Source organism: Papaver somniferum, chromosome 8, assembly GCF_003573695.1.
Source record: "Papaver somniferum cultivar HN1 chromosome 8, ASM357369v1, whole genome shotgun sequence".
Taxonomy (NCBI): Eukaryota; Viridiplantae; Streptophyta; class Magnoliopsida; order Ranunculales; family Papaveraceae; genus Papaver; species Papaver somniferum.
The window spans coordinates 56,812,608-56,884,696 of NC_039365.1; the positions used below are offsets into that span (position 1 = coordinate 56,812,608).

General features: G+C 36.9%; 1 protein-coding gene, 3 long non-coding RNA genes and 1 pseudogene across 12 annotated transcripts; 4 read left to right on the forward strand and 1 right to left on the reverse strand.

The window, feature by feature from the left end:
- The first annotated feature begins 25,214 nt into the window (after positions 1–25,214).
- Positions 25,215–28,473, forward strand: LOC113301227. Of its 5 annotated transcripts, none has more exons than XR_003336107.1 (8): positions 25,215–25,409; positions 25,785–25,825; positions 26,063–26,127; positions 26,238–26,294; positions 26,620–27,352; positions 27,444–27,707; positions 27,805–27,965; positions 28,065–28,473. It is a non-coding gene; the product is annotated as an uncharacterized LOC113301227 (long non-coding RNA). The 5 variants fall into 5 exon arrangements; XR_003336106.1 differs by lacking the exon at positions 25,215–25,409 and having other exon boundaries at positions 25,715–25,825; positions 26,620–26,733; positions 27,211–27,352; XR_003336104.1 differs by lacking the exon at positions 25,215–25,409 and having other exon boundaries at positions 25,715–25,825.
- Positions 28,474–29,685: 1,212 nt separating this feature from the next.
- Positions 29,686–45,017, forward strand: LOC113301229 (mediator of RNA polymerase II transcription subunit 12-like). Of its 3 annotated transcripts, XM_026549989.1 has the most exons (14): positions 29,882–30,042; positions 30,249–30,316; positions 30,431–30,753; positions 32,098–32,157; positions 32,474–32,579; positions 33,310–33,378; positions 33,626–33,679; positions 35,174–35,281; positions 36,015–36,164; positions 36,270–36,626; positions 36,780–39,262; positions 40,382–42,988; positions 43,476–43,824; positions 43,943–45,017. In XM_026549989.1, exons 3-14 carry the CDS (start codon positions 30,629–30,631, stop codon positions 44,522–44,524), a joined length of 7,050 nt encoding a protein of 2,349 aa, XP_026405774.1. In that variant the 5' UTR covers positions 29,882–30,042; positions 30,249–30,316; positions 30,431–30,628; the 3' UTR covers positions 44,525–45,017. The 3 variants fall into 3 exon arrangements, with proteins under 3 accessions (XP_026405773.1, XP_026405775.1, XP_026405774.1); XM_026549988.1 differs by lacking the exons at positions 29,882–30,042; positions 30,249–30,316 and adding an exon at positions 29,686–29,835; XM_026549990.1 differs by lacking the exons at positions 29,882–30,042; positions 30,249–30,316 and adding an exon at positions 29,693–29,835 and having other exon boundaries at positions 30,585–30,753.
- Positions 45,018–48,566: 3,549 nt separating this feature from the next.
- LOC113301230 lies at positions 48,567–51,126 on the forward strand. The gene is made up of 2 exons (XR_003336109.1): positions 48,567–48,674; positions 48,751–51,126. It is a non-coding gene; the product is annotated as an uncharacterized LOC113301230 (long non-coding RNA).
- A 4,239-nt stretch (positions 51,127–55,365) lies between these two features.
- LOC113301231 lies at positions 55,366–58,879 on the forward strand. Of its 3 annotated transcripts, none has more exons than XR_003336112.1 (7): positions 55,369–56,388; positions 56,469–56,533; positions 56,752–56,839; positions 57,061–57,193; positions 57,273–57,408; positions 57,751–57,835; positions 58,501–58,879. It is a non-coding gene; the product is annotated as an uncharacterized LOC113301231 (long non-coding RNA). The 3 variants fall into 3 exon arrangements; XR_003336111.1 differs by having other exon boundaries at positions 55,376–56,388; positions 57,099–57,193; XR_003336110.1 differs by having other exon boundaries at positions 55,366–56,388; positions 56,752–57,193.
- A 2,801-nt stretch (positions 58,880–61,680) lies between these two features.
- Positions 61,681–65,116, reverse strand: LOC113301971 (annotated as a pseudogene).
- Between the last annotated feature and the right edge of the window lie 6,973 nt (positions 65,117–72,089).

A 72,089-nucleotide genomic window follows, 5' to 3' on the forward strand; every position in this document is an offset into this window, starting at 1 on the left:
CAACGAAGTATGTTACTTGATAAAAAGGTTCGGACTTAATGATGAGTGCTAAAAAATGCATATTTCTATATATTTTTCTTGGCATTTAACTCATCTTTTGTGCATTAATTCTCCATTTTATCCCATATTCTGTATTTTCATTGTTTTCAAGAATAAATACTTTTCTTAATTAATTTTGCATTTTTAGGTACTAAATAAAGCCTGGTTAACTCACAAAGTGAAAAGAGCAAAGAAACGGCAAAGACTCCCGCAGAAAGGCAGCGAAGAATGATGTTTGCAAGAGCCGGATCAACTAGAAGTGGGCTTGGAAGGAAGAATTTGTTCTTAAAGAAGAAGTGGGCTCAGAATTGTCTAAGACCAAACTCTAACCTAAGTCCAAGACCAAGCCCAAAGCCTGCCTAAGATCGTAGCTGTCAGATTGGATCCACAGATGCATCCTACGGTCGCTTCATCGTCGTGCATCGAAGTCTGAAGCTCCTGTCAAACACTACAGCACCTAACTCCATCTTGAGCCGTCAGTTTCGTTGTACTTCCGCATCCAACGGTCGCTCCTCGCTTCCTTCTGTCTCGCCGTTAGATCGATCCATCATCTTCGCATCCAACGTCTCATCCTCGCTGTTCATCAACAATTGCTAAACCCGCTCAACACCCAAGTACCAAATACCCTATACCCAAAACAAACGCACCCCAATCCATTTTCCATCGACTTCTTCTCTTTCTCCCTCACCCTCTGCAACACCACCATACCCTGCCGCACCACCATCATCACCACCACCTTCCTCAACTGCCACAACCACCACCAAAAGCCATCATGGCTATTACCTAAGGAAACCCCATCTATTTCCCCTTCTTTCTAGCCAGCTATCATACCAATTTCTCTCCTAGGGTTTCAGAGACAGGAAAGAAGAGAAATTGATAAAATAGCTCGAGCTAGAGGAGCAGTTGGAACAGGAGATGGAGAAGGAAGAGCAGAGGAAGGATGGGTCGAAGACATGGGAACGAATCATCCCATCAAATTAGGTAAATCAGTAACCCTAATTTCTGCTGTTTTTTGGGGATTTGGGGAAAACTTGTGTAGAACCCTAATTGAAGCTTGTAACTATAAATATGATGTGTGGGTGTGTGTTAGAAGACATGCCTGGGCTAGCCAGTGCTTCACCCAAGAGGACTGGAATAGCCAGTGCCTCAAGGGTTAGTTCTTAGTTTAAATTGTTTTGTAAATTTCAGTTCATTTTAGAATTTAATTTCAGTTCAAGTTTAGTTCAATGTTTTAAACAATTTCAATTCCATTGTCATTTAATTTCATTATGTTCTAACTCCATTTGCTAGGGGTTAGATGATACTCTTGAATTGTAAGCTAGGATAGTCCTTGTTCATGTCACTGTTCTTGTAGTGCTGAAACTAAGTAGGATTGATAATTGGCTAGTTGAGTGAATGCACCTGTGATCAGCTGTGCTGTAAGAAGACAGCTGATTCTAGGGGTGTAAGAGTGAGAGTAGCTAAGGATTCAGTCCATTTGAAGGACTGTGCTTAATTGAAGTAGGGAAGTTAGTAAACTTAGTGATCAAATGCACCTGTGATTGAGTGTGCTGTAAGAAGACACTCAATGCTAGGGGTGAACTAGAGAACTTAGGGGATTAACCTTCCACTAATGCGGATTGCTAGATAACTGGTTGAGCAAACAAGCCTGTGATCAGCTGTACTGTGAGAAGACAGTTGATGCTAGGGGTAAGTTAGTAAGATTAGTTAAATCATCCATAATCTTCCCTGAGATGAAACAAGAACATGATTTGATTAGGATCTGCCTTAGTTTAGGATCAAGATGTGGATTCAAAAGCCCTACCATGTTCCTGTTTACTTGTTTTACATGCTACTGTTTTTCAGTTCTGTCACTGCCCTTGGCTAACAGCCTTGGTTTGTTTGTCTTTGTTTCACTGTTTCTTATTCACTGCCACTGAATTTCACTTTCTTTGTTCTCTGTCACTGTTACCTCATTGCTTTAGTTACTTCCTTGTTAATTTAGATAACTAGCTTAAAAACTTCAACTATACACCCTAGTCTCTGTGGTTCGACCCTGCCTTGCACACTCACTACAACAGACCCTGTGCACTTGCAGGTATCATTTCTGTGACTCTTTTAGAGAGCCACCAAGTTTTTGGCGCCGTTGCCGGGGACTGGTGTTGTGTAGTTGAAAGAAAGAAAAAAAAATTGCTCTTGCCTTTCTGTTTTCCACCTGTAGTGTAACTTAGTATAGCTTTAATGTTGCTGTTTTAGTGTAGCTGTAATTTTGTATCTTTAGCTATAACTTAGTCTAACTGTATCTTAGAGCATCTGCATCTGCATATTAGTGTAATCATAAGCATCTTAGTTTAAGCATTTTTTTCATTTCTTGCATCATCCTGCATTCTTTGCTTTCTTCCCTGTTCACTGCCTCTGCTGAGCTGTTGTGCTTGTGCTGCTGTGGTGCTCCTGCTTGTGCCAGGCCAAGACTGCTGCTGAGCTGTTGTGGCTGCTGTTGCAGCCTGTTGCTGCTGAACTACCCCTGTTGCTGCCTGTTGCTGTTGTTGAACTGTACTGCTGCTGCTGCTGAGTCCCTGCTGCTCTGCTGCGCTTGCTGCTGCTGTGCAATTGTTGCTTTGAACCAGGCTCTTGCACTGAATTGTAGTTGCTGGCTAGCCCTTGCTTGCTAGCTAGCTGAATCTGCCCCTGGTGCTGCCTTAAATCCCCTGCTGCTGGTGCAAAGCCCTGAAATGGTGAAGCTGCTGAGCCTTGATTGCTGGTGAAGCTGCTACCTGCTGTTGCAAAGCCCTTGCTTGCTTGCTTTGTCATATTTGGGCTTCACCATTTTGAACCTGAACTGGTGCTCCTGCTGCTACTGAAGCTGCTGCAGCTGGTGTAAGATAAAGCCCAACTGGGCTTGTGAAGTAAACTGATTTGAACCAAGCCCAACTGGGCTGAAGCTGCAGAAGGAGAGGAAATTGAACCAAGCCCAACTGGGCCTTGAGTGTTGAATCCAAAGCTTAGGATGATCCAAAGCCCAACTGGGCTTTTGCAACCAAACTGAACAGCTGGGCTGTGCTTCACAGGTAAGCCTAAACCCATTAAGAGAACCCAAACTGTGGGCTTCCATTTTTCTTGTGGGCTTGTAATATTAAACCCAACATTTGGGCTTATATTTTCTGTTGGGTTTGTAATTAATTTCTTGTGGGCTTGTTTGTTTAATTTCTTGTGGGCTTGTGGTTTTAGATTGATTTGGGCCTGTTGTTTTAATTAAAAAAAAACTGAACTTTTGAAGTTGGGCCTCATATTTTAGTTAGTAGCTAGCCAAAGCCCAACTGAATTTCTGGGACTGTGGGCTTAACATCCATTTGAAAACTAAACATTTGCACTGTGGGCTTGACCCAAAAACAGAAAACGTTTTCAAAGCCCAGTTGGTCCTCGACCTTTGGCTATTTAAGAGCCCAAATTTCAAATTGTTACCTGGGCTTGTCTCTGAACTGTAGGCCTGAACCAAAGTTCGAGTGGGCCAAAATTTCAAAATTCCAAAAACCAACTGTGAGCTTTACTCACCAGCAGTGGGCCTGTTTTTCAAAAACGTAGCTGGGCTTTGCAAAACCCAACAGTGGGCTTGGTCTCCTTATCCCATTAAAAACCAAATGTTTTTCTCCCATAAAAACCAAAGTTTTCCAAATGTTTCCCTAAAAACCAAAATTTTTCTTTTTCCCATCAAAACCAAATGTCTCCCGACAAAACCAAATTTTTCCCAAAAAGTCCAATCCCATTAAAAACCAAATTTTCTTGTATAAAATCTAGTAGATAGTTTCTTAGTTAAATCTTTTGTTTCATTTGTACATATTTTGCTAATCCAATATAATCTCGGCTGACATATGTTGGATTCTTGTCTTGAATAACGGAGTTCTAATATTGCTTTCGCCGAAATCGGGTATTCTCTTTCCTTTTTCTCTACTCAACATGATCCTCTTCACATGTTGTATTATAATTCTTTACATCTTTTGAAACATTGAGGACAATGTTTAGTTTAGGTTTGGGGGTATAGAGTAGATACCACGATAATATGCCATAATTGAAAACAAGAACTCCTTCTTTTTGAATTCTTTTTGAAAAAATTGAAAAATTGAAAGAAAAAAAAAATTAAAAAATTAAAAAATCATAAAAATGGAGCTCATTTACCTTGAAATGTTGACTCTTGTGCATGTATGTAAACATAAGGATTCTTAGTCTAGATATTTAGGCACCCTGATTCTAGCACAATTCACATAGTGATAAGAAACTTGCACGCGCACGATCTACCAATACACGTATAGCCTCGATCTTCAAGGTGTTTGATAGGAAGTTAGATTGCCAATCACTTTAGAATACTGAATGAGACTTGACTAGCTTGTTCTTTGGTTGGTTGGGATAGAAGTTGGAGGATACGTTAAGAAAAGCAACCATAGAATTTGACCGGATGCATTCGATAAGGGCCACCTCTTGCTAAGAGTCATGTAATTATGTTTTTCTTTTTGTTCATGTATCAATAGTGTCACTATGTTGTAAAGATCAAAGTTATTTCTTCAAAAAAAAAAAAACAGAAAAATCAGAAAAATTCAGAAAAATCAAAAAAATATCAGAAAAAAAATAAAAAAAAAATCAAGTATTTATTTATTCCATGTTTTGTCATGTTAAAGACAATAGTTCTCTCTTGTTCCAAAAATAAAAGAGAGTAATCAATGTAAATAAGAGTCATGTAAAGAGTCATCTTTTTGTTGTAAATAGTGTTGTAATAAGCAAGGAGGGTGCAGCCATCGATGTATAACGCGGGTAAACTGAAATATCACCAACTCATTGGGTGAACATTCACAATTCTCGTAAAGCCGGACAGCTAGCTTGGCTTAGAATTCGGTTCTTAGCCTAAAAACTATCTCTTAGTGATTAGTAGTCATAACTTCAGGTCATTCTAGAAACATGTGTAGATACACTTTACACTCTTATCACGTGTCTTTAGTTGTTATCAGTGCTAGGATTGTGCCTTTGATAGCTAGATTGACATCTCCATTTTGCTGTGAGCTTAAACTGTCTTGCACATGTCACATTTGATGGAATATGAGCTTATATTTTGTCCTAGAACTTTGTAGGTACGTTCTAAGCAAACCTTCACGAGACTTCACTCGTCCACTAGGGACACTTAGTGGTTTAAAAGGCTTAGTGCATATGCTAAATGCATTCGAGAGACCAGCGACAGTGGTATAGGTAGGATTTCCTTAGTTTTGTTTTACTTGAGGACAAGTAAAATCAAGGTTTGGGGGTATTTGATGAGTCCTAAAAAGTGCATATTTCTATATATTTTTCTTGGCATTTAACTCATCTTTTGTGCATTAATTCTACATTTTATCCCATATTCTGTATTTTCTTTGTTTTCAAGAATAAATATTTTTATTAACTAATTTTGCATTTTTAGGTAATAAATAAAGTTTGGATGAATAGCGGAGCGGAAAAGAGCAGAAAAGTGGTGAAAAGCCGGGAGGAATTACACAAGGAAACCGCAAAGAATGTTGTGAACAAGACCAGAAGGATGAAAATGGGCTCACAAAGGAAGAAATTGTTCTTAAAGAAGAAGTGGGCTCAAGATTGTTTAAGCCCAAACACATTTCCTAAACCCAAACCCATTTTCTAAGCCTAAAATCAATACCCAAACCCGTTTCCCCTCTTAACCGTCAGATTGGATCCATTCCATCATCCAACGGTCGCTTCATCACAGTGCATCAAACTCTGAAGCTCCTGTCTAACACTACAACACCTAACTCCATCTGGAGCCATCAGTTTTGTTGTGGCTCACAATCCTACGGTCGCTGCAAGCATTGCCATCTCAGCCGATAGATTCGATCCAGATGTGTCGATCCAACGCTTTAACTCACTGGACATCGAATTCTGATACATCCGCTCAACACCCTAGTACCTAACCCTATTCCTACCCAACCAAACACCCCCCTCACTCTTTTCCATCGACTCCATCTTCTCTTTCTCCCCTCACCTCCTCTGCAACCTCCATGTCCGCCACCATCTCCTCCACCTGCTATCCCAACTGCTCCGCCATCACCACCATAATTACCACAGCGTCAAACAATGATAACCCATCATTGTTCCCCTCTCCCTAGTCCATCTATTCTACCTATTTCACACATATCCTTCTCCGAAACCCTAGGTGTGAAGTGGGTAAATTAGGTCGAGCTAGAGTCAAATTGGCGGTATGGGAAGCAAGAGAGGACCAATTACAAGCATGGATCGAAGTTTGATTGGATTCAGAGATTAGGTAAAATTTTAATTTCAATTTTTAAAACCCTAATTTTTCTGACATTGGGGATTTTTTGGGGGAATCGATTACATGTTTAATTGAAGTATGGGTTAGTATATTAGGGTTGTTATCAGAGTTAGGTAGGATTTATTTTTGATTTAATTTGTATTTTCACCAAACCCTAATTGGACTGATGTGGTCCTGTTTTGGGGAAAGTTGGTTTGTGTATAAATAGGGATGATGGGTGTGTGTTAGAAGTCATGCCTGGACTAGCCAGTGCTTCACCCAAGAGGACTGGAATAGCCAGTGCCTCAAGGGTTAATTTTTATTTTAAATGATGTTGTGCATTTCAATTGTTTTTATCCTATCCATGCTTTGATCTTGTTGTGCTTGAATTGTCTAGGATTGAATATCCTTATAGGTTGTTAAAACACTAAGCAAGCTTCTCTGCGGGTAGTTGCAGTGTGAGAGCCCCAACTATCACAAGGTTTAGAATTCATCTTAGTGCCTTTAGCCTCCTTTCTAGACCAACCCTTAGATGAACAGTCGGCTTTGAACCGCAACTGTCATCTAGTTATTCAGAAAGCCTAGAAGATGACTGATAACTAACAAGGGACAAGAACATAGCTGGAGGACCTGCCTTTGTTTCTTTATCACTGCCCTTGGCTCACAGCCTTGGTTTGTTTATCTTTGTTTCAATGTTTCTTATTCACTGCCACTGAATTTCACTTTCTTTGTTCTCTGTCACTGTTACCTCATTCCTTTAGTTACTGCCTTGTTAATTTAGATAACTAGCTTAAAAACTTCAACTATACACCCTAGTCTCTGTGGTTCGACCCTGCCTTGCACACTCACTACAACAGACCCTGTGCACTTGCAGGTATCATTTCTGTGACTCTTTTAGAGAGCCACCATTAGTAATAGATATTCAACGTACAGGCATCTGAGCATCGAATAAGCCCTGACTAAAATGGTGCGAGTGCGTTTAGCAATAATGCACAGACCAACATCTGAATGCGCGAACGAGCATTTCAGAACACGAAGGAATGATGAACCTATGCAAAATAGGAAGAAAAATAATAATAATAAAATATTTGCAAAGGCGTCAGAGGACTGGGCTCACCAGCCGGCCAGTCATGCCGTGACCAGTCCCGTGCCCAATTTTATATTTTATCATATTTTATTATTTTTCCCTGATCTCATGAGAATCCTTTCATTTGAACAAATCTCCTTCGTTTCAAGGAAATTCCCTAATCTCATGATATTTCCTTATGCCAAAGAAATAATAAAATTAGGAAAGGTGTCGCAGGACCAAGCCCACTAGCCGGCCGACCGTGCCCTGGACGTGGCCGGTCCCACACCCCACGGTTCCCTATTATTTTATTATTTCCCTCATCCCATGAAAATTCTCTGATTTCATGAATTTTCCCTAAACCCATGAAAATTATTATAAAATTAAGGAAACCGTGGGACTGGGCTCTAGCCGGCCAGTCATGCCCTAGCCGGTCCCACACTTCTCTTATTTTATTATTATTACTTGTTTTGTTTTCCTCATTCCATGAAAACTCCCTGATTTCAACAAAATACCCTGGTTTCAACAAATCTCTTTGATTTTATGAAATTTTCAACTAAACAAATCATAGATTCGTTTGTGACTAATTTGGTTGTGTATTCCGATTGAATTAATCATGGGTTCTCTTGTGATTAATTTAATTGAGAATTTTGGATACAAAATCATTTCCTTTGTGGTTTTTGATATCCAAAGAAATCCTTCTTTTCTTGTGAAAGTAAGGTCGCTCTTGTTGTTCTTTCGGGAGTGACATCAAATGGGGGAGAGTTCTTTTGAACTTGCGCTTAATTTCCATATCTTTGTGGGGAGTGCGACTGTGGAATATTTTAGGAGTTATCTTGTATCTTTATAAACTCCTTGATGAATGCACTTAGCTTCGGATATATGATTGCATCTAAACAAAGTTGATATGTACTTTTCTTTGGTCTTGAAGCATCTCCGTGGAAATTTCATTAGGATCCCGTTTTCGTACCTTTGCCAATTTTATTGACAAAAATGGGGAGAATTAATGTGTAGTTCACACTACAAATACATATGGTTTTCGGATCATTATGTAAGGGTGAGTGGTTTTCATGTTGAGATGAAAGTATTGACTAAGGGGGGGTGATACATATCACCATAGTATTGTTGTCAAAGTTGTGATACAATTGAACTGTGATATTGTGTAATAATACTATGAAACTGTATAACAATGATCGAGAGCTTTTGTTTTCGCATTGTTATAGCTATGGATCTTCAACAACTATGATGTTGAACTGAACATCTATGGAATCATGGGAGTAATTGGAAAAGACGAAGTTTTCAAGTAATGTCGAAGCACCAAGGAGATCAAGCATGTGGACGAGAAGCTACAAAGTTTTATTTATTTTGTAATCCATATGTATTGATAGTTTTGTCACTAAAATTGACAAAGGGGGAGATTGTTAGAGCATTGGTCGGTCGAACTCGCAAGCGTTGATATCTCAATATTGTTTGTCAAATTTAGTGGTCAAAACTATATGTCTTGTTTTCTAGTCTACTTATAGCTAAGTCTCGGACTAGGATAGTTAAATGTAGTTGAGCTCCAGACTCCACGATGATCATCTTACGAAGACGGAGAACTACTCAAGGAACCAGTGGAACTTCATCCGACTAAAAGGTATGTGGAGACTTGAACTTATATATCACTCAAAATTCTATCTACTCTATCTCCTACTCTTGAGACAAAAGTCGTATAAGTATGACAGTTTTCATACATACACATTTGCTATTTCGAGCCAAGTTTATATCGCCTATCTATTTCTCGAAATATGTGTTGGTAAGCTTTCGCTTTAACAATTTTCATCTTCACCCGTGACGAAAGTCATGATGACATTTCAATCTCTTGAAAATTGCTTTGATGAGGATAGTTGTGAATAACGGCTATTATAACATTATAGAAGAATGTTGCATTGATTGAAATGTAGAGTTGATATTATGTAACCATCTATGGATACAAGCATATATAGTGTGTTCGCACATTAGTGTATAAATCCATATACCTAAAACCAAGTGTGTGCATACGGAATTGGTAAAGGAGACAGGTTAGGTACGCGTACTGGCGGAACTTTTCCTCCCTGAAAATTCTGCTGAGTTTGTAGTTTACAAACTAGTAAACCAGTCACCTTAGGTACGCGTGCTGGTGGAACTTTTCTACCCGAAAAATTCTGCTGAGTTTGGAAACCAAAACCAACTCAATCCATTTGCTAAGGTACGCATACCCGTATGCGTACCCAAGCTGGTTATTTTCTCAAATCGATAGTTCATGAACTTAAACAATAAAATTATAAGGAATGAAATCTTTGCAAACCTTGGCTATATTGTTCATGAATTGATTCAAATGAATCAAACCGATCTTGTTTCAATTGTGTCTATGTATAAAGACCTAAGCAATTGAACAACTCTTCAACTAGTTCTTTCAAAGACATTTGAACTAGTTATAAAGAAGATGAATACGGTTAATATGAAAGTGCTCATATGGCTAACCATTAGTTAACTATTTGTGAACCGACTATTTGTGAACCGGTTTAGGTACGGTTATTCAAACATAAATGAAATACATTTCATTTGTGTATGACAAGCTAAGTTTTGATCTAACGGTTGAAAGATATTAGCTTGTATCTAATCAGGTTTTCATCTAACGGTAAATATTGACTGCTTTGTTATTAATCTAACATTGATTGCAAACCTTGATTTGAAAACTATATAAAGGAGAACTCTAGCAACTGGAAAAACTAATTCCCACACCTCCTGTGTGATACTAGTTGGTTTAGCTAGAGTCAATTCTCCTTTAACCTTAGGTTTCTTCTCGAGACCCTGTAGGTTAACGACTTAAAGACTTCATTGGGATTGTGAAGCCAGACGAAACTACCTCTCTTATAGTTGAGCGATCTGATCTTGCCATTTTCTATCGTAGGAGTTCAGTTGTAAGATTGACTTGAGATTATATCTCCGATAGGGCAAGATAACAAGAAATCACAAACTTTTTCGTCTCATCGTTTTTGATTCCGCAATATCTTGTTTCGCTACCATACGATTGAGATTATTGTGAGGTGATTGATAATTCTAGGTTGTTCTTCGGGAATATAAGTTCGGGTTATCGATCAGTTCATGTTCACCTTGATTTTATCAAAAGACGTAACAAAACTCGTAGGTTTATCTGTGGGAGACAGGTTTATCTATTACCGTAGACTTTTCTGTGTGATACATATTTGTTTATTCAAGTCTTCGACTTTGGGTCGTAGCAACTCTTAGTTGTGGGTGAGATCAGCTAAGGGAATCAAGTGTGTAGCATCCTGCTGGGATCAGAGACGTAAGGAGGGCAACTGTACCTTGAATCAGTGTGAGATTGATTGGGGTTCAACTACAGTCCAGACCGAAGTTAGTTTGTAGTAGGCTAGTGTCTGTAGCGGCTTAATACATTATGTTGTTCAATCTGGACTAGGTCTCGGGGTTTTTATGCATTTGCGGTTTCCTCGTTAACAAAACTTATGGGGTCTGTGTTATTTCTATTCCGCATTATATTTTGTTATATAATTGAAATATCACAGGTTGTGCGTTGTATCGATCAATTGTGAAATCCAACCTTTGGTTGTTGATTGGAAATTGATTGATCCTTGGATATTGGTCTTTGATACCATCCAAGTTTATATCTCTTGTATTCAATAAACACGCGCAGATTTCTATTTGCTTGAGTATAGATTAAATCAAGTGATCGAGATATTAACTCCTTGATATATTTTTTATTAAGATTGAGTCTGACTGTCTAGTTGATTCTCTTAAAAGTATATTAGAGTCAGTCCATACAGATTTCTAATTGAAATATCGCGTGAGGTTTTTAGACCCCTGCATTTTCACATAGTATGCATACCCGTATGCGTACTGGTTTGATAGTTGAAGTGTGGGAACCATAGTATGCATACCCGTATGCGTACCGGCTGAGAAGTTCAAGTCCGTGAATTCAATTGAGTTTGGTCACGTATGACAGTATGCGTACCCGTTCGCATACTGGCGAACCCAGACCAAGTTCAGAACTTTAAGTATGCGTACCCGTTTGCATACTTGAGTGGGTTAAGTTCTAAAATCGGTTTATTCATGAATATCTATGTATTAAGGAACACAATATTTTGTAAACCGTGGATATAATGTTCATGAATTGATTCAAGTGAATCAAAAACGACTTTTGCTTCAATTGTGTCTTGTATACTTCTATGAGAATATAAAAAATTAAACAACTCCATAACTAGTTTCATTTGAGTCATTTTAACTAGTTATGATTAAGATGAACAAGGTTGATATGAAAGTGTTAATATGGCTAACTTTGGTTAACTATTGTTGAGCCAACTATGTGCACACGTTTGGGTACGGTTACTCATACCTAAAGGAAGTCACATTTCATTTGTGTATAACAAGCTAAGTTCGATCTAACGGTTGAAAGATATTACTTTGACTCTAATCAGGTTTTCATCTAACGGTAAATATTGAATGCTTTGTTACCAAGGTAGCATTGATTTCAAACCTTGATTTGAAGACTGTATAAGGGAGAACTCTAGCAACTGGGAAACCTAATTCCCACACCTCATGTGTGATACTAGTTATGACTAGAGTGGATTCTCCTTTAACCTAGGTTTTTCCTAAAACCATTATATGTTAACGACTTAGAGACTTCATTGGGATTTTGAAGTCAGATCCAACTATTTTCTTTGTAGTTGTGTAATCTGATCTTACTTTTTTCTATCGTACTGAGGACTATCTTCTTTAAGATTTGCTCGAGTTTTAATCTCCGGTATGTAAGATAAAAAGTAGTCACAAACATCTTCGTCTCATCGTTTCTGATTCCACAATATCTTGTTTCGCTTCCATACGATTAAGATTATTGTGAGGTGGTTGATATTACTAGGCTGTTCTTCGGAAATATAAGACTGGTGTATCAATTGGTTCATGCTCACCTTAATTTATCAAAAGACGAAACAAAAACTCGTAGGTATTTCTGTAGGAGGCAAATTTATCTATTCATTAGACTTTTATGTGTGAGACAGATTTGTTTATCAAGTGTTCGACTTTGGGTCATATCAACTCTTAGTTGTGGGTGAGTTAAGCTGGTAGGTTGGGAAACCTACAATAAAATATTGCAAGTGCACAGTGTCTAACTAGCAAAACAATGGCAAGTACAGGTCGTTCCCACGAGGAGTGTGAAATACTACTACTAATTAATATCAAAACTAACAAATCGACAAGATGATGTTTGAACGATTTTCAGAAATTTGGAACAAAATTAAATAATAATAATTCTAAAAGTAAACAAAATGAGAGCGGGTTATTAGGATTTTCGGTTTCCACCAATTAATTATGCAAATTCTACTAGTCATTAAAAATATATTCCATGCATTTTCAAATATTGTTTCTCCGCTGTAATTTTCTTCGCTTCATGTGTAGTGATTCTAAAGCATTACATATCAATCCTACAACATATCACGTCAAATAACTTAACCAAAGCACGCCATATCAATTGAAAAGCATAAATAATCAAGAAAATCACATGAATAATAAAATACCAAGCCATATGAAGAAAAACTACTAGTCATTCAAATCATTATTGAGCATATAAATGTATAGTTTACACAATCAAATTGGTTTCTACCTAAACCCTAACATGACTCCAGCTAGACATGGCTTTCTCAAAAGCCATAAACATATTAAAATCAAACTCTAGCTATTGAAACACCCCCCCCCACCCGCCCATTTTCATTTTGAAACAACACATAAATATAGCCCATAGATGAATTCACGTCGTCGCCACATCACCTCCCAATAGAAGTCTGCCACATGTCATGAAATACAATCCGCCCAATAATATTGTGCCGCGTGTCATAATATGACGAAACATTGTAAAGTATCAGTGAATCTCAACTTTCCATAGTATATGAAACCACCAAGGAAATGAATTAATTTAATTTAAAAAGCGTGATATTTTCTTGCATGTGCTGGGCCCACCTTAACTATATTTGCACAAATGACGTCATTTGGTTTCAAACATTCCTTCAGATTCTTTATATATATATATAGCAGGAGAACTTATGTAAGGACAAGATATGTTAATCTTTTCTTTTTCTTCATTTGCACTTCATTTGCACGTGGTCATGGAGGTGATATTCTTCCATTCTTATGCTAACAATAATAAAGTCACTCTTGACCAATCTTAGGTGGCATTAGTGTGCTGACGTCGACTCGCTTCACCATGCATTAATTGAAGAGAAAATTAAAACTTGTCTGCCCATAGTGACCTCGGCTGTGAAATAATTCTATGATGTTGATATATATGGAGATACCAGGCCAACATAATAAGTGCTGCTGACATATAGAAATACCAGGCCAGCATAATAAGTACTGCTGATATATAGAAATACCATGCCAACATAATAAGTGTTGATGATATATATAAATACCAGGCCAACATATTTGATCATTGTGGTTGCTGATACATGGAAATACCAGGCCAACCTCATTTCATCATTGTGGTTGCTGATATATGGAAATACCAGGCCAACCACATTTTGCAATTTTCATCGCAAACACCATTAAGTCTCACATTTTGTTGTTTATTCGCTGGATGATCGAATTCACTTGTACTTTCTACAAAAGCATTAAAATAGTATTAGCAACTAAAAGATTGTATCCTAGCTAATATAAATATGGGTATAAAATGTAGCATTTACATGCTTATCATAAGCTAAGGGAATCAAGTGCGCAAAATCCGGCGTGGTTCAAGAGGCGTAAGGAACGCGACTCTACCTTAATCAGTGTGAGATTGGTTAGGGCTCAACTACATTCCAGTCTGAAGTTTATTGGTAGTAGGCTAGAGTCTGTAGCGGCTTAATACAGTATGGTGTTCAAATCTGGACTAGGTTCCGGGGTTTTTATGCATTTGCGGTTTCCTCGTTAACAAAATTTCTGGTGTCTGTGTTATTTCTTTTCCGCATTATAATTGAAATATCACAGGTTGTGCGTAGTTCAGTGAGTTAGATAATCCAACCTTTGGTTGTTGATATAAAATGATTGACACTTGGATATTGGTCTTTGGTACCATCCAAGTTATTTCTCATATTAATCCGGCTCACAGATTTCTATATGTTCGATTGCAGTTTGATTTGAGAAATTGAAATATAACTCTTGGATGTATTTTCCTTAATTGAGTCTGATTATCTAGTTGATTCTCTTGGAAATACATTGGAGTTAGTCCATACAGATTGCCTAAACGAAATATTGGGTATAGTTTTTAGACCCCTGGTTTTTTAATTGTATCAGAGCAGGCAAACACATTTAAGACCTCATAAGTCTGTGTTTGTAGCAGTTTGGTTTCTGTGGATAGATTGTCTCATTCTCACGCACATAAAAATGTCTTCCAAAGTTTTGATTATGCCAAATGTCTTGGTCTTACCTCAAAAAATAACTCCTTAGATGATTCTTCCGAATCCCGAGGTAGAAAGTTTTTGCTATCAGATTCTTGTAACATTCGTCCTAATGAGACAATTGATACTATGTCAAAAGCTAAAATGGAGCTCACCAAAACTTTAAAAAAATCTGCTGAGATTATTGATTTCCAAGATTCTAAAATAAAGTCTCTCGAAAAAAAACATGCTCAGCGCATTGATGAACTTGAGGAGTCTCTTGATCGAGAACGGGAACTCTACAGTATTGTTGAGTCTTTCTGTAACAATATCGAAAACCTTGTTCAAGAAACTACCTTACAGCGTGAAAAAATTAGTGTTCTTGAAAATATTGTTAAAGAATATTCGATTAGAGAAAAATGTTTGATTGAGACTCATTCATCAGATCTGAACATCATTCGTGATGAAAAAGAGAAACTGGTTACATCTCTTCTCCTAGCCCAGGAACGGTGTAATTCCTTGAAAAGGGAAAACTCTGTCTTAATGAGCAAATCTTATTCTATGTCCTTCTCTACTTCTCACAAGGGATTACAGTACATGAAGAAAATTACTCCAAAGGAAGCATCTGCTAAGAAATGTGTACATAAATTGCAGTCTTCCAATAGCGCTACGAGTTTAGAACAGGTTCCTTCCGATGTCCCTCATTCACAATCCTGTTCTTTCTGCGGGAAAACAAATCATTACGATTCACATTGTTTTGCTAGAAAAAAAACAGATTTCTGATCTTTAAAATCTATTTCTTTTTGTTGTTGACAGGGTGAATTGCCTGAAAACATCCACAATGGATTTCATCCCTGCAGAAAACCAGAACTCTCATGCACAAGGTTTCCAAAGTCACTTTTCGAGAAACCTTTACAGGAATCGTGCTGCTCTTAATGGTGCTAATAATTACACTACTGATGTACACATTCCAAGTGAAAATGAGAAGAGGTCTGGTAGACCTAAGTCTAGAAGATGGAATTTTCTCAATTCTGATCCTCTGGAACCAATCTCTTGAGGTCCTAGATTTAATCCTTAGAAAAATCCGTCTGATGGATACTCAAAAAGGTTTATGTCTTATTTCTCTGGAATAAGAAATAACCGAAGAAAGGTAAGGAATACAAAGGTCAAACATTTAGATGGTATTTACAACTCATCTCTCGATGGTCATGGTGGGATTACTTCTCACTTTGATACCTAGCTCTAGGTAATTTCAATCTTGTATCTAATTTGAGAGTTGAAAGGATGACATTTGCGAAACGCTCAAGTTTGTTGTAGATTACCATTTGTCTTGTGTTTGATTTAGTTGTTTTATTCTTTTGTGAAGGTTGAGTCATTTCTTGACTCCTTGTAATTATTGTATCTTCTCCTTATGCTATGATTAAATCTGGCAACGAAGGTCCACGAACGTCCGTGTCTTTCTTGGGTGTTTTAGGGTTTTCATAACAAGGGCGTCCTTCTCTTGTTCATAAACATATATATATTATATTATTTTTCCTTACCTAGTAAAAATAAATAAATGGAGAACTCCTCAAGACCTCAGGAAGTGGTGAATCTTGAGATGGGAGAAGACATTAAAGGATGCGATTCAGTTCAAGAACTTGTCTTGGAAAACATGATTGAAAGGAAATAGTACAACTCCTAGATTGGAGAATCTGTCAAGGATTTAATTTTTTTTTTCAGAATGACTCTATGGTCGAATTCGCAAATTTTCAACTGCAAATGAATCAACTTATTGATGGTCAGACCAAAATCCTTGAAAATCAAAAAATATTGATCAGGAATCAGAAGAAACTCATCGTGGACTGTGTCAAAGCTAGGCAGCTTTCCCGCATTGTTGATCGAAAAGTTAATGTTCTAACCCATGAACATGGAGTTTCTACGGTCAAAAGAATCAAGGATATCAATGATACCTTTTATGATTGAGCTTTTCAAATGTATGAGGTTATCAAAGAAACTTGATCATGTCTAGGAAACTTCTTATGAGAATTTATTTTTGTGTTTTAAGAAGGATAACTACGGTTTGGAATAGCCTATATTGTGATTACACATTGCTGTTTCCAACGATTTTCATCTTGCAATGTTTTTAGATTTATTTATTTTGAATTCTAAAGTTTATTTGGAAGATGATTTTGCAATATTAATCTTTATTGGTTTTATATATTGCAAAAATTGTTAAGTAATATGTGTGTTTGCGTCGGTGAACTATTATTATCCCATATATGTCAAAAGTTAAGCCTATTGTGTCACTATGCAAATAGTGATGGAAAATAGAACGGACTTTTGATTTGCAAAGATTAAGTCTAAGATATCACTATGCAAATATTGATGAAAAATAGAATGAATCTCTGAATATTCCGCAGTATTGATCTTTCCCTGATCCACTTCTATGTAAAAGTACTGCATGGCTCCATAAATTCTCTTATGTCGAGCATTTCTGATTAAATTAATCATAGGTTCTCTTGTGGTTAATCTAATTAAGTTTTTTGGATACAAATTCATGTTTCGTGTGATTTGTTAATGTCCAAAGAAATCCTTATTTTCTTGTCAAAGTAAGGTCGCTCTTGTTGTTCTTTCGGGAATGACATTTTATGGGGGAGAGTTCTTAACTGAACCTGTGCTTAATTGCCAAATCTTTGTGGGGAGTGCGGCTGTGAAATACAGTAGGAGTTTTCTTGTATCTTTACAAACTCCATGATGAATACACTAAGTTTCGACTATGTGAAATCATCGAAACAAAGTTGATATGTTTTCTTTTAGTCATAAAGTATCTCTATGAGAATTTCATTACGATCCCACTAGTTTTTGTACCTTTGCCAATTTCTATTGACAAAAAGGGGGAAAATTAATGTGTAGTTCACACTACAAATATATACGGTTTACGGATTATTCATGTAAGGGGGGAATGGTTTTCATTGTGAGATGAAGTATTGACTAAGGGGAGTGATACATATCACCGTAGTATTATTGTCAAAGTTGTGATACAGTTGGACTTTGATGTTGTGTAATAATACTATGACATTGTATAACAATAATTGAGAAAAATTATTTTCTTATTGTTATGGCTACGGATCTTCAACAACTATGATGCTGAGTTGAACACGTTCAGAATCACTAGAGTACTTGGAAGTGACTAAGATTTCGAGTAATGTTGAAGAACCAAGTAAATCAAGCATTTGAATGAGAAGCTACAAAGATTATTTATTTTGTAATTTATATGTATTGATAGTTTTGTCGCTAAAATTGTCAAAGGGGGAGATTTTTAGAGCACTTCCTGGTCAAACTCTCAAGTTTTGCTATCTCAAGCTTGTTGTCAAGTTTAGTTGTCAAAACTATAAGTCTTGATTTCTAGTCTACTTATAGCTATGCATGTCTCGGATTAGGATAGAATGTGTAGTTGAGCATTAGACTTCACGGCGTTTATCGATTGAAGACGAAAAACTACTAAGGGGAGCTTGTGTAACTTCATCAACAAAAGGTATGTGGAGACTTGAACTCATCTATCACTCAGAAGTCTATTTATATTTTATCTCCTATTGAGACCAAAGTCGTATAGCTATATAGACTTTACATCATACACATTTGATATTTCGAGTTGAGTTTAGCTCGCTTACATATTTCTTGAAATATGTGTTGGTAAGATTTTGTTTTAACCAAATTCATCTTTATTCTTGACGAAAGTCAAAAGATGATCATCTGAAAATCACCTGGTAACATCTTACATGATTTGTGTGAGGCAGTCATTTGATGTAGACTTGGAATATTTCGTATATATCCGTTGATCACTTGAAAATTTCTTTGAATCTAATAGTTTGTGTGAGACAGCTATTCCTGTCTTCCAATAATGTTTCAATGATTAAGATGGAGTTTAGAACGATTAACCATTGATTGGATATAACACAGTATGCGTACTTGTATGCTCACTGTTGCAAGTTATTCAAAGTCCGAAAATTATAGTATGCATACCCATATGCGTACTTGTTTGATTGTTGAAGTATGGGAACCATAGTATGCATACTCGTACGCGTACCGGCTGAGAAGTTCAAGTCCGGGAATTCAACTGAGTTTGGTCATGTACGACAGTATGTGTACCCGTTCGCATACCGGCGAACCCGGACCAAGTCCGGAACTCTAAGTATGTGTATCCATTTGCATACTTGAGTGGGTTAAGTTCTAAAATCGGTTTTTTCATGAACAAATATATTTATGTATTAAGGAATGAAATATTTTGCAAACCGTAACTATAATGTTCATGAATTGATTCAAGTGAATCAAAATAGATTTTGCTTCAATTGTGTCTCGTATACTTCTATGAGAATATAAAAAATTGAATAACTCCATAACTAATTTCATTTGAGTCATTTGAACTAGTTATGATGAAGATGAACAAGGTTGATATGAAAGTGTTCATATAGCTAACTTCGATTAACTATTGTTGAGCCAACTATGTTCACACGTTTGGGTACGGTTACGCATACCTAAATGAAGTCACATTTCATTTGTTTATAACAAGCTAAGTTCGATCCAATGGTTAAAAGATATTAACTTGACTCTAATCGGGTATTCATCTGACGGTGAATATTGAATGCTTTGTTACCAAGGTAGCATTGATTGCAAACCCTGATTTGAAGACTATATAAGGGAGAATTCTATAAACTGGGAAGCCTAATTCCCACACCTCCTATGTGATACTAGTTGCGACTAGAGTCGATTCTCCTTTAACCTAGGTTTTTCCTAAAACCATTATAGGTTAACGACTTAAATACTTTATTGGGATTCTGAAATCAGACCAACTATTTTCTCTGTAGTTGCGTGTTCGAATCTTCTTTGTTCTATCGTATTAAGTATTATATTCTCTAAGATCTACTCGAGATTTAATCTCTGATAGGTAAGATAAAAATTAGTAACAAATATCTTCATCTCATCGTTTGTGATTCCACAATATCTTGTTTCACTTCCATATAATTAAGATTATTGTGAGGTGATTGATATTACTAGGTTATTCTTCGGGATTATAAAACTGGTGTATCAATTGGTTCATGTTCACCTTGATTTATCAAAATGCGGAAGAAAAACTCGTAGGTATTTATATGGGAGACAGATTTATCTATTCAATAGACTTTTCTGTGTGAGACAGATTTGTTTATCAAGTCTTCGAATTTGGGTCATAACAACTCTTAGTTGTGGGTGAGATCAGCTAAGGGAATCAAGTGCACAGAATCCGGCTTGGTTCAAGAGGCGTAAGGAACGCGACTGTACCTTAATAAGTGTGAGATTGGTTAGGGCTCAACTACATTCCTGTCCGAAGTTAATTGGTAGTAGGCTAGAGTCTGTAGCGGTTTAATACAATGTGGTGTTCAAATCTGGACTAGATCCCGCGGTTTTTCTGCATTTGCGGTTTCCTCGTTAACATAATTTCTAGTGTCTGTGTTATTTCTTTTCAAGTGTTATATTTTTATATAATTGAAATATCACAGGTTGTGCGTAGTTCAATCAATTAGATAATCCAACCTTTGGTTGTTGATATAAATTGATTGACATTTGAATATTGGTCTTTGGTACCCTCCAAGCTATTTCTCATATTAATCTGTCTCACAGATTTCTATCTGTTCGGTTCCAGATTGATTTGAGAAATTGAGATATAACTCTTGGATGTATTTTCCTTGATTGAGTCTGACTGTCTAGTTGATTCTCTTGGAAATATACTGGAGTTAGTCCATACATATTGCCTAAACAAAATATTGGGTGTGGTTGTTAGACCCCCGGTTTTTCACATCCAGAATAATCTATCGACGTGGGCTTGAACATCGACCGTTTTATAAGGAATGGGTTGACGCGAGCATGGACATAGAGGAATGAGCTGATAGAAAGTACATGATTTGAGCCATTTCTTCTACTTGTATTGCGTTGTGAGATTGTTCGACTTCATCAACTGTTTTGTTATTCAAGGTTTATTTTGAATTGCTCTCTCAGTTCACGTATCATTCCCACTAGGATAAGTAATTCTAGTAGCTTGTTTCATTCGTCTTACTATTTTTATTTAAAGAGAAAAAATGATTAATCGTTTTTTGAATTGATGATGTTTTCGTTTGAAAATGAGAAAAAGAGGGAGAAAAAATAAAAGGAATCGATTGTTGATGGAGAGAGGGTGAGGAGGTGAAATGAAAATGAAAATAAATCAAAGTTCGGTTTTAATGAAAGGAAATTTAGTAGTTTCATCCAGTTTAAACACTCCTTATCCTCCATTTAATTAGGAACAAAATTTGGATGGACTTTAAATAAATAAATGGGATGGCCATGGAACTTTTTTTTGTGTGTGTGAATAAGGATTTCATTAGGAGAAGTTAAGACTCCAAATGAGTATGAGTTACATGTGTAGTAGAGCCATCTAATATAAATTGAGAGTTATTTCTCATATTAAATTTATCTATTAAGAGTTTTTGAGTAGTACAAGCCGGTGGATTACAAGTTCAATCCATTACTGAAAATAAAGTCCTTGCATATTTATCTAAGGAATTTGCCGCTACATTGCCTGTTTTAGGAGCAAAATAGAAACCAAAGTTGTTGTAAGATTTTGCTATCTATTATGTTTCCTCCAAAATATTTCTGCTTCTCCACGAGACTTCCGAATATTTACCATTGAGATGATTGAAAAGGCTTTCACAGTCACCTTATATGTTGAAATGATGGATGTTCTTTTCTTTGGACCGGTAGGCTGCTTGAAGAATGCCTACCGCTTATGCTTCTTGTGGGTTAGAGCTTTTGGATGGTCGTGCTCTTCCTCATTTAATTTCACTGATAAATGCATGTATGTGTCTATTTTGGTCTCAATTATGTTTATTGTTACTGCTCGATTTTATAGTTATTTGATTATTTTATGTTTTTGTGGGTGTTTTTGGAGAAATAAGCTTTTGCGGCGAAATTGGCTCGAAAAGTGGTATTTGCACCCCGGAAGGAATTACTGAAGGGACCCCAAAAGTATGTTGGAGACGCACCAGGACATGTGTTATTTACACCCTCCAAATTACTAAGGGGCGCCCAGTTGATAAAGGGTAACCCCGGGGTAACTGCTATTTGCACCCCACAGACGGTTAGGGGGCATTATCATCTTCCCTAGTTCAAAAGCGAATTTGGCGGGAAATTATTTTCTCACCTGCATGATATTCTGGGAAGAACTGGGACGAGTTTCTGGCGGAGATTTTCATGGGTTTGGATCTGACTAAGCCTGTTTCGGTAAAACAGGACTAGTAAGTCTTACAAATTCGATCAAAAAGGAAGTTTATACGAACTTTCTAAACTGAGACGAGAGTTGGGGGTCGATTGGGAGGCCACAGAGTTCCGAAAGTGGAGTTGCAGAGGTGAAGAAAAAGTGCAGAGTCGTATTCTGCACTTTCAGGGAAGAAAGGAAGAAGAACAGAGAACGACACTTAAGGAAAGTCGCAGAAATCGTCACCTATTCATTCAAATTCAAATCCTTTGTAACAGTTTTTCCAAGAATTATATTAAGTTCACAATAGTGCTGCCAAGGTCTCTGTAACAGTGAGTTTTATAACAATTGTATTTGTTACAAACTCGCTGCTTTATACTTTTTCTCATATTTCTTCAATAAAAACACTTTTTGAGCCATGGATTATTATTTTGCGCGTGTTTTTGATATGAGGAGATAAACCCCAACACTGGGACGACAGAGGAAGCCCTTTTTCATCATTGTGGTAATTCTATTAATTCTTTATATGACTTTTTGCACTAAAATTGAATTGATTTATGATCTCTCTTGAGTGGTTGTGATTTCAATTGATGGGTCATGCTTAGCTTAAGTGTTTTGATGTCCCATGCTTTAGATTTACAGTCATTAATTTCGGAATCTACTTTGGCAAAGAATAAGAGTCAATAATCTTTATCATATGAGCTATAATTGTGTAGAATTGATTTTTGAACCACATGAGTATGAAAATTGGTGGAATCCTGAGTCCTAGTCTCTCGTAACATTGTTATCATCTTTTACAAATTTTATAAGAGAAATCAAAATTAAGTCTAAAATCGAGTCTTTACAAGTCTGAGTTGAACGAACTTTTCTTACCACTTTCAAAACAACATCATTCACCTGTATCATTTCACAGGATTAAAGCAATAGTGTAGCAGTATGATTCTGAAATCCATGTTGCATTTACATTAATCTTTAGGAAGTGGGTTGCTGGTGCAGTCCATGGGATTTTTTGCTTTTCTCAGAGTTTTATTACTATCCTTCTGGAGAAAAGTTTTCCTGATCCAATATAAGATATGTTTTTGGATTTCTATTGATAATTGGAAAGTTTTTCTTTTTGATTTTTTCTCAAAAAATTTGTTGCATCTTTCCTTTAAAATAAACCACATTTTAGTAAGAAAAATAACTATTCATATCACCTGATATGTATTATGAAACCCTTGTTTACATATATCAAAAATACAGTCCGTTGGATCAAATTGGATTCTAATTGGGTTAGGTCCCTGTTCCCAAACTGATTTTGCATACCTGCAGTGAAATAGTAGATGTTTTGTTGTTCCTAGTTCTGCTCCACACATTGGACAAGAAGGATCAATGTATTTTACTTTTCCATATAGTTTTGTATTGGTGGCTAAAGCATTCTGGATGCAATTCCAAGAGAAAACTTTTATTATCTAAAAGATGTTTAGTTTCCACGAGGTTTTCCAAAAAGCTTCAGGAAGAGATAGACTAACCACTTTTGTACCTAAGCTTATTATACATTGATTTGACAGTATAATTTCCTGATTTTGTTGAAGTCCATCTAAGCTTGTCTTGCTTTTGTTTATTGGATTTGTCTAAGAATAAATAGATTCTACAGATCAAAGAAGCTATGTATGAGGAAAAGAGGGAGTTTATTAGAGAAAAATTCTATTTTTTAGTAACAGGGTCAATAAGATCTGCCACAAGTGTTATAGAATCATTACTTTGATTACGATACTGCATTAGGTTACTACTTAGGTTTGAGATCCAGTTGTCTTCCCAAACATCGATATCTAGACCATTCCTTACCTCCCAAATTTTGTACATAAACACTTCTAAGTCCAAGATCCTTTATCTGGTGGTCTGGCTTTTAATGGACTTTTCTTTTTAAAATAAATAGGTTTTAAAGTTTTATCCCAAAGTGAGTTGGGTTCCTGCATTAATCTCCAAGCTACCTTTGTAATCATAGTTAAGTTGAACTTCCTAGCATCTTTGAAACCCAAGCCTCTCGAATGCATAGGTTTACAGAGGCTTGTCCATGCTTTATGATAAAATCCATAGAGGTTGTATTTTTACCCCACCAGAAGTCTCGTTGTATGGTATCTATCCTATTAGTACTGACTTATTAGATTAAGTCCTATGAGATAGATTTGGCTGCTAGATTAGCCAAAAAGTGTTGCAGTTCAAAAAAAAAACTGTTGTCTATTTGTTAACACTAGTTCTCTCTCCTAGTAATTGCTCGCATGTGAAGTAGTAGCGAGATAGTTGCGCTGAATGGTTCAGCGCAATCAAAATGACCTTTTCGCGGAATGGTACAAAGCATTTAGATTTATTTTTGATCTGACGACTAAGATTGGTGGCGCTGAACCATTCAGCGCAACCTAAATCTACTTTTCACTGAATGATTCAGCGCAACTTCCTAAATCTACTTTTCGCTAAATGATTCAGCGCATCTAGTATGCTATATTAGAACTACCATAGGACTTGGGTGGTTGTCCTAGCTGACGTGGACTTCCAATCTAGATACTAGATTAGAAGACCATAGGATTAAGCCTTAAGAGTCATCCTACTTGATTGTGGCAGTACCTTGCCTGTTCATCCTTGTGATTTCCATTCCATCCCATATAATATTGTGCCGAAAGTTTTTACTTTAGATATTTATCTATGAAAAGAGACGCTCCTAGATATGGATCTATTAGATTAATATGTTTTATCTTAAGGAGTTTTGATATTTTTTTCTGATGTTTTGGCTGAACTTTTTTACTAAAGAAGACACTCGACCTTTCAAAGTTTATTAGTTGTCATGAAGCTTTACTGAAAATATCTATAGTGGACAGGAGGTTTATTAGGTGGACTAGAATTAATAAGGATCGTGCGGCTAAATAAGAATTTTTGACTTGAAATTGTATCGCCTAACTAATTTTTGACTTTTAGATGGAAATTGAAAACAACTTTTCCAGTGTTATCCACACAAGCTAATCAAAACCTTTAAAATCCCAAATCATATGGGCTCCCACGACGCACGGTGACGCTCACCTTCCCTTTCTCAAATTGCTCAGAAATTCTTTCTTTTTGTGCCATGTCATTCCTAATTTTTCTCTTCTCCCTCGCCATGTCACTTGCCATCTCATTCCTACGTTAAAAACACTTCGTGATAAAAGAAAAAAAAAAAAACCTAAAAACATCGCCTATTATCTCTACTCTGTTTCTCTTTTATGGAACCTTACACGGCCAAGACAGTTCTCCTTCTTCTTGTTTCCTGTGACAAGACAAGGGTTTAATCACTTGAAGTTTACATTACAGTTTGTTGATTTCGCTCAGGGTTTTTACTTTGTGCTGTTGGAGGCAAAACTCTATCAGGGGAATAGATCGGAAAAGGTATACATACAGAAACCCTAGAATTATATTCTTAGTTTTGTTCGTCTTTTTTCTTCCTGATTGTTTGACTCAAGTTTATGAAATAATTATTCGGGTTGTTAGTTTGGTTTATGTTAGGGAATTCTTGGTTGGTGTTTACAGATTTAGTTTGGTCTATGTATTCATTCTTCTCAACACCGCGGTTGGGTTCCTTCTTTTTTCAGTTCGAAATCCATCTAACCAGCAGGTGTTCTCTGTCTTAAAGGTAGCAAAAACCAAACCCTAGTCCCTTCTTAACTATTCTTTTTATAGGGACTAGGGTTTGGTTTTTGCTACCTTTTAATGGTTGACGCAAGGGTTTTCTCATCTTTAAGATTAATTAAGAATGATTTACAGTTCAATGGAAGCGCCTTCTCAGTCAAAATTGAACATTGCCGGTATGTTTATCATCTTCTCTAATTATCACTGTTTTTTCAATTTTTTTCGGTGTTTTTTCAATTTTTTGCTGCCTAATGGTAACTCTATATATCTTATCGGCTGTTACCCTGACTAAATTCAATTCCTTCTCCTAGCTATCGGTTCTTTACGAACCCTAAACCTAAAATCATGTTCTTTTGTTTTGTTTGGTTTCTTTAGTTTAATTTTGTTTGATTGTTCCATCTTATTCACTGCAGGGGTGATGTTGGATCAATCATAAGATGTGATGTTGGATCAATGATAAGTTTACTGTCTCAAATAGGTACTATTTTGGTGACGCATTGAATTTGGAACCGGCCTATGGAGATAACAAAAGTATCCTAATTTTGATTTATGGATTTTTTTCTTTTGTTTTGTTGTTGATATTTCCAGGGTTTTACTTTGTGCTTTAGGAGTAAAGGGGAATCTGAAAGATGATGACGAAGACAGGTAGACATATGAACCCTAGAATTATGTTCTTAGAGTTTTTTTGCATCTTCTGATTTTTTTTTTTGAAGTCATATATGAACCTTAGAATTATATTCTTTTTCTTTTTTGCATCTTTTGATTGTTCGCTTGAAGTTTATATGAACCTTAGAATTATATTCTTTTTCTTTTTTGCATCTTTTGATTGTTCGCTTGAAGTTTATATGAACCTTAGAATTATATTCTTTTTCTTTTTTGCATCTTTTGATTGTTCGCTTGAAGTTTATATGTTTATTGATTGTGGTTTGTCGTATTTGAAAAGTTGTTGTTTACTTTGTTGGTTTTTTAGTACTATACGTACCAAGATCATCAGAAACCCAGCTCATGACTTTTTCCTCGGATTCGATCAAGATGTGTTCCTATATATCTCTCCTAAGTTTCTTCGGAGTTTCTCTAATAACATGTATGTACAAGGCTTGATTATATTGAAATATTGCCTATGGAAATAAATTTAATTCATCCCTTTCTTTATCTTTGAAAATCTCTCTGTAATAATCCCATCCAGGCTTAATAAAGTTAAAGCCAAATACAGACCTGAAAGCATTGTAACTGCAGACTTAGTACAAGAATGTAGAAGGCCAAATACAGACCTGAAAGCATTGTAACTGCAGATTTAGTATAAGAATGTTTTCATCCTTCCAGTGATGTAATACGCAACCAAACAACCTCAAGAATTATGAAAGAATGGTATCGATTATGGGCAAAACTCTTATATTCCTGTCATGGAGGACACCTCAGTATACTGCTCTGGATTTGGAGAATTGCAATATCTGTTTGCTTTCTGTTTTAGTTTCAGTTTTCTTTTGGATTTGGAGGCTCACATTTTTTTGTTTCAGTTTGCTCTAGATTTAAGAGTTTCTTTTGTTTTGCTGTCAATTAGGATACCCCTCAATCCGAATTAGGACACCCCTCAATCCGAATTAGGACACCCCTCAATCGGAAGTCCTCAGCTTCTCCACTTTATGATATAGATTGAAATACACATAATTAGCCAATATTGCTGCTGAAGAGATTTCCGCAATGTATGTATTTTCTATCATTTTTTGGATTTTTTGGTCCTTTCAAGGTTCGTAAATTTGGGATTTTTAATGAAACAAATTACTTCAAATGTAGTATGAAGTAGTTTATGATTAGTTCTGGATTTGAAGTCACACCATCCGTGACGAGATTGGAGGCATGTCATAATCAGGCATGCAAATCCACTTCGACGACATATACAATCCTGGAACAGAAGGTTTAGCAAAGAACAACTTGATTCAAAGAGAGCTGCCAAACAACATTTGTTACTAGACAGTCAAATACCATTGGAATCCAGTTCCGATGGAAGCTCGAGTGAACATGAGTTTTAATAGGAACCAGACGTCGGGCGTTCTTTAAGTAAGATCAATTAAGTTTTGTATGCCATCGTCATTGACTCATTTGTTATTGTTCCATATTATACAATCATTAATTAACTTCTTTATTGATTATTCAGCTCAAATTTTGATTCACAATATTATCAGATGTTAAGTTGTGTCAACTTTAATCAAAGGATGACTTAATGTAAAAAAGAACAAAAAAAAGCCTCCAAGTGCTACACTTTTCCGTGCATACATCAGAGGGCACCATTATGATTGTCTTCAACTGGGTTGCTGTGTAAGTAAACAATGCACTTGATTTGATCTAGATGAATGTTGTGTGGTTGTTTTGATGAAACAGTTTACTTAGCCATGTGTGTTTGTTTTGATGAAACAGGATAAATTCTTTCTTTGGTGGTCTATTGATGCTGTGGGCAACAATCTCTGAAAGCCTTCACCTCATGAACAATGTGCATTACTCAATGCAGTGCTGTTTTGGTTAATTTGCTAAATGTTGACACACAATACTAGATAGGACTACCTCGAAGTGGATAACAAGGGTGATTATGGACAGGTTCTTCCTACCACCTATTATGAAGCCAAGGTATAGAGAGTGATGATGAAGTTGTGAAAAAAAAACAAGCAAAACCATTCATTAGCTATATTATTACATCTTCTTAGTTGCTGTATATATGAACTTCTAATAATAAAAGAGTCTAGCAAAGTGAAACCGAGTGTTTTTTTTTTCCTTTCATGAATTGCAACACTATTTGCAAGCATGTTAAAAGATATATGCTTTGTCTTCTTATTTTTTCTTTGGTACACCTTTAAAATTATGGGCGTCTGTTAATTATTGGTTTAAAAGTCAGTTCAGTTTTCTGTAATTTATATGAAAGTTAGAATTTTGATGCAGTGTAACTAAAGTCACACAGTCGAGATTGTGACGTCCCATGAGAAATTGCTACTGGCATTATCGATTACCGATGCAATTACCAAATCGGGACAGGGCGAGACGAAGTCGAGCTTTACCAAATCGGTACGGGGCGAGGCGAAGCCACTCCTCATCAAAAAGGATCGACGGGCGGGGCAAAGCAGTGCAACACCAAATCAAAAATGTATCGGGACGCGGGAGGCGAAACTGAGCCACACCTATTAAAAAATATGGCAAATATGGCTAAAAGACTCGGGCACAAAATCTAGTTTCCTTTTAGATACGCGTTGGCTAGGGCGGCACATAAACGACCCAACCCGCATCCGCCAAAAAATACCCCCATCCGACCCAGCCTACCTAGGCGTGGGTCGACTATGGATGAGGCACGCCAGAACCCACCGTATGTTGGGTCGGTTGCGGATAGAAACTTCCGTCACCCGAACCGACCCACCCACCCGCCCAATATTCCCCAACCCTTAGATTATCTATCATAGAATGAATAGCAGCCATTGAAATGACGATATAAAATACCTAACCCTAAGCATTGCTAATTTTCATTTGCTTCTGTTTTCACATCGGCCTCTTCTTCTCTCCTTCTCAGACAGACTGCATATTTTTTTCATTCTTCGCTCGATCTGTGAACTCTTAACTCAAATTCGCTGTGTAGACCACCACATCAGGCACCAAAAATCCAATAACGAAAGGTAAGACTAAAACCCATTATAATATATTTGATTATGTGATTTTCTGTGATTTTCAATTTGGAGTTTATCTGTTTAGGATTTTGTTTTTTATTTCAATTTGGGGTTTATTTGTTTTATGTTTGATTAATTGATTTTGTGATTTTATGGTGGGTAATCCACCACCCTCCCGGCCCAACCCGCCGTAATGTGGGTCGGATGAAAATCGACCCATTGTGATGTTGGGTCAGTTACAGGTGATAATTTCTGTTACCCGTCATCAATGGATTGGGTGGTGGATGAGGCCAAAACCGACCCATGTGCAGTCCTAGCGTTGGCGTAGAGTGTCACCCCAAGAGTTGCCCTAAAGAAAAAAAGAAGAAAAAGAAGGAACGGTTGTAGATGGATTAGATATGGTCGGGTCAGTTGCTATTCGGTGGAAGCAACATAAAGGTGTCGTCGTCATCGACAAGCAAGTCAAAGCAAACAGGCCCTTTTGCCTTCGTTCCCACTTGGTTTCTTCTCACATATCTCTCTCTTCTAAATTTCTGGCCAAGGTAAGGGCTTTTCTTTTACTTCTTCTTCCATCCTTGAATTTTTTTTTCTAATATTTTACCAATTGATCAGCTTGTTCTCTGAAAACCCTAAATTCTGAATGCAAATCCTAGGAGTGAAAACTCACATAGATGTGTGTTGATGCTTTAGGTTAAAGAAATTCCTCATCTATTTGGTTGTCCGAGTGTAAGAGAAGGGTTTGATCTTTAGTACGAGTCTTTTTCTTTGATTCTCTAGTAATTTTTATTTTATTTTTGAATTTTTCGTGTAAATTAATTTTTCTTTTATTTGTTAGTTCCTGCCCCTTCCTTTAATTTTGCCCAAGATACAGTATTGCCTTTCCTTCTCTCGTTGTAAGACTAAAATTCACTTATTTTTCAAGTAAATATCCGAAATTTTTACTTGTGATTTTTAGGAGTGTTTGGTTTCTGGGTGGTAGAGAAAAGACAACTTTAAGGAGTTTGTAGCTGACATTGTAAAACAGTATGTTTGCTGAATAGTGCATTCTTCAAACCATTATATTATATTTTATACTCTTTTGCCTCGAAGCTAAACATTGTACACACTATCTCTACTCAGTAACTACTATTTTTGTAGATCTGAGCTGACCACACAAGACTAGCTATTGCTGTCCTGGTTACTTGCACATAAATCTCTACCGGAAAGCTGGGTGTTTTTGTTCAGAATTCAGATACTCATTGCCAGTACTCACAGTTGACGAGCTGGGATCTCTACTTGTCTCCTTTTATAGTGATATTGATGCTGGAGGCAGTATGCCGGTGATTGTTGGGAGAAATGCAAAGGTATTCTGCTGTCAGCTGCAGCGGTGGAGTTTCTAACAGTGTTGGTGGTGGACCATCTTCTAGAGATACCACAAGAGCTGATTCATTTGCTTTGTCAAGCTTCTCCCTGAATCAAAGGTAATGATAATCCTCTTTGAGCGTCACTGCTTGGTGAATTTGGTCATATAAACACTTTAGGGTTGAACTTGCAGAAAACTGATGTTGTTTGTTTGGCTTGGTTAGGAATGATGTTCAATAGTTCTTCACCATTAATTTTTCTTTCTTTCTTCTTGCTTTTAAATAAGGATCATGCTTCACAAATATATGTTATCTTGCAGAGCAGCATTACATTTCATTTTGGTTTCTAAATGTACAAATTAGGTATGATACTTGAAGAAATATTTTCTGCTGATATTCAAGAACTCTAGTTACTGAACCAGAAATATTTTCTGCTTTTGAATTTCTCAAGATATCTTGGATTCCTTTTTGGCTTTTGTGTTTTTCTCCCCTACACTCCCTTTCCCTCTTAATCATGTCCTACTCTTGTTTGAAGGATCATCTATTTTTCCGAAGGCGCAGTTCTTTTGATCCTTTTTCTCAGATCCCATCCTTATGATTTCCCCATCTAATTGCATGATATGTACAATTAAATCATACCATTTGCTTATGTGTTGCTAATAAGTCTGCGGTTGGAGTTCCACTGTGATGAGGGGTGTTTGTCCTTGCATGAAATTTGTTACTCATCTTTTTAGGTACATATAAATGTGCATACACATAGACTATAAAGTATGAATATTGCCACATAATCTACTGTATCCTTCAGTGCAGGTTCCACTTAGTGGTGAATAAGCTCATTTTTTGGTCTTGTAGACCGTTACATCTTAAAACAAAAAATCTTCTTAATGGCTTAATATAAGCTGAATTTTGAACAATAATATATGCGACAGTGAGAATAAGAAAAACCTGGCCCTTTGGAGAACCATCAAGTGGTCTGATGGTTCTCATGCTCCCTCCCCTAGGGGAGGTTGCGGTTCGAACCCTGTAATTGTGCCTAAAGATGCCTAAGGATTCCTAAATGAAGGATTTAGAAAGTAGCCCAGGGATCACCGTTTTATGCCATCAAAAAGAATAAAAAACCTGTCCCTTTGATCATCTCCATTTGGCATTGCATAAAAGTGTGTTGCAATGGGGTAGCAGTAGAGCAACACACGCACAGACATATATGCCTGAGATGTAAGATTTTTGTAAACCTCCTGTTATACTTTTGGTAGTGGGCAGTGTTTTTCTTTGTTCCCTGGGTGGCCTCGTGATGATTCATGGATAATGTGTGAGCACCATAGTTGATTGCATCATTTTAACTTTTTTTTATCTGATAAGCTCATATCTGGTTGCCAAATTCTGGTCAGAGAATGATGTAAGTTCTTAATAATTTATGGACCAATGCATCCTGTGTTAAGTCTTTAGTGTGGTCTGCTGCTGCAGGAAGCAATTGCAACTAACACCGTACAAGTTGAAGTGCGACAGTGAACCACTAAATCACAGGTAGATCTGTTCTCAAAACCTTTTTTTTTGTTGATTCTGTGGGTTCATTTGTCTTGTTATTTGATTATGTCTGAAACATTGAAAAAGTTTCTTATTGAAGGAACTGGGAAGGGAATTCTGATTTTTTGTCTCCCCCTTCCTTTCCCTTTGTTATTTGTTTTTGCCAATTTTTTCTTTATATTTCCTTTTTAACTCTTTCCAGTTCATCAGCACCTAGTTCGTAGTAGAAATTCTAAAAAGTGACTGAGCTGTTTGCCGTTGCTAGTTTATTTTCATTGAAGGGTTATCTTAATTTACCTCACGCTTCTCTACTTAGGCTTGGACCTCCCGACTTTTACCCACAATCTCCAAACTGCCCCGAGGAGACATTGACCAGGGAATCTTTGCAACATGGATACAAGGAAACTGTTGATGGACTTGAGGTAACTTTACGTATCCTGAAAGTGCAATTAAGTATCTTTTTTTTTAATGAGTTCTGTTGTAAGTGAGTTTGTCGTGCTCTGACCTCTTTTGCTTCCTTCTAACTATGATTCTGGAAATGGAGCTGGTATTGCTCCGAATGGTTTTATATCTCAGCAGCAAAGTTGATTAGGTCTGCTCTATGAACGCTGTGGGTGCGCAAGGTTGTGGAGGGGCTTTTGCAGATATATTTTAATTCCATTCATTGTTCCAGTGAAATATTATCTGCACAGTTGTTCAACTGCTCGAATTTAGTTAGTTTTTTTTTTCAGACTTCCCACCTGTCATCATCTTAGCTCCTTTTTGTGGTCTGTTATGGCAAGCAATTGGAATAAACACCTTTTTAGTTTGCTGGTTTAAGAAACCTAACTTTAATTTGATGGACCAAATTGGCTAGTAGTTTGGTCTTAGGAGTGTTGTCTTTCTTAAGCGAGAGTTGCTGGCCCTCTATTTCCAGTTCATATGGTTTTTACATCGGAATATTGGAAAAAATGGATTTGGTTTTACCACTATTTGTCTTATTTTACTGTTGTAGGTTTTGTGATGTTCTTGTGATAGAGATACAGTCAAATCTGACATATTATGTTGTGCTTTCCTGTGACGTTAATGGTTTGACATGCTTTTTATTCTTGCTGCTTCAACAGTCTATTTTATTCAAATTCTTACTAAAACTTTACATGCTGAATGAGCCAGGAATCTAGAGAAATTTCACTTACCCAGCTTGGAACTTTCACAAAACCTGTTGTGCTGAAATGCAAAGAGGTAATTCTTTTTATTAAGCAATACCATCCCATTGGATTTTTCTTTGTCAGTTTCATGCTTTCCATTGACATAATTCGAGTGCATAGGGAAGTATCTGGTGTCGCTTTGCAATTTTATTCCTATATATGGATCAAAATTAATTTGCTGATTTCTTCTTTCCCTTTGTTTTGTTTGCTTTTGTGGTTTGTTAGTTGCTTTCTTATTATTTTGCTAATTATTGCTTAATAAATTCTCTCTTACTTTTTAGGCTATTCGTAAACGCTATAGGGCTATCAACGAATCTCGTGCTCAAAAGCGCAAGGTAACGTCTAATTTCAAATTGTAGACAGGAAAAGCTTATGAAAGCATTTCGTAACGAAAGCCAAAATATTACATTAAGAACATATTGTTAAGTAAGTTTCATGTGTACCAGCAAAAGTGTAGTGGGACCACTGTCAAGCTGACCAAACATCTAAAATTTTGAATCATGTAAATTATGTACACATATGTCCTCTCAAATTAATTTTCCAGTCCTCCTGTGTTGGTCATCCTCATTCTAGGGTACGCAAAAGAGTTCAGCTGCTCAGGTCAATTTTTTTTCAAGATTGTTGGATGGAAACTTCAAGGTTCTCATAACCATTTAGTCGTGGCTGTAAAAGAAATCTGCTCGATGCAAAGTATATAACCTCATCATTTTGTGATTTGAAATCAGCTGTGAGGATATCCTCGATCTTGAATAGCGGTTCCTTGGTTTAGTAGTTCCATAATTACGGTGGCATTACAAAGTTTGGACTCATTAGAATGGGTTAACAAGTGATATGATCTCCATGATGCGTGTATTCCCTTGATAGGGCGATACATGTGCTGAGAATATTTTTGTCCTTACTAATTCAGCTCAGCTGAAGATGCTCCTTATTTGTCCGCTTATGAAATTGTCATTTGCTCCCTCTGCAACCATAATGAACTCGACACTGTATGCTATTTGTGTGGAGTGCCCTTGAGACTTAGATTAAGATAACCCAACAGCTGATTCTTGGCACGGATGATCTGCTTTCCATATACTCGATTTAAAGACTTAAAAATTTGTAACCCTCAGAAATTTGATAGCCAGTTAAGGATGTAAACTGCTTCCCTCCTCTATATTTTGTTGTTCTTAAAAAATATTATTGATTTCGTTTAAATTTTCAGAATGGTCAAGTTTTTTGCGACAACATTATGCTAAGGAACATTCTCGTTGGAAATAAAAATCATCAGTGTGGTACCATACATTGTCAGGGTTTTTGTGAGATTCTAGAATGCAGTTTGAATGCATTGTAGCTCCTGCATGAGGGGGTGACCAGAGGGTTGGTTTTTGCTGAGGATCTTCTCATCCTGAAAATCATGCTATTCTTAAGCTTACAGCCATATCATCAATTGCTTGCATTAATGATTATTAGTACAAAAATCAATTATCATCAGTTTACAGTTATGGATGACTGGTTTACGTTTGATGTGTCCAAGAATAGGCAGATCCTTGTAAGCATTCAAGTAACGTACTCTTAAAAAACCTTTCGATCTTCTCCATTTGGGTTTTGCTGTATTATTCTAATGCAGATACAAGATGACTCTTATTTGGTGTACGTTAGCCATGTCCCCTTGCGAAGCAGAAAATGATTATATCATCCCATTCTCTTAACAACAAGACTGATAGATACTGCTTTTTATTTGTATGCATGCAAGAGTTTACACGTGTCATACATTTTTAGAAAATATCTTGTTTCATCACTGGGTTCATAAGCTTCTGAACTTGATGTCTGTTCCTTCTGGTGTGCAACAGGCAGGTCAGGTCTATGGAGTGCCTCTTTCTGGTGCACTTCTAACTAAACCTTGTGTTTTTCCTGAGCAAAGGCCTTCCAGTGAAGATTTCCGAAAAAAATGGATAGAGGTATGTTTGCTGAAGCATTATGTCTTGTTACAATTAGAAATAGCATGCATGGTGAGTATGTTCTGTGTATCCTCAGTAGCTTCTGTATTCTGCTTGAATCTTGATTTGTTACTTGATTCTTGCTGCAAGATCCTATAGATGGTAAACTATAAATTTGCTTTCTTATCGGCTGAACAACTTGTCCTAACTATTCAAACTAGTACAAAACTAAGGTTGCTCTTCCATTGCGGAAAAACGTATTAGATGTAACATAATTACCCGTTACCTTTAGGTTGAAATCAAAGAGATGCTTCAAGGCTGAGAGGCTGAGCTTAACTGAGGATGTAGCTCAGCATGTTAATAGGGTGTCCGTCCATTGCAAAAATGTGTTACATGGAACATAATTACCTGTTATCCTTAACGTGAAACCAAATGAGAATGCATCAAGGCTGAGTGTCCGAGCCTTACTGCACAATGTAGTCAGTCTGTTCAAGAGCGGAATCTTCAGACAATTGTTAAGGGCATTGTACTGGTTGGTTGGAGGGGAATAGTATCTTACCAGTAGCTCAGTTTCTTATCTGGAGTAGTATTTAGTTGTTTTTTTGTTATGTTTTGACTAGCTTCACTAGAGGGCTTACTTAAGGTGCTTACAATAGCCTTCACACATGTTTATGTGGTATCGATTTCTGTGGGTCAGATACAACTGGCAAGCTGATACATATTTTCGTTTTTCTTTCTTTCTATTCCTATGCAGGGGTTGTCACAGCAGCATAAACGGCTGCGTTCTTTGGCCGATCATGTGCCTCATGGTTACCGGAGAAGATCTCTCTTCGAAGTTCTTATTAGTCAGAATGTACCATTGCTGAAAGCTACTTGGTTTATTAAAATAACTTATCTTAACCAGGTTTGATTTTATTAGCCAGAATCATAGTTTAGTTGTTCAGCTGTGGTTCAAGTTTCCGAATCTTTTCTGTATTAAAGCATGTCTAACTAAGTTGAAAATATGCAGGTTCGTCCAGGCTCAACTAGTGTTTCACCTGGTGCACCTGATAAGACACAGTTAGCTCGCTCAGAGCTCTGGACGAAGGATGTTATTGAGTACTTGCAGCACCTTCTCGATGAAATTGGTACCAAAAATATTTCATTTTCTTCTGCACAACGCAGGGACCAGTCCTCCCCCAACACACTTTTCTCTGGTTCTGTACAAAACAAAGGTGGTGATTCAGCATCAACGGCTCTTCCTGATGGGGAGGCCCCCCCCATTCATTTCAAATGGTGGTACATGGTTCGCATCTTACAATCTCATAATGCAGAGCGTTTGCTGATTCCTTCTCACATCATTGACTGGGTTCTCCTGCAGCTACAGGTCATTGATCATTCATTTTTTCTTACGCTGCTGTGGGAACTTTATTTATTTCTTAGATTAATTAACAAAAATTCTCTTACTTTCTTTGCATGGTCCTTCTAAATTTACAGAGTGCTTCTATGTAACAATGTCATTTCTGTTACTGTTTTCCAGGAAAAAGTGTCGCTTGACACGTTCCAGTTACTGTTGCCTATTGTTTTTAGCATAATAGAGAGCATTGCTCTATCTCAAACATATGCACGCAGTCTCGTGGAGTTAGCCGTTCGTTACATACCGGGGGAATCTTTACCGGGGGAGTCTAACTTGGTTGATGGTTCTCGGAAGGCTTACATTTCTTGTGCTCTAGTTGAAATGCTCCGTTATCTGATTGTCGCTGTGCCTGATACAATAGTTTCCTTGGATTGCGTTCCAATTCCACCTTGTGTATATTTATCAGATTCAGTGAATTGTAGTAGACGCTTCTTTCCTAGTAAGGTCCCCGCTTCTAGAAAGTCCTTATGTGGTGGCAAAGAAAGAGATGCCCATTCTCGGTTCTCGTCAGTAGACAACATTCTTTCTTCCATAAAAAAACGCGCCGACAATCTTGCGAAGGCTGTAAGCCCTGGGGTCCAAGGTCATGGTGTGGCTAAAGCTCTGCAAGCTTTGGATAAAGCTTTAATACTAGGAGATGTGAGAGGAGCTTATAATGTTCTCTTTGTTGAGGATTTATTTGATGGGAGTGAAGGAGTTGGTGAAGGATGTGGCTGGATTGCAGCGGTGAGTCCATCATTACGGTCATCCTTGACGTGGTTTAGTTCAGTCAGCGCGTCATTGATTTGCTCTATATTTTTCCTTTGCGAGTGGGCTACTTGTGATTTTAGGGATTGTAGGACAAGTAGTGTTTCTCGTGACACGAAATTATCAGGCACACATGATTTCTCCCAAGTTTACTTGGCAGCCCTACTGTTGAAGATGAAAAATGACTATATATGTAGCACAAGCAGCTTATTTCGTTGCAAAACAACCAGTAGTTCTTTTGAAACTCGGAACAATAATATTAATAATTATAGTAATAGTAAAGTTAACACCAATAACAATAGTAATAATTATAGTAACAGCCTTGCTGAGGGTTCCAGACATCTTGGTAAGGTTTCTGATGGCACTGTTGTTGTAGAAGATACGTTTTCCTCTGAGAAAAAGCCCAAGAATTTTTATGAAGGCAGTTCTACTGGCTCGTCAGATTGTTTCCAAAGTCCTGGCCCTGTACATGATATTCTTGTTTGCTGGATAGATCAACACTCAGTGGAAAAAAGCGAAGGTTGCAAGCGCCTTCAACTGCTCATTGTGGAACTCATTCTTTCAGGCATCTTTCGTCCGCAGGCCTACGTAAGGCAGCTGTTAGTTAGCGGAATTATGAACAAGGGTGAAACACCGTTGGATTCAGACAAGCAGAAACGTCACTACCAAGTGTTAAAGCAGCTTCCGGGGGAGTGTTTACGCGAAGCTTCTGAGGAGGCACAAGGTGCTTTTATTCCAATGTCCATGGAGACGATGTCAGTTTACTCGAGTGAGCGTCATCTCATACTTCATGGATTTCTTGGTGGTCAGTCTAAAAACAGAACGAGTACAGACTGTGTTTCCTCGACTGAGAAAGATAATCGTACTTCTCTTGATTCCGGGAAGAGCGGTGATTCGTCGTCCAGGAATGTGAAAACAAAGGGTAACATTACAGAACTGAAGACTGCTATTATAAATTTCATCCATTTTCCAAATCCCCATTCCACATTCAGTGAAATTAAAGCAGATGAATCTCAAGGGTACCTTAAGAGGCCTTTCAAGTCAATTGGTGACAAGGTTGATATAGCGGAAGGAACACCTGGTTGCGAGGACTGTAGGAGGGCAAAGAGGCAAAAGATGAGCGCTGAAAGGAATTCATTCCCTCAGGCATCTGCGTCTATGAATACTGCTTTAGATGATCTAGACAGTTGGTGGGTAAGGAAAGGACTTAAATCTCCAGTGTTAGAGCCATTGAAGGTGGACCCGCCGACTAAAATGGCCAAACATCCTTCTAGAGGTAGGCAGAAAATTGTTCGTAAAACTCAAAGCTTAGCGCAGTTAGCAGCTGCTAGGATTGAGGGTAGCCAGGGAGCATCAACGAGCCACATGTGTGGTACCAAAGTTACATGTCCTCGTCACAGAACAGGTATAGAAGGCGAAATATCTAAACAAACTGTTGTGATCTCTACAGATGGCTGCCTGACTGACCTTGTTAATATTGGAAAAGCTATAAAACATCTGCGGTTGCTTGAGAAGAGGACCATTACTCTTTGGCTAATAAACTATGTCAAGCAGCTTTTCGAAGGGACAGAAACTGCTGGTCATAGAACTGGCCAAAGCACTCTGTTATCTCCAGTTGAGGACAGAATTTCTATGCCGTGGAAGCTTGGTGAGGATGAGTTATCGTCTATGCTATATTTGCTGGATATTTCGTGTGATTTGATATCTGGGGTGAAGTTTCTGCTATGGCTTTTACCAAAGGTTCTCACTGGTGCAAATTCCATTGTCCATGGGGGGAGGAACTCTACACTAATGTCAAAGAATATTGAAAACCAGGCTTGTGAAGTAGGAGAGACATTTTTCGTATCTTCTATCCGGAGGTATGCCTACACTTTTCTTTCTTTAACCTGTTCCATTCCTATAGTATATTGGGGAAGGCCTTTGATCATGTAGTGAATAGTTTTAGTTCACCGACTCTACTTATAGAATTGTAGTTAGGAATTATGTTCCAAAGAAGCACTCATTTTTCATATTCTGTAAGATTGACATAACAATATCTAGCTAGTTAATCTTATGGTAGTATTTCATATTCTAGCTATTTAGTCTTACGGTAATTTTATTGAAATCAGTACCCAACACTTCCTTCCTAGAAAATGAGGAAGGCCTAGTTTTTGAGGAAGGGGTTTCACCAACACTATAAAATGAGGAAGGCCTAGTTTATGAGTTCCTTAATTTTGTTCATGCATCAACAAAGCTCTGTAAAGCGTAACAAAAAGCTATTGTCTTGTTTGTCTGCATTTTCTTCGTTTAATTTTTTTTTCTCTTCAAAATGTTGTACAAGATGAGCTTTTGCATGTGCCGTGTCTTGTGATTATTGTCAAATTTATTAGGAGATATGGAACTAGGGATGGTTATTGCCGTGCATCTGATATTTGCATGGGGGGTGAATATTCCCATTTAGGTTCCTCCTTGATTTTGTAAAGTATTTTGACTTCTAATCTTCCCCGGTAACTTTTCATCGTCTTCTTTAGAAAGCATGTAAAATTTGAAACAACAAGCCCAACATATATGTACTGAATTAATATGTATGTCACTTTGAACTGACCTCATGTAATTAGAATATACACTTGGCTTTGTTCTGGCGCAGACATCCTCTAAAGCGTACCTCTGAAACTTGAGCAGTGATCCTTCTTATCTTTTGTTAGGCTCTTCCGTTGTTTTGCTTTATTAGCCAGATATCTCTAATGTACCTAATACTGCATATCTCTAGTTAGCAGTTCTAGAGATCCCATCCTTAGTAGTGGTACACATGCGGTGTTGAACTTCGTTAGACGATAAAAAATATGATTATCTGATTTACTGCTTAAAGGGTTATCTTGATTGGTACCATTTTGCTTCTGTCTGTCTTCCTACCTACATGTATATATATACACACATACAAATATCAGTCTGTCAATAAAGCTATTTATCTGAATGCCTGACAAATGGGTTTGATGCAGGTATGAGAATGTACTTGTGGCATCGGATCTTGTTCCTGACGTTTTATCTGCTACAATGCTTCGGTTTGCGACCGGTACTGCTTCTAATAGCAGAGAAGCTGGTGGTTCAGCATTCATTCATTATGCTAGAAACTTGTTAACAAAATACAGAAACGTGGATAGTGTGGCAAGATGGGAGAAGCATTTCAAGGCAACATGCGATCATAAACTTCTTTCTGAACTTGAATCTGGAAGAACACTTGATGGTGACTTTGGATATTTACCTGCGACTCCCACTGGAGTTCAAGATCCTGACGATTACTTACGTCAAAAATTGAGCGGCAGGTTATCACGAGCAGGTCCAAATATGAAAGAGATAGTGCAAAGACAAGTTGACGAAGCTGTGCAGTATTTTAATGGTAAAGAAAGGAAGCTTATCAGTGCTGCTACTCCAAAAGGTTCTGGTGTAGATAAACTGGATGACGTGCACCAAAGAGCTCAGAAGATAGTCATGGGTCTCATGGAGTGTATTAGGCAGAATAGTGGCCCAGCTCAGGAAGGGGATCCAACTCTGGTTGCTTCTGCTGTTTCTGCAATTGTTGGAAATGTAGGTCCCGCTGTTGCTAAAATGCCGGACTTCACATCTACCACAAATTACCCAAAGTTTCAATCAGCCATAAGTTCATTAAATTGTGCTCGATGCATTGTACACCTTCACATAACCTGCCTTTGCATACTTAAGGAATCCCTTGGAGAGCGTCAAACCCGTGCTTTTGAGATAGCTCTTGCAGTAGAAGCTTTTTCTGTTGTTACTGCTGCCTTTGCTCCCATGAAGGCTCCTCGGAATCAATTTCAACTTTCCCCTGATGTTCATGATTCCAATACCAGCCCGTCAAATGATTCTCTGAACAACCCTGTGAAGGTAGTGGTTAGTAGGGCAGTAAAGGCTGCTGCGGCTGTTTCTTCCCTTGTCATTGGGTCAATTGTTCATGGAGCTGTAAGCTTAGAGAGAATGATAGCTCTATTTAGGTTAAGGGAAGGCTTGGATGTCCTTCATCTGATTAAGAGTGGGAAATCCAGCTCAAATGGAATTTCTCGTACTATCGGTGCTTCAAAGGTTGACAACTCTGTAGAAGTATATGTACATTGGTTTAGGGTTCTTCTTGGGAATTGCAGGACAATATCTGATGGATTGGTTGCGGAGCTCCTTGGCGAGCCATATATACGAGCTCTTTCAAGGATGCAGAGAATGCTTCCTCTTAGCTTGGCGTTCCCACCTGCTTATTCTATATTTGCACTTGTGGTGTGGAAACCTTACATCCCTGTCAACAACATTGCTACCCGTGAAGATGTACACATATCTCTAGCAGTAGCCATAGGTGATGCTATCAAACACCAACCATTCAGAGACGTGTGTCTTCGAGACACGCATGCATTCTATGAGCTTCTGGCTTCTGATGTAGGTGACTCAGAATTTGCAGCGGTTCTTGAATTGCAGATTCCAGACAAACATTTGAAAACCCTGGCCGTTATTCCTCTCCGTGGGAGGCTTTTCTTGAATGCAGTGCTTGATTGTAAAATGCTGCAAGATGATGGAACTCGTGCAACTAGCTTGCAAGGCGAACCAAACACACAGCGCAATGAAAATGGAAAGAGGCTTCTTGACCAGCTTGTACATGTTCTGGACACTTTGCAACCGGCAAAGTTTCATTGGCAGTGGGTTGAGCTGAGGCTTCTCTTAAATGAACAAGTTCTCATTGAGAAAATTGAAGCCTCCAGTAGTACTTCTGTAGTGGAGGCCATCCGAGCTCTTTCCCCGAGTTCTGACAACTTTGCTCTGTCGGAAAGTGAAAACAATTTTACTGAGATCGTCCTGACGAGATTACTGGTCAGACCCGATGCTGCTTCACTTTACTCAGAAGTTGTTCATCTTCTTGGGAGGTCATTAGAGGAGTCTCTGTTGTTGCACGCAAAATGGTTCTTAGCTGGTCATGATGTGCTCTATGGACGAAAGTCTATCAGGCAACGCCTCGTCAACATTGCTCAGCTTAGAGGTCTATCAACCAAAGTTCAATTTTGGAAACCATGGGGATGGGCTAGTTACGGTACAGAGCATTTGCCTGGTAGAATAAATAAGAGGAAGTCTGTGGCCACCTCGCTTGAAGAAGGGGAAGTTATTCAAGATGGTGTTGAGAGGTTATCAGGAAAAACAAGTTCTCAAATTTCCGATACTGAAGGCTTCAATTCTAGCCAACAGTATGTTACTGAGAAAGCTCTTGTAGAATTGGTTCTCCCATGCATAGACCGGAGCTCCAGTGATTCACATAATACATTTGCAAGCGAATTGATCAAGCAGATGAATAATATTGAGCAACACGTAAATGCACTTACTCGTGCTGTGAGTAAGCACACTGGCTCTGCGCCTTCCGGAGTTGAAGGCTCTGCAAACAAGAGTAATAGTCGCAAAAGTATCAGAGGAGGAAGCCCTGGACTAGGAAGGCGACTAGCAGGAGCGGCAGCCGCAGCAGTAGCTGATTCTGCACCACCCTCTCCTGCAGCACTGCGGGCGTCTATATGGTTGCGGTTGCAGTTCCTCTTGAGACTTCTTCCTATAATTTATGCTGATAGGTATAAAATCACACCTTCGAATTTTTTACTTCGAGCTCATATTGTACTTGTGTTTCACTTTTTCGTTTCCTCAAATGCTTTCTGTTTTGGGTTAGTAAACATTTTCCTCTCTAGAATGTCTCAAAAGTTCCTTATTTATTTCTAAATTAGTCTCTGCTGTTTTTATTGAATAATGAGAATGGTTGCAAGTATTACTTAGGATTAGCTACAAGTTCATTTAGACATACCTGCGAAGCTGTTATTAGAAGTATCACTGTTATTAGAAGTGTTCACCCAGACACTGCTTACCAATTAGGACCCTGTTCCTTGAAATTTTCCACGTTGTCTGCTTATGAAAATACAAAATTCCAAAGAAATAAAGAGAATTATGAGTGACACATCATAAGATAATTTCAGATCCACTGTGTAAGAATGAATTAGGCTGTCTTTTTACTGATTATTTAATTTGGGTGGCTTTTTTTTTCCTTGTCTTAATTTCATTTTCCAGGGAACCATCTAGTCGAAATATGAGGCATATGCTTGCCTCAGTCATCCTTCGTTTCCTTGGAAGTAGGGTGGTGCATGCAGATGCAATCATTTCCTTCTATCCACCTACCACAGAAAGTTCTCACGCACAAGCCAAGTGGGAGATGGCAGATTCACCAATGATAGAAGCTTCGGCTGCAGCAACCCCAGATCTCGCTGGTGAAAGTCTTTTTGAGTGGTTTTTGTCCGTCTTTCATGGGTTACTGGGCAACTGCAAGCCATGTTGGCTGAAGTCTGAACCATCCTCCAAGTCAACTATAAAATCTGCTAGAGACTCTGTGTTCGATCGTGAGGCAGTGGAGAGTTTACAGGTGAGATCCGTGTTTCTCATTTCTTTCTTTTTTTTACTTTATTTTCTTCCACCAAATTGATGAATGAATTGGGATTACAAAACCTGTCTTGTGATATGTTCTATAATGTGGAATACAGAATGACTTGGACCGCATGCAGTTACCAGAGACAATTCGGTGGCGTCTTCAGTCTGCAATGCCAGTTCTCCCTCCTTACATGCCGCACTTCTTTTCTTGCCAGCAACCAGCGGTCTCATTTACAGCTGTTACTGCGCTTCAGTCTACGAGTATCTCATCATCTCCTTGTGCTGGTGTACTAAACCAAGGAAATCTAAATATATCATGCCAGAGGAATCCTGCTGTTGGTTTGGTGGCTAGGTCCATTATTAACAATACGACAGGGAAGGGAAAGCAGCCACAATCGGCACTGTTGCAGCAGCTCAATCAACAAGAGATGGAAGTGGACCCATGGACACTGTTAGAAGATGGGACGAGTTCCTTGCTCAGTGGTCCCACCTTGTCCAATAGTAGCAGTAGTAGTAATTACAACAGCAGCAGCAGCAACATGGTAGTTGCTGCTGGTCTTTTACCTAGTGGTACCTCTGAGCAACCACCATCATCATCTCTAAACAATCTCAAGGCGTGTAGCTTGCTAAGAGGAGCAGTTAGAGTTAGAAGAACAGAACTCACATACATAGGGGCAACTGATGATGACAGCTAACTGAACTAGTCTTTGGGTGAGTGATTAATCTTCGAGAATGTCATCTACTAGTTTGTTTCTTGGTTTGCCACGTCGAAAATTATTACCGCTTGGTGTTCCGCTACTTCACGAGGGGCCGGTGATGGTGGAAGCTGCTTTTAAGGGGAAAGAAGGTTCTTTGTGGTAGGTCGAGGGAAGCGCCTTGACTTACTTGCAAGTTAATCTTCTCTGATAGTGGATGCAGAGCTGGTTAGGATTTTTTTTAACAGAATGAGGATTCATTAATTCCCTCCCTTGCCCTACGGATTGTGTTTTCTTTTTTCATATGTAGTGGTGGCGAGGCTGTTGTATATAATGGTATATTTTTCCATTTGTTGTTTGTTGAACTAAGCGTTGTCTGAAATTGATCTCTCTGTTTGGTAGTCTTTTTTTTCTTTTCCTATCAAGTCCCTAAGTGTAACCTGCTACATAGTACAGATGATATTCAGAATATTCGTGTATGCACTGGAGGGAACCAGAGCTCTTTTTCCCCCTAAACTGGAGGTGGTTTTTCCCCTCTCATGGCTCCATTTAGCTCTCTCTGGTTCCAGAAGTCTCTCTCAACATCACACCAGTCGAACAAATAAATATGAAGGTGTTTATGTATTGGGGACTAAAGTGGAATATATTTGTACAACGAAGTATTCCACATCCCATAGAATGGTTAAAATTGCAGTTTTTTTTTTTTTGTTTTTTTTTTTTTGGAAGTTAAGTTGATTAAAGAAACAAAAGCAGGTTACAAAGAGTTACTCAAAGTGTTGGTTGCCCTTGTTTCATGACAGTAGTTTGAGATATTGTCCCCTACCAACATATTGTTAACTCCTATAGCAGGAAAAGAAAATACATTTGAAATTGAAAAGAGAAAATCACTGCAAAGCATCTGAAATGCATTCATGCATATGAAACCAAATCTGTTTGTGGATGTTCTTTTTTCGTGCTTCTTTTGCTAGAATGTCAGCCACTTTGTTGCACTTCGTATTCTTAAAAGAGATACCCAAAAAAAATCGAAAAGAGAAAATCTGACTGTAAAGCATCTGAAATGCATTCAGGCATATGAAACCAAATCTATTTGTGGATGTTCTTTTTTCGTGCTTCTTTTGTTAGAATGTCCGCCACTTTGTTGCATTTCCTATTCTTAAAAGAGATACCCAAAAAACTATTACATGACATTAAGATCTTCATTGCTTCTGATACGATGGCTTGATTTCTCCAAGAAATGTTGCTTGGCTTGTTTTGGGCATTAAGAATGAGTCTCTGGCAGTCACCTTCAACACATAAATTTTGGAGATCCATATTCTTTACCCATTTGGCCACTTCTAGCAAACTCAAAACCTCTGCTTTTTCTGTAGTGGAAGCATTGAAAGTCCCAGCTGAAGTTTGGATAGCTATCCCTGTGTCAAAACGAAATATTATGCCGTAACCAGCAGGAGAAGAAGAATTTACCCATGAAACACCAAAATTCACTTTAGATGTATTAAGAGAAGGAGTAGTCGATCCTTGTTCATTATTGTTGTTGGTCCTATCTAGTTCAGAGATAGAGATAGTTCCACTATGATGATGTGCAACTATATTTTCCTATAACGGGGACCAAAAATTTAAATGTCTTTGGACTTCTAAGGACAATTGCACGCTAGTAGTTGATGTTGACTCAAAAATCCTAAGACATCGCTCCTTCCAAATTAACCAACATTTCGTTGCCATAATTTTTGTATCTCTACTTCTGCAGACCCCTGCAATCCAATTTGAATACATCTGGGCAAAGGAAAAATCTGCATCATTACTAAGGTTCGATCCTACCAAGGGTGGTAACATACTAACATCCATACAGATTTAGCAATCATGTTCACAGAAAATGCATTTCATATTTATATCCTTCATAAATTGTCCTAACTTTTTCCTAACAGGAAGAGCATTATGAATACATTTCCACAAGAAAATTTTGATTCTTTGAGAAATATTGAGCTTCCAAAAAGACTTCCAGAAAGAGGCATTATCTACCCTATTGGCTACAAATGATGGGTTTTTCAATTTCTGATACATGGACTTTACAGTGAAATTTCCATTTGTAGTTAGTAACCATCTTAGTTTATCATGTTTCATCCTACCATTTATATCCGTAAACAATCTAATATTTAAAATCATTTCAGCAATAACAGATGGGAAGTTGTATCTGACTTCCCTTTCATTCCACTTCTTTGTATTTGAGTCTAATAACTCAGATACAAGTGTTGAAGAGTTTAATTGAGTACCACAGTAGGTTAAAAGTTCATCTTCCGTACACGGTATCCATTTGTCAGTCCAAATATGAATTTGCTTACGATTCTCTACCTCCCAGCAACTGAATTGTAGAATCAAAGAGACACCCTGCATAATACACTTCCATATCCAAGAAGCATTGAATGTTTCTTGGCATGGAAGACAGTTGTATTCCTGAAATATTTATCCTTTAAGACAGAACCAATAAGAATATTTTGCTGAGTTGCTAATCGCCAAGCAAGCTTGGCTATCATGGCCTTATTCGTCTTTTTTGCTTTTTTTAAAACCTAAACCCCCTAATTCTATGGGTTCACAAAGAAATTCTCAGCTAATCGGGTAAAAACCCTTAGAATTATTTTGTTTACCCCACCAAAAGTCTCTCTGAATGGCATTTTATCTGTTATTTTGTTAGGTAAAGAGAAGCACCCAATTTGATAGATCGGTAAGCTAGACAACACAAATTTGTTAAGGATCATTTTGCTGGAATGGACTAGAGTAGTACCAATCAAACTTTAAGCTCTTAATTCCATGTTTGTGACAATTTTATCGAAAGTTTTTATTTTTGACCTGTCAACAAACAAAGGTGCTCCTAAGTAAGAATCAGAGATGCTGATTTTATTAATCTTTAAGAGTCTATGCATAATTCTTTGACGTTTAGAATGAATTCTTCTACTAAAGAAAACGCCAGATTTAAAAAAACATTATTAGTTGGCCAGATGCCATACTAAACTGGTTAATAATATCTAACAAATTTTTACAACTAACAAGAGAAGCTTTAGAAAACAGCAGACAGTCGTCTGCAAATAATAAATGGGATATTGGTTGACTATGTCTAGATATTTTGATTCCAGATATGTGTTTAGTTTTTTCCCTAGCAACCAACAATCTAGAAAAAATATCCATACAAATAAGGAAAAGGTAAGGAGACAGTGGATCTCCTTGCCTTAAACTTCTCGATGGGGTGAAGAAAACCCCTGGAATCCCATTAAGTAAAACTCAATCCATACCGTAGAAACACATTGGTGAATTATGCTGCACCAATCTTCACTAAAGCCAAAAGCAGATAAGATTTGAATTAGGAAATCCCAATTAACCCTGTCAAATGCTTTTGACATGTCTATTTTAATTCCCATACCCCCATTTTTTGTTTTCATTTTTTTTCAAAGAGTGGATAACTTCATGAGCAACCACAATGTTGTTTGCAATTTGTCTTGAGGACAGGAAAGCCGGTCAAAATGGAGAAATCAATTTTTCTAAGAAGTTTTTTAATCTGTTTGCTAATAATTTCGAAAGAATCTTGTAGCGAGTATTAACAAAACCTACGGGTCTTAAGTCATTGGGAGAATTAGGTTTTTTTATTTTAGGAATTATGAAAACAAAAATTTCATTCATTTTTGGATTGATTTTTTTAGTTTTAAAAACTTCTTGTATCATAAAAACAATTTGGTTTCCAACCAAATCCCAGTTATGTTTGAAAAAACTCACCGGGAAACCATCTGCTCCCGGTGACTTATTTGATTTCATAGACTTTACAACTATCTAGACTTCTTCGGCTGATGGAATTGCAAGCAAAATTGCATTATCCTGGTCCGAGATGACTTTTGGTATCAAACTCATAAGTTCTTGGTCAGAGGTGGTTGGAGTAGCAGTAAAAAGGTGTGTGTACCCAATGTAAATCATGGTGTGCATGGGCTATCCTAGGCTGCCGTCTGTAGCTACAATTATGGTCTCTAGTCTTGGTCAATATTTCATGTACGAAACTTATCTCTTAAACCTATGGAAAAGTTGGATAAGTAACATGAGCGGAGATGTCGCAGAAGAGCCTTATCAAGAGACTCTTTTAACCTATAAAAGGAAAACCAAAATCCTAAGAAAGGTATGCCATCAAACCCTAGAAAAATCACCTGCAAATACTTGAGACTAAATTGAGCATCGGAGTATTTGTTTTGCAGGTAACCCCTCTGTGTGCTTGGAAAAGATAGCTGCAAGATCATCAACTTCAATCGAGATTGTTTGAGGTGAAAATCAATTTTTGTCCAAACACCTTTGGCGCCGACTAAGGGGAACAAATTCTCCACATCCAAAAGAAAGTAACGTCTTGAGTGATCTGTCAGAGATCAAATAGAGACAGATTAACGATCTATGCACTTTGCTCTCCTCCTCCATTACGTCAAATATGGGTTTGCACATCTTTTACTTCTGCCTTTTGATTATAAACATACGATATACCATGTACGCATCTGATTATAATCTTAGATCGTATCTTCTTACGGATGTCAAAAGTAATAAGGTCAATATATGGATAATTTAGACCATACTTGCTTGAACTGTAATTAGCATGAGAGAGCATATTAGGATCAATGCCAATCTGATTGGTCCAACAATAAAGAGCCAATATCTATATCTCGTTGTCCTTACCTAACAAGCATTTAATTAAACCATCCATCTTCTTATGTGAAATTAACTGCGTACCTAGCTGGTACTACTGAATGCTTTTCTTTTTTGATGATGCTAAGAATGCCATTCATACGCCCGCTTGATTTTTAAGACGCATGTTAAGACTCTTACTAACTCAATCTCAGAGCTTAAGACTCTCATGTACGATAACAAAAGTAGGTGGCAGGTGGCGTCCAATAAAGAAAGCAAAGCTCCTTCTGAAATGCAAATCATTTGTACTTTCTCGGTCACCAGGAATTTGGTGGATATTTTTCAATTCACTACCAGTAAGTGCGAATGCTGACAGTAACATCTTGCTGCGGCAGTACCAGATATTAAGAAGATACATAAGCATTGAGCGGTGTACTGGTAAAGGAGAAAAACCTCAGAGCTTGTTCTTACACCGATTCAAGAAGTCACGCTTTTGGTGGTCTGCTGTAGATCAAATACAGACGATCTAGTTGATCTCCTTCATCTTCTCACGTCTACACATTGGGTTTGCGCACTTTCTTTTCACTTATTTTTTACTTGTTTTGTTTTATAACAGCTAAATATACCACAAACAACAACATTATGGAAGCCACAAGGTTGTCATCCTGGATTCAAGATCGACTACAACAACTTTTTCCTGAGTCGACCTATATTACACCAATTTACTTCATAAGCCAATGCTAATGGGGGCGAAAATTAGGTGTATACTGGAACTTGTTTCATTTTCGGTTATGGATAAAAGATTTGAACGAGAGTCACTCCAGGGACGGATAATCTCTAGGGTGATCATCCTTACGTAACGGTCCACAACCACTGGCAATTACGTAAGAATTTATCTGCTCATTCTCTTTCAAATCTTCTTGCCTCATCCTTTTGGTTTCAATGAATTCCTCGTATATATGATATTTAGTCATTGGTATGGGTCATGAAAGGTTTCTTACTGAGATATGCACAGATGCGGACACTAATATACAAGAAAAGGCACGTACGCAACAAATCTACGTCCAACGACTCCTTACATATAACCCATCTCGTTAACTATCTTGAATTTGAGTCTCTTCATTGATTTATGCCGTTGCACTAGATTTAGTGATTCAGGCTTTTGTAATAACTAAGAGCTTTTGGGGCAGGAGAGCATATCTTTTCATTCTTATGAAAATCGCACTTACGTGCTAGTAGTGGCAGCAAATACACCATACTCCAAATCAGCTACAACGGCTGCAAATGGGGGCGACATGGACATAGCTAATGGAGATGACTAGATCACTCAGACAAATTTCTTAACCTCTCAACAAGTTGGAGCTTAAGAGGGACGATGTGTGTACCCAATGTAAATCATGGTCCGCATGGGCTATCCTAGGCTGCCGTCTATAGCTACAATTATGGTCTCTAGTCTTGGCCAATATTTCATGTACGAACTTATCTCTTAAACCTATGGAAAAGTTGGATAAGTAACATGAGCGGAGATGTCGCAGAAGAGCCTTATCAAGAGACTCTTTTAACCTATAAAAGGAAAACCAAAATCCTAAGAAAGGTATGCGATCAAACCCTAGAAAAATCACCTGCGAATACTTGAGACTAACTTGAGCGTCGGAGTATTTGTTTTGTAGGTAACCTCTCTGTGTGCTTGGAGAAGATAGCTGCGAGATCATCAACTTCAATCGAGATTGTTTGAGGTGAAGATCAATTTTTGCCCAAACAAAAGGGTTTCAAAATGTAGTTTTAACTCATCAGCAATTTGAGATTTCTGTTTCAAGACCTCCCTATTTTGCTTAGTTAAACAATCAATTTTGTTTCTTTTTCTTCTTTTGAGTGTTTTAACATGAAAATATTTAGTATTTCTCTCTCCTAACTTCATATAATTGTCTCTAGAAATTTGTTTTGCAATTACTTCTTGCGTATCGTAAAGGTTTTCAAGTTCTAGAAGCTTAGTATTTAAAAACAGTTGTTTATTTTTTGTATGACTAGAAGCCTGAATATGTTCAATGGTTTTCAAAAGTTTAGAGATCTTTTTTTTCTGGAATTCCAAAAACAATTTTCCTCAATATACTAAGATTTTCTCCTAGTGATTTCAGATTATGTAAAACTACTTTAGTGGCATTTAACAAGGAAGAGTCCCAAGTATTAAGAATTAGTTGGATACATGAATGTTCCTTAAGCCAAGTATCAAAAAATTTAAAAGGCAAAGCCAAATCACAATTAAAAGAGGGATATAAATCTACCTAATTGGACTATGGTCAGAACCGATATGAGGAAGATGAGTAAGTGTAGATTCGGGAAATTGGCTTATCCAATCATTGTTAATATAAGCCTTATCCAATCTTTCTTGAATATTCTTATTCTCTTCCCTCTGGTTATTCCAAGTAAAATCATTACCAAAAAAATTTAAGTCTGATGGACCAGCTCTTTGAAGCAGTCTAAGAAAAGGCTCCGTTTCCATACTATTGAAAGGCAAGCCACCTACTTTTTCTGAGGGATCAAGAATTTGGTTGTAATCACCCATTACAACCCAAGGCATCCATGAGTGGGTTAATCTATAAGCTATGTCTTTTAGGAAATTCCAAGAGTCAATTTTATTAGGTTTATAACGGCTTCCATAGAAAGCAGTTAGAAGCCACATATTATCATGAAAATTTGTTTTGATTAAAACATTTAGCATGTTTGAGTTCCAGTGGACAATTTCAAAATGAAACCCATCCACCCATGCCAAAGTCAGTCAACCAGCTTTGTCAATAGGGTCAACAAAAAAGCAATTAGGGAACCCAGATAAAAGCTCTCTAGGTAAAGGTCTCTGAGACTTTGTTTCAGATAGAAACAAAATGTCAGGTTTTTCAGAATTTATTATTTGATTTAGGTGTTATTTGGTCTTTTTATTCCCACATCCCTTAGTATTCCAAGCAACTAGTTTCATTTTACTAAGATTAAAGGAGAAAAAACACTAGAAAGGATAAAGGATAAGCTAATCCAAAATAATTTATACAAAAACAATTAGAAACAAGATGAGAATTTAGATCAGCAATAGAATTAGATTTTAGCTAGTCATGTACACTAGTAAACATATAAAAGAGTGTAAATCGTAGACAATATAAATTAAAGAAGGAAACCAAAAGCTTATGAGAAAATTAATCACAGAGAAAGAAGATGAGAGATGTACCTGATCCCCATGGTTCTTTTCATCAACAACCTTTATTATGGTAGCAATTTTCTCATCACAAGGGATTGAAACTGAAATTTTTTGCGCGGATTCTCATAAGAAAGACCCATACTGATGAAATTCATTTTGGTCCAAATTTTCTTCGAGAAGTAAAACAGGCGGAGATGATGGAGGTGATCTGAAAAAGGATGAAGACTGTCCACAAGACTCCAAATTTGAAACAGATTCTGAACCGTCGGGTTCAGAACAATCACTTGAAGATGAAGAAAATGTGGTGATAAAAGCCGGCTTAACCCAATATGAGATTTCATTCCCAAGAGTAAAAAAAAGCTCATCGGAGAGATGAGGAGAGGTTAGATCTATAAAATCACGAACAAAAGCAGACGATTCACCCTTTCAAAAAACATATTTTATACTACATCTCCTAGAAGACCATCTCTCTGAGTCTAAAAATCCCAATCAGAAATTTCTCATAGTCGGGTAAAGGGGAAAAGAAAGGTTTATCTTGAGAAAGATCTGAAAAGGGCCTTTTACCCGGACTAGACGTGTAATCATCTGTATACGAAAGTCTCTGGAGAGGCACCGAGTCTAACTGAATCACTTCGTTCCAATTCTAATTCAGTTGAAACTGAATCAGACCCATACATACGGTCAAAGAAAACATCAGCATCAATCAATTCGTTATCCTCTAAAATTGTATCAGGAGAAAAGAAATAAGCTGGCAAGCTCATGGATGCATCAGAAGAAAAAACCATATCAATTTCCTCATCTATTAAGACCTTGAAATCATGTTCCCAGCTTTGGGACTCATCATCTATATCTATGTAAGGACTATTGTCATAAATCCCTTCTAGCATTCTATTTTCTATGATGGCACAGTTTGCTTGGACATGACCCAATCTGTTGCAAGTTAGGCAGATGCGATGCATAATATTCATGTAGACAAAATGAACCACAGATTCAGGGTTTGAGCCAACTCTGACTCTAACTGAGCTAGGTAATTGTCTCTCTATGTTTAATTCCACTTTAATATAAAGAGGATCTCCAGGTTCAGGTATTGCAGAGGGGGGGAATATTTCAGAGACCTTTCCTAGTTTCTTACAAAATCTTGCTATAATGCAGTCATGCAAATGAAATTTTTTGAGATTGAGTAGTTGAACCCATATCGATATAAAATTTAAAGCATCTCCTTCTATAAGACCATCAGAAACAATGGAACACATTGGAAAAGCATCTCCGTACACCTGCCTGGGTCTGTGAGCCAGGATTAGTGCTATGTGTTCTTTTGTTGAAATTCTATTAGATACAAATTCACAGAAATATGAGATATTTTGTATTTAATCCTAGGACCCCATCTGTATTTCAATGCATATTTGATGTAGTCTTTGTCAAAGAGAGAGGTGGAGAAGAGAGAGTTTTCACAGATTGCATTAACATCTTCAATGATCAAAGGAAAAAGAGGTGGAGGAGGTAAGTCTCTAGTAGACGCACGACTAATGATTGAAGGTATATGTAAGGGTGGTAAGCCCACAAGCAGCTGCAGTGGAATATTCATTAAAAGTTTTCAGGAAAAAGACACCACACTACTTGAAGATGGAAGTCAAAATAAAAGCAATCAACCCCTTTCGGAGAAGAGGACTGAAAAGAAAGGGAAAAAATTATAATGCAACGAAAGATTTGCAAGAGAATTGGGATAAAGAAAATGAAATACAGGGAGGACCATAAATAGCCAGCAAAAGATCAAACATGAAAATGAGATGCAGACACGAATAAAGAAAGAGATAGAACAAATAGGCAGTAGAGGTAATGTTTCCTATTTATCCTAGGGCATGGTTTTAGCGCATGCGGGTATGGCTGAAGGAAGTACAACACTTAGCTGTAAATAAGTAAGACAAGATAAAAACTTTTTGAAAAAGCAGTTGAAATGCAGGTCTAGTTACATTGAGGTTTTAACTAGACGTCTAAGAAAAGGAGACTATTGCAACCAGAAGTGGAAAGAAAACTTGATAACTAAATCCCAAGACTTATAAAGCTGGCTAAGAATAACCAAGGGTTCGACCAGTGTCAGTTCCCTGCAAAACTTAAATTTCATTCAAGAAAATTGATGTTTTAAAATGACCATTGTCATATTTAAAACACTTCACAAGAGAGAAGATGCACATTTCAAAAATGACCAAAGTCATATTTATTCCTTAAAAAGAAGAAAAACAATGCTCAGCATAAAACTTGAAAAAAGGAAAGAAAGAGAAAAAAAAGAACAAAAGCGGTGACTAAGAGATTGACGAGTGTCAAGCTCTCAAAGCCCCATAATATCAGGGACATCCAAATTCGAATTCTATTCAATTATTGAAATAAAGTAAGTTGAGAAAAAGCCGTTGTGAATTCATTTCCTTAATACCCTCAAGAAACTAAACAACTCTAAAGATGATCAGAAACTTCACCGCAAACCTCGGAAGAAAGGTGAGAGAAAAGATCGATTAGGATGGATCGGAAACCCAAACGATAAAGATTACTAGATTTAAAGAAGAAAAACCTTGAACATGAAGAAATGCTTATAATAGAAACCAAATAGTTTAGTCCATATTTAAAGAAAGGATAAGAAAAGAAAAATGAAAAGTCGCAAAACGGATGAATTTTGAAAGCATATATGGAGAGCAGTAATCAAAGCCGCCAAGGATTACAATATAAGATAATCCTCACTAGCAAATTTAACAAAGAAAATAAGTCCTAATCATTTTACACCGATTTCAGAAGAACAAGAGAGATGGCCATAGTTCTACTATATGGAATAATTTATGAATGTCACAATCACCCTAAACATCATTGGAAAGTGTATCAGAATACAAAGACGCAAACACAGTTTACCGAAAATATCGTGGAGGCCTACCATCCCGGAGATTTAGGATTCATCATTTTCATGGAGTATCCCTAACTTGACGGGGAATTCTGAGGTGATAAAAGGTCAAAAAATAAGAAAGAGTTCTATTCTGATATTTCTAATGTTAGTCATGTTAATGGAGATTTAGTTATCATTTGAAAATTCTATGATTAAGAGTTGAAGATTTATTGAAAAACATAAATGAGTAGAAAATGGCGTTCGTACGCAATACCATGAAAGAAAGAAAAAATATACATCTATCTAATAAGATGATAATTGAAACTCAATACTTGATTCTCATTCATTCTCACCCCATAAAAAGATGATGTGGCCAATCTAAATAGAGAGTATTAGAAAATACAACTCTCTCTTTAATTCAAGCCCCACACAATTAACTTTAATACTTCTTTACACCGAATTTACATCTCCCACTTCACCCATGTTCCCCTAACCCGATTTTCTCACTATCTAACTGACGATACCGACCAAAAAATAAAGCGATATTTTGAGTTTGGGTCGCATAAAAGTGACCAGAGTTGTGTTTAGGTCACGGAGAAAATTTAATTAGAGTTAGGGTCACAGGACCGTAGTTGACCGGCTTGACAGTTATAGAATCTAGTTAAATGAGTAAATGACCAACATAATAACAGAGTTTGTTTTATTTACTAACCCACCCATCTACTTCTGTTAGACACGTGGAACCATCAAAATACTTATTTTAGCGAACGGTTGAGATCAAAACACTTACAGTTTTTACTTCAAACTAAACAAACAGATAAGGTCTCTTTTTCCAGGGTTCTATGTTGCGAATAGGATCTACAAACTGAATCCTAAAATTGATTGCCAATGGTTGATTTGAGTTGATACAAGTATTACTACTTTTCGTTTTACAATATTCTGTAGCTAAAGCTGGTTTTGAGTTGATACAAGTATTACTACTTTTCGTATTACTATTATGTGACCTAAAGTCAAAATATCCCAAAACAACCTACAGCGGCCTCCGAATTTCAGAACTGCTGGCTTTGTTTTTCACAACCCCCTGTTTGATTTGATCTCTAAACCTAAACCTGAGTAATTTCGTGTCTGCTATTTTTCTCCTTGAAGAATCAAATAAACAATCACCTTAAACAGGTTTGGCAACTCTACCATCACCGTTTTTAATCACTGTCAATTCATCATGGTTATTAATTTTGGTTTTTAATCTCTCACAGATTTAGGTTAGGCAATTCCAGATTCTGCATGTGATGATTATCAATTTTGTGCACTATTTTTTGAGGTAAGCTAACTTAATGGACAACAATTAAGTATTTTCGACTAGATAGTAACCAAAAATTGCTTTTGTATTTTCTATAATTTCCAAACTGCTAGCTTTATTTTTCTTCTTACATCCTCTGGTATCAACCAAAATCAAATTTAAGATTCACATGAAACCTACAGTCAACAGAACGAATCAGTTCCTTAACGTTATTAAGTTTGAGTTTTGATCCCTTACAGATTTCGGTTAATTTCGGATTGTAAATGTGATGAAGCAATTGGTCTGTAATCAACCAATCTACTGGGATTCTCCTTCTTAACCATAAGGGTGAGAAAAACGTGCATGTATTCTCAATTTTCTACACTGTTTTTTTAAGTAACCCTAACTGTTTGTTAATCTTCTTTTGTGTTCACGCTCTAAATTAGTTTTCTGTTATTGATGGGGATGATTTTGTAACCAAAATCTGAAGGTGGTGGTGTTGGTTAAGAAAGAAAGTTAAACTACTTTTAATTTTGCATATAAAGTGTTTGATAAATTACCTTCCTTAGGCAACTTCTCCCTTGCTTCATTTGTCGTGGTGTTTCAGTTCGTAAACAAAGGGTTATAATTCTATTAGATGTTAATGGTGATATTTCTTACTGTGATGATGAAGACACTTAAAACCCGGTCATGGATTATGAGGTATGTAATCGAATGAGACAAGAAGTTCCCTACTTTCTTATACAAAGATGAAAAAAACCCAACTTCTTTTTCTGTGCAGTTTGTATGATTGGATAATCAAGCCTAGCAAGTTTGACGAAAGTGTTGATTTCCATTTGTTCTGAGACGGGGTTGACCCCAAGTGGAAGATCCAGAATTTGATAGCAGCCACAAGTGGTCTTTATCATATAAAAGGAGTACGTAGTCTCAACTACATATGGTTTGAAACTTTAAAGATCAAATTTGTTTATTTCTTTATTGCCACATTTAAGAGTTTTATCGATTTCTTTTAGATAAGATTTAGACTATAAGAAACCATAGACATATTAGAAAACCACCACAAGTCTCCTTAAGTAGCATTTCAAAGGTCGTATTTTGTGCGTACAAATTTGTGGATTATATGGCATATTCAGTTTGAGTTGATACATATGTTTGAATTTTTGTTTTGCGGTAAATAATTACCTCAAAAGTTCATGAGGACTAGGTGCAGTGGGCTAAATATTTAAAGTAGCAGCAACACTAAAAGGGTGTGTTTGCAGGATGTATTGGGAGAAAAAGATTTTAGGATGGAAAAGTGGTCCGGCAGAAGCCCCTTTCTATATAGCCTTACACATAAATGACAAGGTAGTTACTCTCTCTATCTCTTTGCTCTTTACCCCTAAACAATATTATGCCACAGTAAAACAGTTCTGTTAACTGACATGTACCAGCAGTTCCGCAGTATTAAACACACCTCAGGAACCAAAATGGATACGTAGGTTGTATGTGGTCGATGTGTGCCTGTGTGGTGTGCAGGAGCAGTATGCATTCTTCATTTTCATCTTCGTGTTTTCTTCTTTTTTCAGTTTACCAAAAAACAGAGCACAATCATAGTTGCATAATCATAATGTCATAAGCATATAAGAAGCAAGCTTCCATCCAAAACCTATTCTTCATCTCCATCCTCCAGCTGATTCTTCTTTTTCATTCGTTTCTTTCATTGTCTCTGATTTTTCAGTTTTGTAAATCTTAATTTTCAATCATTATAAGTCTCCTAATTTTGTGTTTGCTAAGTAAGTTATACTGAAGAAAACTCTTATCTTCGTAAAATGCCGCATTATATACAATATATTAATCTCAGAACAGAGGGTGCCACGTGCTCACATTTTACTATCCTTATTACATCCAAATGACAAATCCAAGATGGCTAAAGATGTCAACTGTATTATTTACGCACAGTTGCCAAATAAAGGCAAGGATCCCGTTGCACATTATGTCATTAGTTAATTTGTAGTTCACTGTCCTTGCAGAATGCATAAGAAGCAATCACCATGCATGATCAACAAGATATGCTCCAAGAAATTTCCAAAGAACCACTGCAGCGAGACTACTGCTGAAGAAAGTGGTTATCCAATATTTTGAAGGCGAAAGAATGAGAGCTCGCAATAAGAACGGATAACTCCTCGGTTGTTCCTCACAGTCACAACAGAGACATAGTGGTGAGATACAATGCACACAACCTCCGCTAATGTACAACAACAGTCCACGTCCAACTTCATGAAGCTAATGTGTTTTCCAAAGGAACCTTCAGTAATCTTGCATTTGTAAGTAAATCCATTACATTGTTTTGTTTCCGTACTGTCAAAGATGGTGAAAATATTTTTCTAATGGGGTATATATTTGATGACTTGATTTGTGCGGAGAGACCGAGATACCATATACTCTTATGATGTATAGTACTGTTATTTTGTCAATGACGTCACACACATTGAGATCTGGGATATTGTTTACTTTGGAAATACTTCCTCTTCCTAAAATACTTTCCCTTGGCTAAAATACTTTCCCTTGGGAGAATTTTGGGGGACAAGAAGCAGCTTTGGTTTACTCTTACTTTTGATAAATGGAGGAGCAGAGAGTGAACATAGAGTGAAACCTTTTTCCCTTAGGATAGATGTGTTGCAAAATCCAATTTGAGTGGCTGAACCTAAATCCTTCAAGCTTTGTGGGTCTTTACCGGAATCTACAAAATGGGGGTGATACCAATGAACGCATACCCAAAGTATTAATGACCAAATTCAATAGTAACACCATCGTAAGCAAATAATCGTTTGGTAGGTGAAGACAATACTCAAATTCTCCACTCCAAGTTACACTGGTAGTTACAAATTTGAACAAGGCCCTATACCCATTAGCCAACGAGTTAGCGTTATTCTTTCGTATAAATGAACAACAAAGAAACTAATGTTTTAGCTATGCAAGTCGTCAAACCATAAGACAGAAAACTATGCCAACAGTCCAGTCCATATTCTATTCTATGAGGATTATAAATTTATAATAGAGATCCCAAACAACACTTCCACTTTTTACTTTTGGCTATTTTTAAGTAAAAATGACAATTTTATCAAAAAAAAAAAAAAGTAAAAATGACAAAAATTGAGTTAGCACCTTTGGATTTGTAGATTCCCAGAAAATGATTCCGGTATTAGCAGACATGAAAGAAAGGACGGGTAACAAGTACAACGAAGGTAGGGACAAAAGTTGGAGGGATGGGTACATAATATTTCACAACAGACCCGATGCGAAGCGCGGGTTACTTCCTAGTATATTTGGCGATTAACCAAAACAAACGAGCAGATAATCTATAGGAGGTAAAGATATTTCAAACCAGTCTTTTGATGAGAAAAATTGCATTGAGAACCGTAATCTTAGTTGCTTCAAACTTTACCAGGAGGCTCCCGAAGAGGATTACTCCATAGGCGAGAGAGGAGAGAGGGGGGAGTGAGCTTCCCGACTGACCCACGATGACTCCAATTGCTTTCTTTTTGGTTGAGACTTTGCAGACATGATGAAAAAACAGCATGTATGGTTTCTCTCTGCTAGGAAATTCAACAAAGTAAAACAAATACAACCGAACTTCGTTAAATTAATCCGCGATAAAATAATGTTTTCACCAGTCCCAACTTAGGCCAGTATGCTAAATTAATAACCTCACTAAATTTATAAGATAATAAAAAAAATTAAGTTTTCAATACGACCTAATTATATCGTATTATCACTATATTAGATGACCGCTGCCACGGTGGGACGGCCGATCGAAGAAATCGGCGCGAAAGTATCATTTTCCTGGCACAACGCGTGAAAGTATCATTTTTTCTGACACAGGGTGAAAGTATCACTTTTCCTCAAAAGGAAAATTAGCATGTGCATAAACCAAAATATGACTGCATAATGTGTTATGCATCCTTTGTGGTGGTTTGCATAACGGCTATGCATTCAATTTTTGAAAATTGTGCATAAAATGAAAGTATCACTTTTCTTGAAACGGAGGGAGTACATCGTTTTATTAGTTGCAACGGAAAATAAGTTGATGCATAAACCAAAATATGGATACATAAAGTATTATGTATCCTTTGTGGTGGTTTGCATAATGGATATACATTTAATTTTCGAAAATTGTGCATAAAATGATAAACACCTCCGAATTTTTCGTAAAAACTCCAAATTTGATATTGTTGTTTGTACTCATTGCGTAGATATTTTTAAAACCATTCCAACGAGATAAAATTTATAAAATTCCAAGACACGGATTTTTAAATATGTTATATTAAATTTTGGCTGCCAATTATACCCTTAAAAATAGGATACATTAATAGTAATGTGATTAAAAGGGAGGGACAATTTTGTCCAGTGAAAACCGACCACCAAAAGTTTGGTGACACCAAATCCAATCTTTTTGTGTCAAATTTGAAAAAAAAAGCATGCTTCTCATTAACACAAAACCACCATATATAAAATCTTCCTTCTCTTCGCTCGTCCTAATTATGGTTCCTTATTAAAATAGGAATTCAAAGTTTTTTTTCTTGTTCATGTTTATATAATATTAGACTTTTATCAGTAACTATATGTAATCCCTTGATAAATACGAAAGTAATTTGTTGTCTTGTTTTTCTTTTCATTTTAATTTTAACATCAAAGTACATACATTTACACACATAACACGTAATCCAATATCTAATAATATGCCATAAAACTACTACTCCCTTCATCTCCTGTATATAGGCGGAGAAGTAGAATTCTCTTATAATAAGAAAAAGTTTTGTTTTTATAAATTTTTCTAATGTTGTCTGATTTACCCTCATCAATTCCAATATATTTGTCTAGGAAACATGGAAAAAATTCAATAAAATAAGAGTTTTTATCCCACTAAAATATTAAAATAGTATATTTCTTCTTGGGAATTACCAAAGACATTAACTAAGCTTTTTAATGTCATACTCTTTAATAAGGATAAATATGCAAGAAACCACATTGAAATTGGTTTTATGCCTATCTATTGAGACTAAAGAATTTTACTTCTCCGCCTTTATATTAGAGACGAAGGAAGTAGAAAGTTATTTGAATTGAAAACAAATCTAGATATTTGGTATGTTTCGATATATTAATAACTTATTAATTTATCGATAAATAAATACTTCGCTAAATTGTTAGAATTTGACATTTCCAAAATTATTAATTTATCAAAGTTTTACTGTAGATTGATGGAGTTTCAAAGAAAGCAAAAATAAAAATAAAAATTAAAACCATCGGCTCTTTTTCTTCTTTTTTTTTTAAAGCAAAGCCCAAGACTAGAAGGCAATACATTAAAAAATTGTATATAGAATATGAAAAACAGAAAGGAGTGGACAACACAATTCTGTTGATTGAGATGAAAAGATGAATATGGTTACCATTAATGTTGCTGAGAAACCCATGTATAAATCTGGCCACCTGCGGTAGCACCGGCCAACATTCCAACCTTGTAAGGGTGAGCAGAAAATCGACATGGAATTGCAGACATGTAAGAGCATCCACAGTGGGCGAGTATAACCAAAAATAAATCAAATTCCAGACCAAATATGGTCGCGACCAAATCCCAAATTCTAATATAGTCGGGCGTAAATTTAAAGTACGCTTGTTGCTGGGCGTAAATTTAAAGTACGCTTGTTAACGGGCGGAGATTTAAATTACGCACGATGAAATTTTAATTAAATAAAAAAAAAAAAGAATGAGGCGGACTTTTAAAGTCCGCCCGATGAAAGTTGCAAAGAATGGGGCGGACTTTTAAAGTCCGCCTGATGAAATTTTAATGGGGCGGACTTTTAAAGTCCGCCTAATGAAATTTATAAAAAATGGGGCGGACTTTTAAAGTCCGCCTTATGAAATTTTACAAAAAAAAAAATGGGGCGGACTTTTAAAGTCCGCCTGATGAAATTTTAATCATGTACCGTTGCGTCACAACATGGACTAAACCCAAATTTTGGTCTTTTTTTTGATCTTTGATCTTTGGTTTTGATCGCACCACTGCAGTTGCTAAGGGCTTTCTAAGGTCACCATTTTTCTGTAAGCTGTGGATATGACATCAACTCCTCTTTTCATATTACCAATGAAGAGATAAGAATCATTCCAGCCCCAAATTGCTCTGCAGTTGAAAAAAACATTGTCAAACACAATTCATTTATTCTTAAAGTCATCGAGCAATAATTACTACGCAAGAGAGGTGATATAGATCTTAATGTGTATCTAGACTCTGGAGGCATGTATCTATTGGTCTGAATGACCTATTTACTAAAACAACCAGTGATGTGAATGATACATAACACAAACAAAGCATATCTCATGCACCTAAGCAATGAAGTGAATAAGAAAGAAGCTCTGTGTTTCTGCTTTCATGTCACACATTATATTCAATCCAACCTATGTACCATTTGCAATACCAAAAAATTGATATAATATCGGGCAAATTTGTTAGAAGGTCCCATAAGCACTTTGTGGGAGAACATACTAACTGAAATTGCAGAATATTTTCTTGGCATTATTGTTATTATGAATGATTTGTCATGAGAACTGATACCTGAAAGAGGGAATCCATCTGCCGACTTGATTATTATGTTGAACCATAGATATGTCCATGAAATTCGTTCCCCTTATTAATCCAACTTTGTCGTTAGCACTATATCAACATGTCAAAAACGAAAAATTAAGAACTCAACTTTTAGCTGTTTGTTTTACAATTAAAAGACACTATTACGAGCCAAACAATTACAACAGACCTTGTGGTTGCAAGACAATTTCCACTGGGTGAAAAGTAAGCAGAATGAACAGCTTTTTTATGGTCTACCATCTTTAAGGATTCAGGTCGATTTGCAGTAATGTTTCTCAAATCCCATATGCAAGCAGTACCATCCGAGGAACTTGTAGCCATACAATTTGTGTTTTCCGGGTGGAAATCTATGGTGTTGATCCGTTGGTCATGCAGTATACATGAGCTTGACGATTTTCCTGCTCTTTCATCCCAAACATTTATCATACCCTGAGCCTCACCAAAATACACAGACTTTGCCTCATTTGGGTGGGGAGAAAGACAAAAGATGGCATCATCACTGGAATATAGCATATCAAAGGCCTCCTTCTCTACATCCATCAAACGAATGCATCCATCATAAGAACTTGTATATACCTGTGATATACAAGTAATCAGTAAATTTATCGAAACAGATGCTTATGAGCAGCATACTTGTGACAGTTCTTGTCATTTAAGTGAACTACAAATGATCAAAATACAAAAATGATAAGAACTTTAAATGTACTTTCTAAAACTTATTAGCCATGTTTCTAGTAGTTCACTAAGAAATCCTTCTTATGCCGTGCTATCACATACAAGAAAATCTACTCTCCTCTTTGATTGCCATAGTCCCTTTCTTTCTTTATTTTCTTTTTCCTAAAGAGTCAACATTTTGCTACTTTATTTTTTTATTTTTTTTTGGAAGCATTGCTACTTATATTATCTTGTTTAAGTAGCCTTCAAATCAAGTACTACTGAGAATGGAAAGTAAAGAATGCAGAAAAATTCAAAGATTGTAAATGATCAAATTAATCCGGGGGAGGCCATACCTTAGATAAAGAAAACGGTTGAATCACAATTCCTGATATAGGAGCAGTATGGGGATCATAGAGATAAATACCATCATAATTTCCAATCTGTTCTTCTTTATCTTCTTTAAGGTCGGCATCCATATCCCATAAAGCAAGACTCCCAGCCTTATTTCCAGCAACAACGATACTTCTATTCTTACAAGGAAAGAAACATAAATTCAGAATATTCTTCGGTAAAACTCTGGCAACATTCTCTGGTTTTAATATCAAAGATTCCAGATCTAGAGAAGAGCCAATGACAGAGGCATCATCATGAATTGAGCAGCTCATCAAATTGGTTTCGGATAAACTCTTGATGGTATCGATGAGATGTTTCTGATGCTTCATCTGGTTATCAAGGGAACCATTACCGTTATACGCATCTAGCATAGGAACAGGACCCAATTTCTTGGGAGAAGATATTCAGATTCAGTGGGATTAGTGACATTTTCTTCTTCTTCTAGTCCAATTTTGTTCTCAGGAGGTATGCCTCGAGCACGTAGGGAGCGTCTCATTACAATTGGGGCTTCCGATTTCGGTTGTTTTCCTCGATTCGTTTTATAAGTTTTGGTTTCTGTTCTGTTAAAAACAAAAACAACTAGTGAGAAAAATAAAAATCCATGAAAGCGAGTAGAGATAGTTAATTTACCTTTGACGTTTTGATGTAGAAGAATGAAATTGGTTAGCTACAGACTGAATCTTGAAAGAAGACATCATCTCTTGGTTGCGCTTTATATTCTCAAGCCTTCTCCTTTCGTAGTCAGTTAGGGTTTTTTGAGACGCCATTAAAACTAATCAAATCCTCGAACTATACCAGTTAATTGGGTACAAGCGGTTTCTCTATGACTCTTCCAGTTTACTCACAATCGCTTTTATTTATTTATTTATTTATTTTTGGGGTGTGGGGAAATGAATGAATTTCAGCGGGAAGACTTAGAACATGATATTTGGTAGAATATCTTCCACAGAAATCTTGTGGAGATTGAACTCTTATTTATATGAAAAGATATGGTTACAGAGTTGTTGATAAAACAAAATACTGTTACTGACTTTGAGAACGAGTTTATAGCTAACAAAAGGAACGACTAAATAGCCTATAGATTAGTGCTGGCTGACTGACTAACTGAGCTGAGAGTCTTGAGGAAGACTCTTTGTTGTATGCTTAACACCTCCCCTCAAGTTGTACTTGAGTTGACGAATGTGCAACTTGCTTCTAATGTACTGGAACCGCGGTGAACATATCCCTTTCGTAAATATATCAGCCAACTGGTCTTTTGAACTTATAAAATGAACTTGTAACTGCCCCTCAAACTGTTGTATGAGAAAACTGGTGTTTCTCTTCAAATTCATAGTTGGAGATAGTCAAAATACCTCTTCAAAGTTTTAGTGTGAGATAGTCGAAATACCTCTTCAAAGTTTTTGTTCTGTGTTGATTAACAGACACAAGGGTTATTGATCTTTATTGGTTAACAACAAACATAATTGGTAATGGTAGTGTTCTGTGTTGATTAACAGATACAAATGGCAATGATAATGATAATGTTGTTTAACTGATTTTGAAAGAGGGCGTTGATGGGAATAGGGATATGAAATGATGGTGTGAAAGATGGTGGAGATTTGTGTTATAGGTAGCATGGATGGGTGAAAAATAAACACTTGCACATGGTGCAGAGTTCAAATCTCTTTCAGCTGTTTTCACAAGCAGGTTAGGGGTTTACTATACCTTTTCCAACGTTGGATTGTATTGTATGGACTTCAAGTCTCTGCTCCAGAAACCAAATTCTCTTAAATTACTCGAATACTAAAACATGTCTAAATCCATACGATTCAACGACAATAAAACGATAAGAGCATCTTCTCCAATTGTTTGTTTGTTTGTTTTTTTTTTGACCGGAAGAAAGCAATTGAAAGAGGTTTTGCTATGAAGAGATAGGGGATTTGAGTGTTTGGATGCTGATATGAAAGTGGTGGTGATGGTGGTGATCTACTGTTGGTTGCAGCGGAAGGGGATCGAACCCTCCTGATACCAACTTAGAACATGATATTTGGTAGAATATCTTCCACAGAAATCTTGTGGAGATTGAACTCTTATTTATATGAAAAGATATGGTTACAGAGTTGTTGATAAAACAAAATACTATTACTGACTCCGAGAACGAGTTTATAGCTAACAAAAGGAACGACTAAATAGCCTATAGACTAGTGCTGGCTGACTGACTAACTGAGCTGAGAGTCTTGAGGAAGACCCTTTGTTGTATGCTTAACAGGAAGGATTGACGATTAGGCGGGAAAATGGTTAGTGGGGAATTACTGCTCCGTTAGGACCCTCCCTCTGAATGGGATGGTCGATGATACCGCAGCTTTGATCGGCTTAGAGCAACCACGGTGGACGATCAAACCTATAAATATGGTCCAGAAACAAGACACAGTGGGACGTCCTAAAGAGTAAAAAATGGACCAAAACCAAATCCCAGACTATATTTGGTCTAGGATCAAGATCAAAACCAAATATAATCGAGCAAACGTATAATGTACGTTTGTCAGTAGGCGAAGTTATAAAGTACGCTTCACATGAAACGGATGTATAGTCCTCGTTCCATGATGAGGAGTGTATATAAACTACGCTTCAATGGAGCGGTGGTGAAATGTACGCCCGATTAGGCGTTGCTGAAATGTACGCCTCATGACAGGCATGGACTATAGATTCGCCCCACGAGTGGTTTACACCGAAGGTATGGCTCACATTATATCTTCGCGTGGCTACCCATCAGGCGTACATTATATGTCCGCATCGCGTACGTACACACTTATTATACACATTTATCTCCACGTGGTTTGCACGGAAGTATGGCTCACATTATATGTTCGCCTGGCTACCCATCAGGCGTACATTGTATGTCCGCATCACATACGGGCACACTTATTATTCACGCCCCATCAGGCGTACATTATATCTACGTCTCTTTATGGGGCGTATATTATACTTTCGTGCCAGACCCCGCGTTTGTTAAGTTTACGCCCGTTGTCGGGCATAATGTTTATATACGCTCCATCCAGGCATGCATAATAACTACGCCCATCAGCAAACGAACGTAAAATGTACGCTCGATCATATATAGTCCACTACCGTAGCGTTATATCACGGACTAAATCCAAAATTTGGTCTTTTTTTTGCTCTTCAGTCTTTGGTTTTGATCGCACCACTGTAGTTTCTTTTAGAAACGGTTTATCCGCCGGAAATGCTAGGGTTACCGATTCCTGGTCCCAACGAAAATTCCGCCTCTCACAATACATGGGCCCCACTTTCATCCACTAATAATCTCAATGCACGGAACGTGACCCTAAACCGTTTGATACCGTATTCGGGATATTTTGCGGGAGGGAGATGCAACAGGTGTAGCACTCCCCGTTTATCCCCTCTACATTTTTGTGTCTGATGAAATTTCATAAAATAATTTCATCTTCGGCACTACGTTAAAAGGTAACCTTTACCTTCTTTATTATAGGCGGATGATGAGACCGATAAAACCCTCGGTCCTAAGTGGTTTAAAGCATCTTCGTGCTTTTGTATTTGTGCGATCATATTCATTGAATTTTTGTGAAATGCATTTACGGTCGAGGATTGAATTCGCATTCTTAACCAGGTTTACACATTTTGTTTTTTAAATCTCACATTGTTAAGTTCACTCGGACTGTCGAATTATTTATTCCATAAAAATAAAATAAATAAATAAATAAAAGTCAGTTCTTAAACGTTTAAAAGATGTTATAGTAACAACTAAATCATCTTAAATTCTATCAAAAGTGTCAAAAGATTTATAAATTATAGTACAAATCTATAAACATTAACCGATATTATTTCTAAAACAAATGACTTTTGCATTCGTGAATTTTGTGGGTTTGTTAACTCTATATAAAACATTGGAATTTTATGGTTTTGGCCTTGCATTTTTCTTCTAGGGTTCGGGATAATTGATTTTTTTTTCCTTACGGTTTAGGATTTTGTTCTCTAATTTATTTTTGTTAATTAGTTTACATGTACCGGTCAATGGTGACAGTGAGAGCTCATGAGTACTGATTTGACCTGAAACAAAAGGAGAAGTTTCATTCTTTTGAAACATCATGGTTAGGAAAAACTATATATTTTGGTGTATTTTGTTTCATTAGCCAAATAGAGGTTTGCTCTAATTTGTTCTCTTTACTTTGTTAGTAAGAGTAATAATTTAAACTTTGTCAAAGTTGAAACTTAATTATGTTGAGATTCTTCGATTCCCAAGGACTGTAAGTTTTGCTTGTGGAGTAAGTTGATGTTGGAAATCCATTTTTCATGTTGTATACAAGTGGAAGCACTGGAAAACCCAAGGTAATTTATGTTGGTTACTTGAAAGGTCTTAATCTTCCTTCTATATATACAACTAGGGACATCAGTTTTTTTTCGTCCTTGGAGTCAAATATTTTTTTGTGTGGTGTTCCAACTTAAAATTATAATTTTGATGTTTGTGAATTTGGAGTTTGATATAAGCTAAGTATTGTTATTTTATGTACTTACAAGAATTTTACTAACCAAGATCCAGAGTGGGGGATAAATATGACGCTGCATAAATTCAAAATTATCATGGTCCTTAATATATTGTTGTTTTATCTGGACTTCAGTTATTGTTTATTTTATACTTGGGAATGAAAATATCATAAAATTAAAGAAAAGAAAGATATTGACCTCGGGAAAGAGGTTTTTTTTAATATTTCTTTTGTTCGTTTGCTATGATATTTTATGATATTTTTAGTAGCCCTCTGGTATTTTATAAATTGGGTTGTTTAATATTTGAAGTATTATTAATTTTACATATGTTCTTACGCATGATTTTAGCATGATCCTAGCACTTTTTCTTTATTTGTCTCCTTCACATTTCACGGTTAAGTTTTTGTCTACTCTGTGCCTATCATGGATTATCTTCTGATTTGATTTTTTAAATCCCTGTCTTCTCATCTTTTTTGTGTTTCTTCTTTGAATCTAATGGCGGTCTAATTTTTTTGCAGGTTGTCTTGATATTGATATGGACCTTATCCAGTTTTGGATCTATGTTCAAAGAGTTTGCTTCTTTCTCTTGATAATATTGTCAACCATGGCGGTTTTGCCAGTAAACAATCTCCTATCTACGGCACTTTTGTCAACTTGTATGAGTTCAACATTAAGTTTTTCTCAGTACGAGAACCATTATCCTACCACCATTCAAATGTTTGAAGCCATGAAATGCCATTGTTTCTTTCTGAGTCAACTACCGATCCAAGATCAACAAATTCAAAAATTAAACTTTCCGCTCAAAACCGTCCGATATAGTAGGAAATTTCCTTATTCCGTGGCATACATACACATGCTGTCAACAGAATATAATTCTTTTTGTTATTGGAATTATCCTCTGCCAGTGTCTAGGAAACAAAATATCTTTGTCACAGTCAATATTAAATGCTATTGTTACGATATAAAAGAAAAACCAAAACATTCTTGTAATCAGAGAAAGAGTCAAAACCCTAAACAGCTTTCTGAAGTTTCTGAAGAAATGGATACTCAAAGTTCCAACAACCTAGGTGTTATCACTGAAAAATGAAGACTACTTCGATCAGTTCCAAAGGTGCCATTGGATCCACAAAGAATATCACTGAAGCTGCTAATGAATGGAAAATATCTTGATCGACAAGCTAATAACTGATGACGATGATGTTGAGATCTCAGAGATGAAAGAAGAGCTAAATCTGCTTTGGAAAAACTATAAGGGAAGGGCAGTCAAGACTGTGGGGAAATACCTTTTTGTTTTCAAGTTCAGCTCTGAGAAGGACATGAAGGATGTTATGAAAAAATCCTCTTGGATTGTCCAGAGAAACCTTCTGGCTTTACAATTGTATACCACTGCAATTGCTTACAAAGATTATTCTTCTGATAAGCAAGAATGGAATGTTCAGTTTAAGGGTCTGCTGTTGGAACATCACCACGAAGCGGTTGTGAATGAAGCTAGAGAATATTTGGGTAAGAAAATAAGCACCAATCCCAGAAACTGCAGACCACGTTCAGGAAACATGTTAACAGCAAGAGTTGAGATTGATCTCAAAAAGCCTCTCAAAAGAGGAGATTGGTGGAACACTAATGCAGGTGAACCAATCTGGATTCGCTATCATTGGATGAAGCAGCCTCATAACCTTTATTCAAAGTGTTATACCATAGATCATGATAACAATAGATGTGGAGAAGTGGCTGAAATTTTAAAAGAAAGGTCCATGATGCAGGAAGAATATGAAGCACACCTTCAAGCCAAAAGTAATGTTGCTGTTGAAGAAAAATCCCCACAGGGAAGTATTGATGATGACTTTATCCATGTGGAAATGAACAATGACCAAGAGGATGACGCGGATGAAACCAGGACCTCAAAAAGAGCTAGAAACCAAAATACTCAAACAATTGGATCGGGACCTTCAATTCATGGTCCAATTCTTGCTGCTCATGGTGGGGTAGGAAATAATATGGAGGCTAATATTGAACACGTGGATGGAGAAATGATGGATGATAGAGAAAATTATATTGCAAATACTCTGGATGGTGCTAATCAACCTCAAGATGGCCACGCAAACACGATAATATACTCTACATTTACTAATTTCTCTCATACTGCATTTATTCATAAAGTTGACAAATATTGGTTATTTTTCTTTCCGCATAAGTATCTTTTCCTAGCTTGTAGTAAATATTCTAGTACAATGAGGACTCTAGCTTGGAACTGTCAGGGTTTTTCGAGCAAAACAACCAGGGATCATCTGAAAGATCTAATATATAAATATAACCCAGATATTATTTTCATCTCTGAATCTAAAATATGTGAGAATAAAATGAAGAAACTCATAAAACCTTTCAAATATCTAAATAGTAAACTAGTACCATCTGTAGGGTTAGCTGGAGGACTAATTATATTATGGAAAGATGGGTTTAATTTTAAAGTTGTGAATGTCGAATCTTGGATTATTAACTGTTTGGTGCAGGATGACCCTTCAAATCCAGAATGGCTGTTTACATGCATATATGGCTCTTCTTATCCTAACCATAAGCAGAAACAATGGACTTATATAAAAGATCTCAACACCAATGTAAAGAAGCCATGGGTTGTTTTGGGGGACTTGAATTTGGTCTTCAAATATGAAACCAGGAGGAGTGTTTATTCTAATACTTCACAAACTTTAAACACTACTTCCACAGTTGCTTCTTCCTCAAAAGATGCCCCATATGTCAAACTCATTCATGATGTTGGATTGGAAGATTTAGGGCACACAGGACGATCCTTCACATGGTCAAGTAACGTGCATGGAACGGGAATTAGACGTTCAAGACTGGATAGAGCTTTGGTAAATGGAGATTGGATTATTCATTTTGCTGATGCTAAACTTCCACATCTTCCACAACTTGGCTCAGATCATTGCCCCATTATGCTAGATACTTCTATAACTAATGGGGATAAAAGAAGAAACTGGAAATACTTTCAATGTTATGAAAGTGATGAATCGCTCAAAAATGAAGTTGCTGCTGCATAGAGGGTACCATTTAATGGCTCACATGCTTTCCAACTAACAAAACATCTTACCACAACTAGGCAACTTGTGTCTAAGTGAAATAAGGAGAAATTTGGGAATATCCAAAGCAACATACATCTTTTGCATCAACAAATGGAGTCCGTTCAACAAGAATCTGTTGACCCCAACACCAATCAAAAAACTCAGAGTATTGAAAATCAGATTGAACATTGGCATCAAGTACAAAGTGACTTATGGGGTCAGAAATCCAGGGATGAGTATTATCTACAAATGGACAAGAACACAATATATCACCATGTTAATGCTAATAGAAGGCGATCGAGAAACAACATCACAACTTTAAAAGATGAGAATGGGAAATGGTGTACTTCTAGGG

Excerpts from the sequence above, each read along its gene's own strand:
- LOC113301229 (XM_026549988.1), top strand. The coding sequence starts at position 30,629 with ATGCAAAGGTATTCTGCTGTCAGCTGCAGCGGTGGAGTTTCTAACAGT. Across the intron at positions 32,580-33,309 it reads AAACTGTTGATGGACTTGAG|GAATCTAGAGAAATTTCACT; the intron begins GTAACTTTACGT and ends TGAATGAGCCAG. Across the intron at positions 33,379-33,625 it reads TTGTGCTGAAATGCAAAGAG|GCTATTCGTAAACGCTATAG; the intron begins GTAATTCTTTTT and ends CTTACTTTTTAG.